The 71,097-nt window shown below is 46.7% G+C and overlaps 4 protein-coding genes and 1 long non-coding RNA gene across 6 annotated transcripts; 1 reads left to right on the plus strand and 4 right to left on the minus strand.

Moving 5' to 3' along the window:
* Window positions 1-20,790: 20,790 nt before the first annotated feature.
* On the minus strand, window positions 20,791-24,319 carry LOC125523571 (uncharacterized). Its single transcript, XM_087535314.1, has 3 exons — window positions 23,998-24,319; window positions 22,737-22,805; window positions 20,791-21,102 (listed from the first exon to the last, which is right to left on the minus strand). The coding sequence occupies exons 1-3, from the start codon at window positions 24,230-24,232 to the stop codon at window positions 21,014-21,016; spliced, it is 393 nt and encodes a 130-aa protein (XP_087391440.1). The 5' UTR covers window positions 24,233-24,319; the 3' UTR covers window positions 20,791-21,013.
* Window positions 24,320-27,955: 3,636 nt separating this feature from the next.
* On the minus strand, window positions 27,956-31,398 carry LOC147961185 (uncharacterized). The gene is made up of 3 exons (XR_015612133.1): window positions 31,097-31,398; window positions 29,871-29,939; window positions 27,956-28,243 (listed from the first exon to the last, which is right to left on the minus strand). It is a non-coding gene; the product is annotated as an uncharacterized LOC147961185 (long non-coding RNA).
* A 2,784-nt stretch (window positions 31,399-34,182) lies between these two features.
* LOC125520071 (disease resistance protein RGA4-like) lies at window positions 34,183-38,412 on the plus strand. Of its 2 annotated transcripts, XM_048684868.2 has the most exons (3): window positions 34,184-35,172; window positions 35,772-37,898; window positions 37,991-38,412. In XM_048684868.2, the coding sequence occupies exons 1-3, from the start codon at window positions 34,397-34,399 to the stop codon at window positions 37,998-38,000; spliced, it is 2,913 nt and encodes a 970-aa protein (XP_048540825.2). In that variant the 5' UTR covers window positions 34,184-34,396; the 3' UTR covers window positions 38,001-38,412. The 2 variants fall into 2 exon arrangements, with proteins under 2 accessions (XP_048540826.2, XP_048540825.2); XM_048684869.2 differs by lacking the exon at window positions 37,991-38,412 and having other exon boundaries at window positions 34,183-35,172; window positions 35,772-37,902.
* Window positions 38,413-39,400: 988 nt separating this feature from the next.
* Window positions 39,401-43,926, minus strand: LOC125524171 (NAC domain-containing protein 21/22). The gene is made up of 3 exons (XM_048689244.2): window positions 43,414-43,926; window positions 41,477-41,748; window positions 39,401-40,370 (listed from the first exon to the last, which is right to left on the minus strand). The coding sequence occupies exons 1-3, from the start codon at window positions 43,616-43,618 to the stop codon at window positions 39,921-39,923; spliced, it is 927 nt and encodes a 308-aa protein (XP_048545201.1). The 5' UTR covers window positions 43,619-43,926; the 3' UTR covers window positions 39,401-39,920.
* Window positions 43,927-61,851: 17,925 nt separating this feature from the next.
* On the minus strand, window positions 61,852-64,481 carry LOC125522170 (putative polyamine transporter At3g13620). Its single transcript, XM_048687248.2, has 2 exons — window positions 63,229-64,481; window positions 61,852-62,674 (listed from the first exon to the last, which is right to left on the minus strand). Exons 1-2 carry the CDS (start codon window positions 64,088-64,090, stop codon window positions 62,091-62,093), a joined length of 1,446 nt encoding a protein of 481 aa, XP_048543205.2. The 5' UTR covers window positions 64,091-64,481; the 3' UTR covers window positions 61,852-62,090.
* Between the last annotated feature and the right edge of the window lie 6,616 nt (window positions 64,482-71,097).

Raw genomic sequence — 71,097 nt, forward strand, 5'->3', positions numbered from 1 at the left:
TGGCGGGCAAGATGGCCAATGTCCTATGGCTCGAGGGCTCCTTCGTGGAGACCCTGAAGGGGTGGCAATCGTGGTGGTTTTACATCACCGAGCCGCGCGATCCAAAATGGATCGCAGCCCCCGAGTTCTGATCCGGACCCCCCATGCGGCTTATGTCCTGGAAAGAGACGGGCCTGTCGTGGGGCGATGAAAAAGAGGTGACCCGATTGCAAACATGCATCCAGTCCCTGGTGAGCAAGCCGATCAAGCTTGTCAATGTAGTCCAGGTTATGCTCGTCCGCCGGATCCTCCCGTGTCAACAACGGGGCTTTAACCTGTGGGAGTTCAACCCGGCGCAGCACCAAACCCTTAACCGGCTCTTCGACATGACGTATGAAGACGTCTGGAAGGTGCTAGCCAAAGGCGCCGAGGCTCCCACATCCACTTCCGAGGACCGCGGATACAGCTCGCAGCGTCACGCTAGCGAGGTAAGCTATTTTCACCTTTTACAGGATGTTAAGTTTTTTCATAGTTTGACTCTATGCGGGATCTAAACTCCCTTACCTTTGACAGGCTTGGCGGGCGAAGTCCGGATCGATTAACTGTCTGGCTTCCTTGCCCAAAGACCCAGCCCCTGCTCTCCTAGTGAAGCTGCTGGTTCCGGCGCCTTATGTGGTGCCGGAGAAGAAGGCCAAGAAGAAGAAGGCCACGGGGACTCGAAAGAGTGCCCGTAATGTGGTGGTGTCGGACTCGTCATCTGACGAGTCCAAGATGCCCTCCTCCCGTGAAAACGAGGAGGAGGAAGAAGAAAACTCCCCCCCCCCCAGCGGAGGGAGGAGAGAAGAGGAAGGCCGCCCCAACAGGGGAGGCTGGGGGTCTAGGAAAAGGAAGACCCCTCCGCCGGACTACACCCCCAACGCCGAAGAGGGCAAAGAGGAGTGGCCAAACAGGGCCAAGCGTCCGGCGAAACCGTAAGTTCGGATATCAGAATAACTCATGATGCTCCTTTGTTGCACAACTTTCCCTAATGTCGAACATAATTATGCAGCCCGCCCCGAGCCGAACTCAACGAGTCGTCGAGCGGCTCCCTGGATTCATCGGACGTGAACTCAGTTCCGCCCGCAGTCTCCCCCCGCACTGCGGACGATGCCGAAGTGGCGTCGTGACAAGCTCCGGGGCAGGAGGAGGTGGTCCCGGAGGAGCCGCAAGGCAACCTCCCGAACTCCAGGAGTGAAGGGGATAAGGCCCCCCAGGGCTCCAAGTCCGGCTTTGTGCCGGACACCGCGCCGGAATCTTCTATAGTTCCGGACCGCGGTAGGCGAACTCCTTCCAAGAGGAGCAAGCCTTCTGAGCCGGCGGCCTCCGTCCAACGGGAGGTGCCGGACAATCTGCTGGAGGTGCTTGACGGCGTCTCCATCGACGAGGGGCACCGTACTATTATGAGTACGGTGATCCAGAAGGTTGGCGGACTGACTGAAGCTTGCGCTAGCCTTCTAACAGGCTTCAAGGTAAGTAAAAATATGTAAAAATATTACCGCATAGACAGTAGCCCCTGATGCTCTGTTTGGCGTTCGGAAAGAAAAGCCGAATAGAGGATCTATTAAATTTCGTAGGAGTCTAACAATAAAGAGTCAATATGCGTGTGCAGGCTTCGCTGCTATCCACTGCCGCACTGACTGTGGAGGTGGGTGTCCTGAAACAGGACCTCAAGCGGACCGAGCAAGAGCTCGGCCTTGCCAAGCGGCAGCTCGAGGAAAAAGAAGGTAGGAAATACCTTACAGAAAAAGTGCCTATAGAGAGGCGTGATTGCAAAAAATAACAGGATTGCACTGCTTATTATAGGGGCCACGACTGAGGTGGCGACCCTCAAGCAGGCGCTGTCCGAGGCCGAAAAGAAAACGGCCGCGGAGCGCACTGAGCGAGAGAAACTTGGGGCTCAGGTCGGCGAGGTGCAGTAAGAGCTTCAGGCTCTCATGAAAAAACATGAGAGTTTGGAGCTTGAGTCAAAGACCCAAGCGTCCGAGCTCGCGGCGGCCCTTGAGACTGCCAAGTCTGCCAAGGCCGAAGCCCAAAAGGCCCTCCAAGAGTTGGAGGAGATGAAGAAGATAGCAGCGGGTAAGGCATTCTTTATGCAAAGCAGAAATATAAAAGTAAACTACTTGTTACTTACCCGAATCTGGAGTTCTCCAGGGGCATTCGCAGATCTTCCCCGCAGCGTATCTGACGCCGCCGCATTCTACCGAGCTGAAGAGGGCAGCTCGACGGAGAAAGTGTTCTGGTCTCAGTATGCTGAGGCCGGACACCCTATGCCCTTGAGTGACCAGCTGAAACAGCTGGTCGAGCTCCACAAGGCGGCCGAACAGGCCATGAAGGGCTTCATAGTTCGGCTGTGGCCCGGAGAGGCCCTGCCTGGGAGCTACTTCGGGCTGGTGCGGCGGCTGGTGGAGGCCTGTCCAAGGCTCGAGGTCATCAAGCGCTCCGTCTGCATCGAAGGTGCCCGTCAGGCCCTTGCCCGTGCAAAGGTGCACTGGGGTAAGCTGGACGGTGAGAAGCTTGTGAAGGACGGGCCGCCGCCGGGGAAGGAGCATCGCAAGTCCGAGAACTATTACAAGGATGTTCTTGCGGGTGCCCGCCTTGTGGTGGATGAATGTACCAAGGATGTAATTTTTGAATAAACTCGCTCGTTTTTATCCTGTGCGCTGAAAACTTGTTCATAGGCACTTAAGCAATGCTTGTTGAATTTAAAATATTATTTTCTGTGCGGCCGTTTATCAAAAAATTGAGAGATGGCCAGTCGTCGGCTTCTGCCCCCATGCCACTAGTGCTGGGGTGTTTGGGATAAACCTGAGCGCTCTTTTCCCATAGTTGGGTCCTTTGAGGGAGGCACTCAGCACAACGAACTAGGCAATCAGACTATAATGCTTGAACACTCTCACTTAGCCATAGAACTTTATAATTTTAAATTTCGACAAAGCCCCTAGTTCGGAAGACCGAGTTCGGGGCGCTATCCACGCCTTGGCCGGACAAATCCGGCTCCTCGCTCGAAGCGGCATAAGTCTTTAGGGACTCGAAAAACCTCTCGAACAGCGACCGGTCTCTCGCCTCATCATGACAGTCAGTTTTAGCTTTCTCCACTGAGGTGCTTAACCCAGCTCAACCGGGGCACAATCGCAGTGGTTCTCCTAGTGCTACCTTAGCCGATATAGCGGAACGTAAGGCACCAAAACATAGGAGCCGGGCAAACCCAACTATTGACCCAAATCATGATTCGGAGCCGATGCATATAGTGCTATAAGTTCGGGGTGCCGCACTTGTGAAAGTGTACGGACTTCTCACACCATATTAAAGGGTACTGAAGCCCCTGGCGTACTTGTCGTACCACAATGTACGGGTGCAACATGTCATTAATGAACATATATAAAAGAGAGTAATGCAGAAAATAGACAAAAAGCTATGCATTGTTTATAGAGAGGCTATTTATCAAAGCCGAACGATACAAGTAGTGCGATAAGCAAAAAGATATTGGACTATTCAGTATGTCCTAACCAGGGGCAGGCTGCGGAATTGTATTTAAAACAGGTATACCGCTCGTAACAGAGACCACCTGGGAGTTCCATAATGCGGCATGGTTTGTCTGCCTCCCTGAATCTTGCATCATTTGTGCGGCAATCAAATTGCCGAATAGGTCGTCCGAAGTATGGAGTCCTGAAAGTAAGAAAAAATTAAAAAAAAAAGAATCCGGCAGCCCCTAGTATGTTTTAAGCCGTATTTTGGGCGTGCCGTTATTGTGCCTCTTCCCCTGTGCCCATGGTATTTCAAGGGCGTAGTTATGTACGCGAGGTACTGGTTTCGCTATGTCGCAAAAGCTGGGGTTGGGGCCGCATTGCTACGCTTGCTCAGAGTGTGCCAGGCGGTGATAGCCACTACGAAACGGGACTATATCGAAGATTAACTCTTCGCTTCGGAAATTGTCCGGGGATCCAAAGACCACGTCAAGTGTTACTGAGCCTGTACAGTTGGCTTCTACACCTGGTATAACGCCTTTAAAGGTCGTTCTTGTGGGCTTAATCCTTGAGGGATCTATGCCCATTTTCCGCACTGTATCCTGATAAAGCAGGTTCAGGCTACTGCCGCCGTCCATGAGGACTCTTGTGAGATGAAATCCGTCGATGATTGGGTTGAGAACCAATGCGGCGAAGCCGCCATAACGGATGCTAGTGGGATGGTCCCTTCGATCAAAAGTGATCGGGCAGGAGGACCATGGGCTGAACTTTGGGGCGACTGGCTCCATCGCGTATACGTCCCGTAGCGCACGCTACCGCTCCCGCTTGGGAATGTGGGTTGCGTATATCATCTTCACCGTCCGCACTTGTGGGGGAAAGCCCTTCTGTGCTTTGTTGTTCGGTGGCTTGGGCTCCTCGTCGTCGCTGTGCAGCCCCTTGTCTCTGTTTTCGGCCCTTAACTTGCCTGCCTGCTTGAACACCCAACAATCCCTGTTAGTGTGATTGGCTGGCCTTTCGGGGGTGCCATGTATCTGGCACAAGCGATCGAGTATTCGGTCCAAACTGGACGGGCCCTAAGTATTCTTTTTGAATGGCTTTTTCCGCTGACCGGATTTACAGCCTTTGAATCTGGCATTGACTGTCGTGTCTTCATTGCTGTCGCTGTTAACGCGGCGTTTTTTCTTATTCTGACGTGTCCTGCCACTTTTGTCCTTGGTATCCGAATTACCAGGGTTCTTTCATAAGTTGTTACTGCGAGCTAGCCAGCTGTCTTCTCCTGTGCAAAAGCGGGTCATGAGTGTCGTGAGGGCTGCCATGGATTTCGGCTTTTCCTGTCCCAGGTGCCGGGCAAGCCACTCGTCGCGGATGTTATGTTTGAAGGCTGCTAGGGCCTCTGCGTCCGAACAGTCGACTATCTGGTTTTTCTTTGTTAGGAACTGTGTCCAGAATTGTCTGGCCGATTCCTCTGGCTGCTGAATTATGTGGCTTAAGTCGTCGGCATCAGGCGGTCGCACATAAGTGCCCTGGAAGTTGTCGAGGAATGCGGCTTCCAGGTCCTCCCAAGAACCGATTGAGTCTGCTGGCAAGCTGTTAAGCCAATGCCGGGCCGGTCCTTTAAGTTTGAGCGGGAGGTATTTGATGGCGTGTAGATCATCGCCGCGTGCCATGTGGATGTGAAGGAGATAATCCTCGATCCATACCGCCGGATCTGTTGTGCGATCGTATGATTCGATGTTTACGGGTTTGAAACCCTCTGGGATTTTATGATCCATTACTTCATTCATGAAGCATAGTGGGTGTGCAGCGCCTCTGTACAGGGCTATATCACGACGCAGCTCGGAAGAGCTATGTCTGTTGTGTTCGGCCCAGCCGGATTTGTTGTATCCGGCGTGAAGATCATTGTCACATGCCGTAGGGCGCCTGCGCGATCCGTAGATCGCTCTTGTTTGTCTTGTCTTATCCTCCAGTATGTCTCGCAGGTCGGGCGCATTTTCCCGTGCCTTAGTTGAGCGGCGTCAGGGCATGGCTTGGGTGGAGGGCCGAGAGGCCTCTCTGTCGCGGCCGCGAGGTGGCCGGTCTGCCATGTCATGCGCTGGTGATGTAGGTGCTTCCTCCTCTGATCGGGGTAGCGGCCTGCGCTTCGGGTAACTCTTGGAGGGGCGTTCGAGCTCATACTCTTCGGCCGCAAGGACTTCAGTCCATCTGTCAGCTAGCAAATCTTGGGAAGCTCTAAGCTATTGCTTCTTTTTCTTGAGGCTGCTTGCCGTGGCTAAAAGCCTGCGTTTAAAATGCTCTTGTTCGGCGGGGTCTGATGGTATGACGAATTCGTCGTCATCGAGGCTTGCCTCGTCTTCGGAGGGAGGCGTATAGTTATCATCCTCGACCTCTCGGTCTGCCGCTCTCTCCTGAGGGCTGGCTTCTCCATCTTCCTGTGCCGAATCTTGCTGAGGTGGGTGTTCTTCGGCGCTATCCGGGGTAGTATTATCTCCCGTGCCAGAATCACCGTTTTTGCTTTGGCGGGATTTAGAGCGACGCCGCTGACGACGGCGCTTTGGCTGTTTCTTGGGGGCGTCATCCCCCACTATTCCATCGCCATCTCCATCTTTTGGAGTATCCACCATATATATGTCATATGACGAGGTGGCCTTCCAGCGCCCTACAGGTGCTGGTTCCTGTTCGTTTCCTACATCGTCGTCCATGCCGTCGATGTCTTCGGAACTGAAGTCAAGCATGTCGGTTAGATCGTCGACAGTGGCTACAAAGTGGGTGGTGGGTGGGCTTTGAATTTCCTCATCGTCCGTATCCCACCCTCGCTGACCGTAGTCTGGCCAGGGCTCTCCTGATAAAGAGAGAGACTTAAGAGAATTCAGGATGTCGCCAAAAGGCGAATGCTAAAAGATGTCCACAGCGGTGAACTCCATTATCGGCGCCCAATCGGATTCGATCGGCAGGGGCGCGGGGGGCTCGGAGTTCGGAGAGGAATCCGGCTCCTCGGAGTCACGGGCCATGCGGAGTGCGCGGCTGGAGTTCGGCTCGATCGCCTCTGAGATCGCAGCCCCTGAGGCAGCGTCCAACTGCCGATCCTCGATCGGTGCAGTAGGCTCCGAATCAATGGTCGAAACCGATGTGTGTGCGGCCTCCAAGGCACTGTTCGGCGGCAGAGCTATATCATGCCCATCGAGACAGTGCGGCGCGCTTGGCTGTGGCTCGAATCCGTCAAAGATCAAGTCCCCGTGGATGTCGGCCGTGTAGTTTAGGCTTCCAAACCTGACCTGATGGCCAGGGGCGTAGCTTTCGATCTGCTCAAGGTGGCCGAGCGAATTGGCCCGCAGAGTGAAGCCACCGAAGACGAAGATCTGTCCGGGGAGAAAAGTCTCACCCTGGACCGTATCGTTGTTGATGATCAAAGGAGCCATCGGGCCTAAAGGCGACGACACAGAGGAACTCTCAATGAAAGCACCAATGTCGGTGTCAAAACCGGCGGATCTCGGGTAGGGGGTCCCGAACTGTGTGTCAAGGCCGGATGGTAACAGGAGACAAGGGACACGATGTTTTTTACTCAGGTTCGGGCCCTCTCGATGGAGGTAATACCCTACTCCTGCTGGATGAATATTGATGATATGGGTAGTACAAGAGTAGATCTACCACGAGATCAAGGAGGCCAAACCCTAGAAGCTAGCCTATGGTATGATTGTTGTGTATGGAGTTGATTGCCTACGGACTACAACCCTCCGGTTTATATAGACACCGGATAGGGTTAGGGTTACATAAAGTCAGTTACAATGGTAGGAGATCTTGAATATCCGCATCGCCAAGCTTGCCTTCCACGCCAAGGAAAGTCCCATCCGGACACGGGACGAAGTCTTCAATCTTGTATCTTCATAGTCCAGGAGTCCAGCTGAAGGTATAGTCCGGCTACCCGAACACCCCCTCATCCAGGACTCCCTCAGTAGGCCAATAAAAACCAGATTGCAGTACCTTATGTGCAGTTCTATCTCCAGCATGGTGTCCTCCATAAGCTTCGGAGTGACACTTGCGTAGGATCTGTTCCTGTTCATGCTCAGGTACACAACGTCTAATAACACCATCTACTCCTTCTTTATAAAGATGTGGGACATCCCAAAAGTAATGCCTCAAATCATAAAAGAACTTTTTCTTTTACTGGTATGTGAAAGTAGGTGGTATAAGCTTAGCAACAATGTAATTAGCATAATCAGCATACCATGGAGTAGTATGAGAAGTATTTATGACATTTAATTGCTCACCAGAAAAGCTATCATCAATAGGTAGTGGGTCATCAAGCACATTTTCTAACCAAGACAAGTTGTCTGCAACGGGGTTCTCAGCTCCTTTTCTATCAACAATATGTAAATCAAATTCTTGTAGCAAGAGCACCCATCTAATAAGTCTAGGTTTAGCATCTTTCTTCTCCATAAGATATTTAATAGCAGCATGATCAGTATGAATACTTACTTTAGAATCAACAATATAAGGTCTAAACTTATCATAGGCAAATACAACTGCTAAGAATTCTTTTTCAGTAGTAGCATAATTTCTTTGAGCATTGTCTAGAGTTTTACTAGCATATTGAATAACATTCAGTTTCTTATCAACTCTTTGTCCTAGAACAACACCTACAGCATAATCACTAGCATCACACATAATTTCAAAGGGTAAATTCCAATCAGGTGGATGAACAATAGGTGCAGAGATCAATGCTTTCTTAAGTATTTCAAATGCTTCTACACAATCATCATTAAAGACAAATGGTATATCTTTTTGTAATAAATTATTCAGAGGCCGAGAGATTTTTGAGAAGTCCTTAATGAACCTCCTATAAAAACCGGCATGACCAAGGAAACTTCTTATACCTTTGATGTCCTTGGGGCATGTCATATTTTCAATAGCATCAACCTTGGCTTTATCAACTTCAATACCTCTTTCAGAAACTTTATGCCCCAAGACAATACCTTCATTAACCATAAAGTGGCACTTTTCCCAATTCAAGACAAGATTAGTTTCTTCACATATCTGCAAAACTCGATCAAGGTTGCTCAAGCAATCATCAAAATAAGATCCATAGACGGAAAAGTCGTCCATGAAAACCTCACAAATCTTTTCAATAAAGTCAGAGAATATAGCCATCATGCATCTTTGAAAGGTAGCAGGTGCATTACATAAACCAAAAGGCATACGTCTATAAGCAAAAGTACCAAAAGGGCATGTAAAAGTAGTCTTTGATTGATCTTTGGCTGACACAGGTATTTGAGAGAAACTAGAATAACCATCTAGAAAGCAAAAATGTGTATGTTTGGATAATCTTTCTAGCATTTGATCGATAAAAGGTAAGGGCTAATGATCTTTTTAGTAGCCTTATTTAATTTGCGGAAACCAATTACCATCCTATAACCGGTGATAATTCTTTGAGGAATCAATTCATCTTTATCATTAGGAACAAAAGTAATACCTCCCTTCTTAGGTACACAATGGACAGGACTTACCCACTTACTATCAGCAACGGGATAAATTATACCTGCCTCAAGGAGCTTTAGTATCTCCTTTCTTACCACTTCTTTCATTTTAGGATTCAGACGGTGTTGATGATCACGAACTGGTTTAGCATCTTCTTCCAAATTAATTTTATGTTGCCATAGAGTGGGACTAATGCCCTTAAGATCATCAAGAGTATACCCAATAGCAGCGCGGTGCTTCTTCAGAATTTTTAATAATCTCTCTTCTTCATGTTCTGAAAGGTTAGCACTAATAATAACAGGGTATATCTTTTTCTCATCAAGATAAGCATATTTAAGAGTATCAGGTAACGGTTTAAGCTCAAACATGGGATCACCCTTGGGTGGAGGAGGATCACCTAGGATTTCAACAGGTAAATTGTTTTTCAGAATAGGTTCCTGTTCAAAGAATACTTCATCTAATTCCCTTCTTTCATTCATAAACATATCATTTTCATGGTCTAGCAAATATTGTTCTAAAGGATCACTAGGAGGTACGGCAATAGAAGCAAGACCAATAATTTCATCCTTACTAGGTAATTCTTCTTCACAGTGTTGTCTACTAAATTTAGAAAAATTAAATTCATGAGTCATATCATCTAAACCGACCGTAACAACATCCCTTTTGCAATCTATGGTAGCATTAACAGTATTTAAGAAGAGTCTACCGAATATAATGGTACAAAAACTATCTTGTGGGGAACCAAGAACAAGAAAATCAGCAGGATATTTAGTTTTTCCACACAAGACTTCAACATCTCTAACAATTCCCATTAGTGTAATAGTATCTCTATTGGCAAGTTTAATTGTGACATCAATTTCTTCTAACTCAATAGGTGCAATGTCAGGCATAATTTCTTTGTATAAGTCATTAGGTATTGCACTAGCACTAGAACCCATATCACATAAGCCATGATAGCAATGATCTCCTATTTTAACAGAAATAACAAGCATGCCTACCACAGGTCTAGGTTTATCTGTATCACGGGGTTTAGCAATTCTACCAGTTTCATTACAGAAATAAATAACATGCCCATCTATATTATCAGACAAGAGATCTTTAACAATAGCAATATTGGGTTCAACTTTAACTTGCTCAGGAGGTGTATATGTTTTAATATTGCTTTTACAAACCACAGTTGAAGCTTTAGCATGATCCTTTATCCTAACAGGGAAAGGCGATTTCTCAACATAAGAAGTAGGAACAATAGGATCATTATAAGTAATAGTCTTTTCTTCAACTTTAATAGGTGCAGCTACTTTTACTTCTATGGGAGGATGATATTTAAACTAGTTCTCCTTGGGGAGATCAACATAAGATTCACAGAAAGAAGCTACTACCTCCGAGTCAAGTCCATATTTAGTGCTAAATTTACGAAAAATATCGGTATCCATAAAAGATTTAACACAATCAAAACTAGGTGTCATACCTGACTCCTTACCATTGTCGAGGTCCCAATCTTCATAGTTGCGTTTAATTCTTTCCAATAAATCCCATTTGAATTCAATAGTCTTCATCATTAAAGAGCCAGCACAAGAAGTATCAAGCATGGTGCGATTGTTATCAGAAAGCCGAGCATAAAAATTTTGAATAATCATTTCTCTTGAGAGCTCATGATTGGGGCATGAATATAACATTGATTTAAGCCTCCCCCAAGCTTGAGCGATGCTTTCTCCTTCACGAGGCCAAAAATTATATATATAATTGCGATCACGATGAACAAGATGCATAGGATAAAACTTTTGATGAAATTCCAATTTCAATCGTTTGTAATTCCGAGACCCCATATCATCACATAGCCTATACCATGTTGATGCATCTCCCCTCAAAGATAAAGGGAAGACCTTCTTCTTAACAACATCTCCGGGTACACCTGCAAGCTTAAATAATCCACAAACTTCATCCACATATATCAGATGCTCATTAGGATGTTTTGTTCCATCTCCTAAAAAAGGATTAGCTAGCAGTTTTTCTACCATACCCAAAGGAATTTTAAAGCAAGCATTTTCATTTTCAGTAGGTTGAGGAGCAACTCTTTGCTCTACTGGTCGGGGTGAAGATACCCCGAACAAGCCCCTCAGAGGATAACTTTCCATAGTAACAAGTGACAGTAAATTTCAGCACACTATATAAATTTTTCCTTACCAAATTCCACCTACCAAAGGTGCTTCACTCCCCGGCAACGGCGCCAGAAAAGAGTCTTGATGACCCACAAGTATAGGGGATCTATCGTAGTCCTTTCGATAAGTAAGAGTGTCGAACCCAACGAGGAGCAGAAGGAAATGATAACCGGTTTCCAGCAAGGTATTCTCTGTAAGTACTGAAATAAGTGGTAACAAATAGTTTTGTGATAGGATAATTTGTAACGAGCAACAAGTAACAAAAGTAAATAAAGTGCAGCAAGGTGGCCCAATCCTTTTGTAGCAAAGGACAAGCTTGGACAAACTCTAATATGATGTAAAGCGCTCCCGAGGACACATGGGAATATCGTCAAGCTAGTTTTCATCACGCTCATATGATTCGCGTTCGGTACTTTGATAATTTGGTATGTGGGTGGACCGGTGCTTGGGTGCTGCCCTTACTTGGACAAGCATCCCACTTATGATTAACCTCTATTGCAAGCATCCGCAAATACAACAAAAGTATTAAGGTAAACCTAACCATAGCATGAAATATATGGATCCAATTCAGCCCCTTACGAAGCAACGCATAAACTAGGGTTTAAGCTTCTGTCACTCTAGCAACCCATCATCTACTTATTACTTCCCAATGCCTTCCTCTAGGCCCAAATAATGGTGAAGTGTCATGTAGTCGACGTTCACATAACACCACTAGAGGAGAGACAACATACATCTCATCAAAATATCAAACGAATACCAAATTCACATGACTACTAATAGAAAGACTTCTCCATGTCCTCAGGAACAAAAGTAACTACTCACAAAGCATAAACATGTTCATAATCAGAGGGGTATTAATGTGCATATACGATCTGAACATATGATCTTCCACCAATTAAACCAACTAGCATCAACTACAAGGAGTAATTAACACTACTAGCAACCTACTAGCACCAATCCCGGACTTGGAGACAAGAATTGGATACAAGAGATGAACTAGGGTTTTGAGATGAGATGGTGCTGATGAAGATGTTGATGGAGATTGCCCTCTCCCGATGAGAGGAGCGTTGGTGATGACGATGGCGATGATTTCCCTCTCCGGGAGGGAAGTTTCCCCGGCAGAACAGCCCCGCCAGAACCCTAGATTGGCTCCGCCAAGGTTCCGCCTTGTGGCGACGGAGTTTCGTCCTAGAAGATGGCTTATGATTTTTCCCATCGCAAGAGTCCATATAGCAGAAGATGGTCACCGGAGGGCCACCAGGGGGCCCACGAGGTAGGGGGCGCGCCCCCACCCTCGTGGGCAGGGTGTGGCCCCCCTGGTGAAGTTCTTGCGCTCAATGTTTTTTATATATTTGGAAAACATCATCCGTGAAGTTTCGGGACTTTTGGAGCTGTGCAGAATAGGTCTCTAATATTTGCTCCTTTTCCAGTTAGAATCCCAGCTGCCGGCATTCTCCCTCTTTATGTAAACCTTGTAAAATAAGAGAGAATAGGCATAAGTATTGTGACATAATGTGTAATAACAGCCCATAATGCAATAAATATTGATATAAAAGCATGATGCAAAATGGACGTATCAAAGACCATGATGAAAATATTGAGTGGCTCTCATATGCATTATTGTTGATCTAACAAAGAGCCCATATTACCTTGTCTTCTCCCTTGTATTGAATGCTTGCAGATTCCAGCTTAGTCCAATGCATGTGCACTATTATTATTATTCACACCGTTCAGTTGTGCAAGTGAAAGGCAATAATGACGATATATGATGAACTGATTGAGATGAGAGAAGCTGGTATGAACTCGACCTATCTTGTTTTTGTAAATATGATTAGTTCACCGTTCCTGATTCAGCTTATTATGAATGAAACATGTTTGCAATGACAATTAGAGATATAGTTGCTCATGCCATGCTTAATTTGCTAGGAGTTTATAATGGTTTACCTTGCATGCCAACATGCTATTAAAATGGTTGTGATGTGGTATGATAGGGTGGTATCCTCCTTTGAACGATTCGAGTGGCTTGACTTGGCACATGTTCACGCATGTAGTTGAAAAAAAATCAACATAGCCTCCACAATATTTATGTTCATGGTGAATTATATCCTACTCATGCTTGCACTCAGTGTTGATTAATTTTAATGCATGTTCATGACTGTTGTAGCTCTCTAGTTGGTCGCTTCCCAGTCTCTTTCTAGCCTTCACTTGTACTAAGCAGGAATATTGCTTGTGCATCCACTTCCATAAACCCCAAAAGTTATTCCATATGAGTCCACCATACCTTCCTATATGCGGTATCTACCTGCCGTTCCAAGTAAATTTGTATGTGCCAAACTCTAAACCTTCAAATGAAATTCTGCTTTGTATGCTCGAATAGCTCATGTATCAACTAGGGTTGTCTATATATTCCATGCTAGGTGGGTTATTCTCATGAGGAGTGGACTCCGCTCCTCATTCACGAGAAAATGTCTGGTAACCGGGATGCCCAGTCCCATGCTTAAATTAAAATAATTGCAAACAAAACTCCCCCAGGATTGTTGTTAGTTGGAGGCACCCGTTGTTTCGGACAAGCCATGGATTGATGTTTGTTGGTGGTGGGGGAGTATAAACTTTACCATTCTATTTGGGAACCACCTATAATGTGTGTAACATGGAAGATATCGAGATCTCTTGGCTGTTATGTTGACAATGAAAGTATACTACTCAAAATATGATTTATCTCTTTTTCAAAAATCGAGCTCTGGCACCTCTACAAATCCCTGCTTCCCTTTGCGAAGGGCCTATCTATTTACTTTATTGTTGAGTCATCACCCTCTTATTAAAAATCACCAGTTGGAGAGCACCGCTGTCATGTGCATGCATTACTATTAGTTTATGTTGAGTATAACTGTGACTGGATCTCTTTTACCATGAATTACAATGTTTAGTCAGTCCTTGAGCGTCAGAGGTGCTCTGCATTTATGTTTTGCGGTCTCAGAAAGGGCTAGTGAGATACCATCTTGTTATATCATATTATGATTGTTTTGAGGAAGTTTTGTCATCCGAGATTTACTATTATTGCTCGCTAGTTGATTATGCCATTGATATGAGTAAACATGAGACCTAAGTGTTATTGTGAATATGGTTAGTTCATAATATTTGCTGAAAACTTGAATGTTGGCTTTACATATTTACAACAACAAGATCAAATAGAGTTTGTAAAAGTTTTTCTTTATCTCTTTCAGTTTGTCAACTGAATTGCTTGAGGACAGGCAAAGGTTTAAGCTTTGGGGAGTTGATACGTCTCCATCGTATCTAATTTTCCAAACACTTTTGGCCTTGTTTTGGACTCTAACTTGCATGATTTGAATGGAACTAACCCAGACTGACGCTATATTTAGCAGAATTGCCATGGTGTTATTTTTGTGCAGAAATAGAAGTTCTCGGAATGACCTGAAACTTCACGGAGAATATTTTTGGAATTTATAAAAAAACTGGTGAAAGAATCAACACCAGGGGGGCCACACCCTGTCCACGAGGGTGGGGGTGTGCCCCCTGTCTCGTGGGCCCCCTGAGGCTCCACCGACCTCAACTCCAACTCTATATATTCACGTTCGAGGAGAAAAAAATCTGAGAGAACGATTCATCGCATTTTACGATACGGAGCCGCCGCCAAGCCCTAATCTCTCTCGGGAGGGCTGATCTAGAGTCCGTTCGGGGCTCCGGAGAGGGGAATTCGTCGCCATCGTCATCATCAACCTTCCTCCATCACCAATTTCATGATGCTCACCGCAGTGTGTGAGTAATTCCATCATAGGCTTGCTGGACGGTCATGGGTTGGAAGAGATTTATCATGTAATCGAGTTAGTTTTGTTAGGGTTTGATCCCTAGTATCCATTATGTTCTGAGATTGATGTTGCTATGACTTTGCTATGCCTAATGCTTGTCACTAGGGCCCGAGTGCCATGATTTCAGATCTGAACCTATTATGTTTCCATGAATATATGTGAGTTCTTGATCCTATTTTGCAAGTCAATAGTCACCTACTATGTGTTATGATCCGGTAACCCCGAAGTGACAATAATCGGGACCACTCCCAGTGATGACTATAGTTTGAGGAGTTCATGTATTAACTAAGTGTTAATGCTTTGGTCCGGTACTCTATTAAAAGGAGGCCTTAATATCCCTTAGTTTCCAATAGGACCCTGCTGCCATGGGAGGGCAGGACAAAATATGTCATGCAAGTTCTTGTCCATAAGCACGTATGACCATATTCGGAATACATGCCTACATTACATTGATGAACTGGAGCTAGTTCTGTGTCACCCTATGTTATAACTGTTGCATGAGGGATCACATCCGACATAATTATCCATCACTGATGCATTGCCTACGAGCTTTTCACATATTGCTCTTTGCTTAGTTACTTTTCCGTTGCCACTGTTACAATCACTACAAAACCAATACTGTTACTTTTGCCACCGTTACCATTACTTCCATATTACTTTGCTACTAAATACTTTGCTACAGATATTAAGTCTTTCAGGTGCGGTTGAATTGACAAATCAACTGATAATACTTGAGAATGTTCTTTGGCTCCCCTTGTGTCGAATCAATAAATTTGGGTTGAATACTCGACCCTCGAAAACTATTGCGATCCCCTATACTTGTGGGTTATAAATGAGCAAGTAACGATAGTAGTAACAAAAGTGCAGTAAGGTAGTGCAATCCTTTTGAGGCAAATGACAGGCCAAAATGGTCTCTTATGATAAGCAAAGCATTCTTGAGGGTACACGGGAATTTCATCTAGTCACTTTCATCATGTTGGTTTAATTCGTGTTCGCTACTTTGATAATTTGATATGTGGGTGGACCGGTGCTTAGGAGATGTTCTTACTTGAACAAGCCTCCTACTTATGATTAACCCTCCCGCAAGCATCCGCAACTATGAGAAAAGTATTAAGAATAAATTCTAACCATAGCATTAAACTTTTGGATCCAATCGGTCCCTTACGGAATAGCGCATAAACTCGGGTTTAAGCTTCTGTCACTCTTGCAACCCATCATCTAATTGCTACTCCACAATGCATTCCCTTAGGCCCAAATATGATGAAGTTTCATGTAGTTGACGTTCACATGACACCACTAAGGGAATCACAACATACATACTATCAAAATATCGAACACATATCAAATTCACATGATTACTTGCAACATGATTTATCCCATGACCTCAAGAACAAAGGTAACTACTCACAAATAATAGTCATGTTCAAGATCAGAGGGGTATTAAATAGCATATTGAATCTGAACATATAATCTTCCACCAAATAAACCATATAGTAATTAACTACAAGATGTAATCAAAAGTACTAGTCACCCACAAGTACCAATCTATAGTTCCGGTAAAAAGATTGAACACAAGAGATGAACTAGGGTTTTGAGAGGAGATGGTGTTGTTGAAGATGTTGATGGAGATTTCCCTCCCCAAGATGGGAGAGTTGTTGGTGATGATTGATATGTCTCCAATGTATCTATAATTTTTGATTGCTCCATGCTATATTATCTACTGTTTTGGACTATATTGGGCTTTATTTTCCACTTTTATATTATTTTTGGGACTAACCTATTAACCGGAGGCCCAGCCCAGAATTGCTGTTTTTTGCCTATTTCAGTGTTTCGGATAAACAGAATATCAAATGGAGTCCAAACGGAATAAAATCTTCGGAAACGTGATTTTCTCGCCGAACGTGATCCAGGAGACTTGGACCCTACTGCAAGGGATCAAAGAGGTGGTCACGAGGGTGGGGGGCTCCCCGCTAGGGCGGGCCCCCCTGCCTCATGGGCCCCTCGGTGCTCCACCGACGTACTCCTTCCTCCTATATATACACACGTACCCCCAAACGATCAGAACAGGAGCCAAACCCCTAATTCCACCGCCGCAACTTTCTGTATCCACGAGATCCCATCTTGGGGCATGTTCCGGAGCTCCGTCGGAAGAGGGTCGTCATCACGGAGGGCTTCTATATCATCCTAGCCCCTCCGATGAAGTGTGAGTAGTTTACCTCAGACCTTCGGGTCCATAGTTAGTAGCTAGATGGCTTCTTCTCTCTCTTTGAATCTCAATACAAAGTTCTCCCCCTATCTCGTGGAGATCTATTCGATGTAATCTTCTTTTTGCGGTGTGTTTGTTGAGACCGATGAATTGTGGGTTTATGATCAAGTCTATCTATGAATAATATTTGAATCTTCTCTGAATTCTTTTATGCATGATTGGTTATCTATGCAAGTCTCTTCGAATTATCCGTTTGGTTTGGCCAACTAGATTGGTAGTTCTTGCCATGGGAGAAGTGCTTAGCTTTGGGTTCGATCTTGCGGTGTCCTTACCCAGTGACAGAAGGGGCAGCAAGACACGTATTATATCGTTGCCATCGAGGATAACAAGATGGGGTTTATTTCATATTGCATGAATTTATCTCTCTACATCATGTCATCTTGCTTAAGGCGTTACTATGTTTTTAACTTAATACTCTAGATGCATGTTGGATAGCAGTCGATGAGTGGAGTAATAGTAGTAGATGCAGAATAGTTTCGATCTACTTGTCACGGACGTGATGCCTATATACATGATCATGCCTAGATATTCTCATAATTATGCACAATTCTATCAATTGCTCAACAGTAATTTGTTCACCCACCATAGAATACTTATGCTCTTGAGATAAGCCACTAGTGAAACCTATGGCCCCCGGGTCTATTCTCATCATATCAATCTCCATCACTTTTATATTGCTCTGCTATTTACTTTGCTTTTACTTTTTACTTTGCATCTTTATATCAAAAATACCAAAAATATTCTATCTATCAGATCTCACTCTCGTAAGTGACCGTGAAGGGCTTGACAACCCCATAATCGCGTTGGTTGCGAGTAGCTATCGCTTTGTGCAGGTACGAGGGACTTGAGTGTGGGCTCCTACTGGATTGATACCTTGGTTCTCAAAAACTGAGGAAAATACTTACGCTGCTCTGCTGCATCATCCCTTCCTCTTCAGGGAAAACCAACGCGAGCTCAAGACGTGCGGAAAGGGGGGCCGTGCCCCCCACCCCTTGTCCAATTTAGATTGGGCTTGGGGGCGCCACCTTCTGTGGCATCCTCCCTCTCTCCACTATGACCCAATAGGCCCATTATCTTTCCCAGGGGGTTCTGGTAGCCTCCCGGTACTCCAAAAAATCCCCAAACCTTATCGGAACCATTCCGGTGTTCGTATATAACCTTCCAATATATCAATCTTTACCTCTCGACCATTTCGAGACTCCTCGTCATGTCTGTAATCTCATTCGGGACTCCGAACAAACTTCGGTCACCAAAACACATAACTCATAATACAAATCGTCATCGAACGTTAAGCGTGCGGACCCTACGGGTTCAAGAACTATGTAGACATGACTGAGACACATCTCTGGTCAATAACCAATAGTAGAACCTGGATGCTCATATTGGCTCCTACATATTCTACAAAGATCTTTATCGGTCAAACCGTAATGACAACATACGTTATTCCCTTTTTCATCGGTATGTTACTTGCCTGAGATTTGATCATCGGTATCATCATACCTAGTTCAATCTCATTACTGGCAAGTCTCTTTACTCGTTCCGTAATGCATCATCCTGCAACTAAATCATTAGTCACATTGCTTGCAAGGCTTATAGTGGTGTGCATTACCGAGAGGGCCCAAAGATACCTCTCTGATACTCGAAGTGACAAATCCTAATCTCGATCTATGCCAACTCAACAAACACCATCGGAGACACCTGTAGAGCATCTTTATAATCACCCAGTTATGTTGTGACGTTTGATAGCACACAAAGTGTTCCTCCGGTATTCGAGAGTTGCATAATCTCATAGTCAGAGGAATATGTATAAGTCATGAAGAAAGTAATAGCAATAAAACTAAACGATCATAATGATAAGCTAACGGATGGGTCTTGTACATCACATCATTCTCTAATGATGTGATCCCGTTGATCAAATGACAACACATGTCTATGGTCAGGAAACTTAACCATCTTTGATTAACGAGCTAGTCAAGTAGAGCCATACTAGGGACATTCTGTTTGTCTATGTATTCACACATGTACTAAGTTTCCGGTTAATACAATTCTAGCATGAATAAAAAACATTTATCATGATATAAGGAAATATAAATAACAAATTTATTATTGCCTCTAGGGCATATTTCCTTCAGGGGTCGGGCTCGTCGATAGACACATTACAATCCATTGGTATTCACTTGTACTTTGTACACACCCCAATCACAATATACACAAGCTGGAGCAGGGTATTATCTCCACTGTGAGAGCCAAACCTGGGTAAAACCTTGCTTTCTGTTACCATCCAACCCAATCACCTGGGCGAGATACCCCAGCGAGGGATCTGTCGGATCTAGCTATGATAGTGGTGGCCTATGTAAGTCCTGCTAGGTGAACACACATGCTCGATCGGAGTTTAGATCGATGCTCAAATCGGGTCTGACGCGACCTATATGCTGGGCCAAGTGTTTGTCTTTGGCACCGCCACCTTCGTCGCCGACTAGACTGGCCACCTTGGACAGATCAAGAATTTTGCTCCAGGATGAATTATCAGATTTGGCAACCTGGAGTACTCTGAGGATACCCACAGAGAGTTGATCCTCCAAGGTTTGGTGTCACTCTAGATCAAGGAGAAACTGGAGCAAGTTCTCCCAGACTCGATGTTAGATCAGATCCATGAGCAACCAGAAGAAGTAAAATATTTCAACCCACCCACCACCCATCTGAGCGCCAATGTCGAGGATCTCACTCATATCCTCAAAGGTACCACCAAGGAAGAGGGGACATGGAGGAGGAGACCGGCGAGTCTGCGAACAGATGGCCGCCAGTGGCGATGCCGTTATGCTCGTGGTAGGTGATTTCGGTCCAGGAGTGATACATGGTGGACTCCAACCGTGAAAGCACAAGCACCAAGGATGATCCCGAAAGAGTGATCGGATATCCCCCAAGTGTAAGGGTGTTATAACCAAACAATAAGTATTTCCCTTGATTAGAGAACCAAGGTTTATCAAAACAAAAGGAGTCTCCTAGCAAACAAAGTCACTGGTACCTGCACATACAAAACAAAATAAACTTGCCCCAACTCGTCAAGAAGGTTATCAAGCTTCTTGTCTTACTAGTTACAAGATTAAATTGCAAGTGATAATGATAGTTGGTAAATAGATAAGATGGTGCATCAAATAATAGTAATTTTAACAAGGATTTCAATAAAGGAGAATAGATCCATGGGGCATAGGTTCTTTAGTTTCATCTCTCTCGAGCATACAAGTGTGGTATGGTAAAAAAAATTACAGTTGGGCATCAACTAAATTACAATATTTATATTTATAACTATGATGATTCGTGGTATAATCTCATATAGGCATTATGTCCATGGTAAGTAGACTATTATCCCACTGCATTTTCTAGTAATGCTCCACTCAAAGACCGCTATCCAGCATGCAGCCTGAAGTATTAAGTTTTCAAGAAATAGAGCATTCCAATAAATATCATGACATAATGTAGACAGTAAAACATCAATCAATATGACTGTGACGCCCTCGATTCAATCGTACACTAATCATACACGCAAATGTGTACGATCAAGATCAAGGACTCACGAGAAGATATCACAACACAACTCTAGACACAAATTAAAATAATACAAGCTTTATATTACAAGCCAGGGGCCTCGAGGGCTCGAATACATAAGCTTGAAAACACAAGAGTCAGTGGAAGCAACAATATCTGAGTACAGACATGAGTTAAACAAGATTGCCTTAAGAAGGCTAGCACAAAAGCAACAATGATCGAAAAGGAAAGGCCTCCTGCCTAGGAGCCTCCTAACTACTCCTAGTCGTCGGCGGTCTTCACGTAGTAGTAGGCATCCTCCGGGTAGTAGTAGTCATCAGTGGCGGCGTCTGGCTCCTGGGATCCGTCATCCGTCATCTGGTCACAACAATCGGGTATGGGGGAAAAAGAAGTAGCAAAGCAACCGTGAGTACTCATCCAAAGTACTCGCAAGACTTACTTTAGATCTAAACTAAGTATGCATCTGTATCAAAAGAATAGGTTGTATCTGTGGACTAAACTGCAGAATGCCAGAATAGAGAGAAGGCCTAGTCCTATCGAAGACTAGCATCTTCTGGAAACCACCATCTTGCAGCAACAGGAGGGAGTAGAGTAGCATAAAGTAAAGTAGAAGTGTTATCAACCTCGGCCAGAGATCCTTTCTCGACTCCCTGCGAGAAAGCAATCCCAGAGCCATACTATCCAGTTATCATCACAATCCAATTCTCATCACTATCCAGTTCTCATCACAAGTATTCAGTTCTAGTTGTATCGATCGGGATACAACTCCAAGTGTCCGTTACCGTAGGACAGGCTATCGATAAACGTTTTCTTCCCTGCATGGGTGCACCAACTTACCCACCACGCTCGATTAACTCCGGCCGGACACACTTTCCTGGGTCATGTCCGGCCTCGGCCAAACAATACGCCACAACCCGACCTAGGCTTAATAGAGAGGCCAGCACGCCAGTCTAAACCTATGCCCCCAGGGGTCATGGGCCATCTCCCCGAGAACTCCTGCACGTTGCGTGGGCGGCCAGTGAGCAGACCTAGCTACCTCCTTCAACAAGGTAGGTGCTTACCAGTCCAACCCGGCGCGCGCCGCTCAGTCGCTGACGTCTATTAAGCTTCAGCTGATGTATACGACGCAGAACGCCCATACTATGCCCACGTGATGGTTAGTGCTATCAGGCCAGAGGCCCCTCGGATCAAATATCCAAATCATAGTGGATTAGGAACACGCGGTAACGAGCAGAGACTCATGATCGATGTGACCCCTTCGCCCCGTCTCGAGTACTTGCGGCAAGGGCTAAGAATGCCCGGCCACGCCTTGTAAGTATCTCACGGGCACCTTCCAGGTCAACCCGACTCCACATCACTCGCAATTAAGCTCGCGCGGGTACCCCTCAGGGCTGACCCGGCTTTAGTAACATGGCTCAGTGCAAAGTCATAGTAACCATAGCAACTGTGTGTCTAACACCAAGGAGAAAACCCGAGGAATCACCCCCGGTGAATTCCACTCGATGTTGTCATCAAGGTGAACGTAAGAGGATCCACCCTCGAGGTTCACACTTGAGGGGTTGCACGACAGAGCCGTAACGGAAGTGGTTAAGGAGGAAATCACCCTCGATGATCACGACCGAATAGCTACACTACAGAGATCTCATCAGGAGTGATGTATGAGGTTCACCCTCGGCACTCGATAGTAACTCTGTAGTGTCGTACAACTAGGGGGGTTGATGTGCGGTGTCGGGGCCTAGACGTCGATCATGTTGATCGAGTCAATGAACATAAAGCGAGGCAAGTGGGACAAGGTGGGGGTCACTGATGGATCTCTAACCAACCTATACTAAGCAGTTTAGGATAAGCAGGTAAGGTAACAATAAGCAGGTTACAAAAGCAGGCTATGCATCAGAATAGGAGCAAACAATAACAGTAGCAAAATCTAATGCAAGCATGAGAGAATGGAATGGGCGATATCGGAATGATCAAAGGGAGGGCTTGCCTGGTGGCTCTGGCAAGGAGGGGTCGTCGTCGACGTGGTCGATCACAGGGGCAGCATCGGTCTCGGGGTCTAACAAAGAGAAGAGGGGGAAGAAACAGTAAATATAAAGCAAACATAGCATCACAAAGCATAACATGGCAATATGCTGCGCCGGGTGTGACCTAACGTATGGCTAAACGATAAAGGTGAAGGGGGAATTCAATCGAGAATGTATTCCCGGTTCCGGACCTGTGTCAAACAGATGACCGGAGGGGGAAAGTTCCATGTTCAGATAGTTAGAGGCATCTGACAGGTAAACGTATCACGTATTTGGATTCGTCTCGTCGTTCTGAACAACTTTCATGTAGAAAACATTTTCATCCGAGGTACGAATATTTTTCTATGATTTTTCAAAGATTTAAACAATTTCTGGGATTTTCTTTAACTCAAAAATGGACTTATTGCGCCAACATGATGTCATGCTGAGGTCAGCAGAGTCAACAGTCAACTCTGACTAGGTTGACTGGTCAATGGGGTAGTGGGGCCCTTCTGCCATTGACTGGGCTTAACTAATTAACAGCTTAATTAGTTAAAAAGTTAATTAGGTTAATTAACAAGATTAATTGAGTTAATTGTTTTTAACTAATTAATTAATTATTATTTTTAAAAAAAATATTTTTTAAAAAATTGTTTTTTATTATTAAAGGGCGTTGGGCCAACAAGTCATTGGCCCAGCGGGCTACCGGGTGGTGGATGCAGGCGCCTGGGCGTGGGCATCCGCCCGAACACGCACATGCGTGATGGATGGCGCTGGTGGAGGCCATGGCCTCGACGAGGAGCTGGCGAGGGCGGTCCCCGGCGGGGGCTCTGGCGGTGGCGGGGCCAGCAGGGGCACGGCCGTCGGAGGCGGTGGAGGTAGGCGCCCGCAGTGGAGCGAGGCAGGGCGGCAGCGTGAGGTAGGACAGGGGCGCCCGGCGGGAAGCAGCACAGGTGGAGCAGCAGAGGAGGCTACAGCGACGCGAGCCACGGCAGGTGCGAGCGCTTCGGTGAGGAGGTCGCGGTTCCGAGGCAGCAGCGGGTCGCGGCGAGCTACAGGGGGAACGGCGCCGCGGGGCTGTGGCAGGGCACGACGACGGCGGTAGGGAACAGCGGCAGGGGAAGGCCACGGCGGAGCGAGCTCCGGGCGTGGGTCGAGGCGGAGGTGAGGCGCGTGTCCGCCGCGGCGAGCGCACGCAGGCGTGTGGTGACTGGGAAGGACGGGGATAGAGGGGCGCGTGCTCACGGTGGCCGTAGGGGAAAGGCAGCGGGCTCGACGGAGGCCTTCGGGGAGGAGACGAGGAGGCGAACGCCGTCGACAGGCAGGGTTGGTGAGGGGGAGGTCCGGCGTCGGCGTAGGGCATCGGGGGCGTCGATTGCCCCCGATCGGATCCTTGCAGGAGGGGGGTTGAGGAGGCGGGCAACGGCGGGGCAGCGCCGGGCGGCGTCAGCGAGGTGGCGGCGGGGGCATGCCGGGGCATCGGGCGACCAAGGCGTCGGGTGGCCCGATCCCGATCCAGAATGAGGAGTGGGAGAGGTCGTGGGGGGGAATCGTGGGGAAAGTTGGGAGGGACCGCTAGGGTTAGGTCGGGAGGAGCCGGGCCATATAGGCCAGGGAGGGGTGTGGGGAGTGGGACGGCTTGACTGGGGGCCAGGTTGGCCGTGGCCCATTACGGGGGGTTCTTTTCTTTTTTTTGGTTTCTTTTCTTTCAAAAAAAAACTTTTCTGTTTTATTTATTTTTAGAGCATTTAGCCATTTTGTAAAAAGATGATTTATCCACTAATATTACCAAATGATTATTTACAACAACTTGAACATTTCTAGTTGCATGTTTGACAAGTTTGAAATTGGGCTTAAATTTGAATTTGAATTTGACTTATGCCTCGGATCATATGAGGATTAGTAACAGTCAGAGTGATGACCTGGCATCATTAGCATGAGATTACTGTAGCTTAATTATCCGGGCGTCACAATTCTCCTCCACTACAACAAATCTCGTCCCGAGATTTAAGGGGTGTAGTAGGGGGAAAGTCTCAGAAAGGACGGGGCTCAACACAAGATAGGTACCTAGGGGCTATCTCGCGACATGGCATAGAGGCATCTCTTGAGTTCAAATTCAAGAAAGTCATCGAGAGCAAGGTAAGGAGGTGCAATAAGAAGCTTCACCCAGGTAGACAACCGTTCGATGTCTGAAACAAAGTGCGAAAGGGCTCAGAGCATCGTGAATAGATCATCTCTCGGAAGGTGGCTCGTGACATTATATGAAGCCAAGTGTAAATAATATTTTGGCATCACGGTTGTACAGGAGAGTCAGGTTTCGATCCTGTGGAACTGTGGGTTATGGGCCCACCATGTGGGTTAAAAGAAGGAAAGGCGCTATTCATTTTGAACGGTCATGATAGCAAGGCATGTCAGAGGGTAGCCTGCCAGTTATGTCGGCAACAATCGTCGATACCAAGGGCGAGGGACGAAGAGAACCATTCTCATGCTTGTTGAACGAGGCGGGCCAATAGGAAAAGTTCTCGTCCATTGGTGGCTACCGGAAAGTCGTCCACAATAGTAACATGGTCTTACTGACAGTTTGTATACCGAGGTGTTTACATAAGCAGGGAAATATTTCTGCTTATATCATATAGATCACCATAAAGGTCAAACAAACCAATGGAAAGGAAAATGTGATCATCAGGTTAAGCAGAACAATGGAAAGGAAAAATGTATTTAAACACATATTTCAGGGGTATATCCTTCCCAACGACAAGTAGAGCATGATATCCATGACAGGATAGAAGTATAGAACCATTTAGGTAAGGGGGGAGAAAATTCCTGACATTACCCATACAACGGTGTTTGGATAATTGAAAAATAAAATTTAGTATCGTGCTTCAAATGTTCTCATTGGAGATCGGATCACCACAGACATGCTTCGAGATAGCATTGACAAGGTTTCAAGCAAAGGCCAGACTTTGGATACACCAATGACCCATCAGAAACAACTTAGAAAATAAGTCATACCATTTTAGCAGGGAAAAGATGAGGGTGTGGCCGTCGGGCTCAGTAGCAATCCATCGACATGTCAAAAAGGATGTATTCCCAAAATCAATATGATCAAGTTTGTGTTGGGGAGAAGACAAAAATGTTGTTGATGCCGACACAAATCATCGAGAGGCAAGGATGGTATTTCTAGCCATGAATTCAATTGACATCTCTGAAGAAGCCAAAGTGTGACGGTGATCAAGACAAAGTTTGTCGAGAGACTCTACGAAGATGCCCTCGAGCAGAAAAGGGAGGATGAAGTGAAAGGCTATGAGAACCACGGATTCGACACAAGCTCAAAGTCAAACTTGTTGTTCGAGGTGAAAAGATAAGATGAGGAAGATCGACGTAAGCTTAGCTCATCGTTAGAAGTTGCTCCGGGCATAAGGACCAGGTAGCACAGTTAAAAAGTTGCCATGATAAAATATAGCCGTTCAGGCTAGGAATGATGTGATGGGGTATAAAGCTTCCCAGTATCAATTACTAGGTGTAATGCCAGAAGGTAAATCGGAGTAGAGGTTGGACGGGGGAAATGAGTTGTAGAGGATAAGTAATTTAACTTAACCAGTACATGGGATCAGGGAGGAAATATGGTCGGGACCATAAACGCAAGGGATCCAATTTATAATACCGGAAGAATATTCAAATGATTAAATATCCTTGCAAGAAGCTTTCACGATAAGTCCCACATCGTGTCTGTGGGCATGAACACAAGGTTCAGGGTCGACTCCCACTTCTTCAATGCATAACCTTTCATTTTACTTCTCGCTCTTGATGACGCTGTTGTATTGAATTTTATCTGACGAAGAGCCAGTAGAGTATAATCCGCATAACTTTCGAGTTCACACAGATTAGGGAAGGCATAGGTTCAACCCATTGGGGCATCTTAGGAACATATATCATAAATTTTAAGAATAAATAACACAAGCTCGGCAGTAGAGCATGCTTGAGAAAGCGAAGGATACAATTTACCAAAAGCATTATGTATCCGAGGAAAGTCTCACAAGCTTATTGAATATGAAGGACGTTGTCGGATAAAATCTGAAAAAGGGGTCTGGTGGTCCACAAGGGATCTGATGTGAGCATCAATATTCCACCAGAGGAAGAAAGAATGCAAGGCGATCAGATTATAGAAACAACTGACTAACTCAAAGCTCAATTGCAAAGGAATTATGAATTCCAAGACAAGGGATCAGAAGCAATGCTCTGATAAGGGATGGATAGGTAGAATAGCCTTAGGGGTACAATCAATGGCGATTTGATTGATCGAGAATCAGCACATGTTAGAATGACGTCTGAGCCGGAAGGATGAATTCTAGGATTTGATTGAGGATTGCGAGCATTCGCAACATATTGTATCAACAGACTCAAAATGATAATGACAAAGGCTGACAATAAGATTACTAGACTTATGGTATTAACCATAATGCAAGCAAGCAAGAAATCCAAGAACAATAGGTTGTTGAGGAATTTCACAAGAACGAATGGTATTACGAAGACTTTTGTGAAGTACAAGAATCAACTGAGGATGAGCTGATACTCGATAGGTGCACAAAGTTATCCGTAGGGGTATTCAGACGACAAGGAACTGCAAGGCAGTAAGCTCAAAGGATTCTCGGAAAAAGGAGAGCAGTTCAAGGCATCTTGTAATAACAAGATCAATGGGATAGAATGTAGGATTGGCGAGTGTGTGTAGTTATCCATAAGGATATTTCGCTGGTAGGGAATTGCAAAGGCAACAGGTACAAAGTCTCGAGAGAATATCGTATAGTATCTTCGGAATCTTCTGATGCAACAGGCGATCATCTAAAATAAGGGGTCTCTCCGGGCGGATGCGATCACGAGATCCTAATGTTCGAGTTAGTAAAACCATTTAACCCGAATAGAAGAGAGATCAGAGCCCCAGAGTATAGATGAGGAATAAAAGATCCTAATACCACCCAATGGCGACGTGTTCCCGTAAGCCACACAGCCAAGTTAGAAAAAGTTTTTGTAGTGATTAGACTCAACTTCGGCCAAGGAGTTGGAAAGGGGGCTACCTACAGGCAGTCAGCTCTGATACCAACTTGTGACGCCCTCGATTCAATCGTACACTAATCATACACGCAAATGTGTACGATCAAGATCAAGGACTCACGAGAAGATATCACAACACAACTCTAGACACAAATTAAAATAATACAAGCTTTATATTACAAGCCAGGGGCCTCGAGGGCTCGAATACATAAGCTTGAAAACACAAGAGTCAGCGGAAGCAACAATATCTGAGTACAGACATGAGTTAAACAAGATTGCCTTAAGAAGGCTAGCACAAAAGCAACAATGATCGAAAAGGAAAGGCCTCCTGCCTAGGAGCCTCCTAACTACTCCTAGTCGTCGGCGGTCTTCACGTAGTAGTATGCATCCTCCGGGTAGTAGTAGTCATCAGTGGCGGCGTCTGGCTCCTGGGATCCGTCATCTGGTCACAACAATCGGGTATGGGGGAAAAAGAAGTAGCAAAGCAACCGTGAGTACTCATCCAAAGTACTCGCAAGACTTACTTTAGATCTAAACTAAGTATGCATCTGTATCAAAAGAATAGGTTGTATCTGTGGACTAAACTGCAGAATGCCAGAATAGAGAGAAGGCCTAGTCCTATCGAAGACTAGCATCTTCTGGAAACCACCATCTTGCAGCAACAGGAGGGAGTAGAGTAGCATAAAGTAAAGTAGAAGTGTTATCAACCTCGGCCAGAGATCCTTTCTCGACTCCCTGCGAGAAAGCAATCCCAGAGCCATACTATCCAGTTATCATCACAATCCAATTCTCATCACTATCCAGTTCTCATCACAAGTATTCAGTTCTAGTTGTATCGATCGGGATACAACTCCAAGTGTCCGTTACCGTAGGACAGGCTATCGATAAACGTTTTCTTCCCTGCATGGGTGCACCAACTTACCCACCACGCTCGATTAACTCCGGCCGGACACACTTTCCTGGGTCATGTCCGGCCTCGGCCAAACAATACGCCACAACCCGACCTAGGCTTAATAGAGAGGCCAGCACGCCAGTCTAAACCTATGCCCCCAGGGGTCATGGGCCATCTCCCCGAGAACTCCTGCACGTTGCGTGGGCGGCCAGTGAGCAGACCTAGCTACCTCCTTCAACAAGGTAGGTGCTTACCAGTCCAACCCGGCGCGCGCCGCTCAGTCGCTGACGTCTATTAAGCTTCAGCTGATGTATACGACGCAGAACGCCCATACTATGCCCACGTGATGGTTAGTGCTATCAGGCCAGAGGCCCCTCGGATCAAATATCCAAATCATAGTGGATTAGGAACACGCGGTAACGAGCAGAGACTCATGATCGATGTGACCCCTTCGCCCCGTCTCGAGTACTTGCGGCAAGGGCTAAGAATGCCCGGCCACGCCTTGTAAGTATCTCACGGGCACCTTCCAGGTCAACCCGACTCCACATCACTCGCAATTAAGCTCGCGCGGGTACCCCTCAGGGCTGACCCGGCTTTAGTAACATGGCTCAGTGCAAAGTCATAGTAACCATAGCAACTGTGTGTCTAACACCAAGGAGAAAACCCGAGGAATCACCCCCGGTGAATTCCACTCGATGTTGTCATCAAGGTGAACGTAAGAGGATCCACCCTCGAGGTTCACACTTGAGGGGTTGCACGACAGAGCCGTAACGGAAGTGGTTAAGGAGGAAATCACCCTCGATGATCACGACCGAATAGCTACACTACAGAGATCTCATCAGGAGTGATGTATGAGGTTCACCCTCGGCACTCGATAGTAACTCTGTAGTGTCGTACAACTAGGGGGGTTGATGTGCGGTGTCGGGGCCTAGACGTCGATCATGTTGATCGAGTCAATGAACATAAAGCGAGGCAAGTGGGACAAGGTGGGGGTCACTGATGGATCTCTAACCAACCTATACTAAGCAGTTTAGGATAAGCAGGTAAGGTAACAATAAGCAGGTTACAAAAGCAGGCTATGCATCAGAATAGGAGCAAACAATAACAGTAGCAAAATCTAATGCAAGCATGAGAGAATGGAATGGGCGATATCGGAATGATCAAAGGGAGGGCTTGCCTGGTTGCTCTGGCAAGGAGGGGTCGTCGTCGACGTGGTCGATCACAGGGGCAGCATCGGTCTCGGGGTCTACCGAAGAGAAGAGGGGGAAGAAATAGTAAATATAAAGCAAACATAGCATCACAAAGCATAACATGGCAATACGCTGCGCCGGGTGTGACCTAACGTATGGCTAAACGATAAAGGTGAAGGGGGGATTCAACCGGGAATGTATTCCCGGTTCCGGACCTGTGTCAGACAGATGACCGGAGGGGGAAAGTTCCATGTTCAGATAGTTAGAGGCATCTGACAGGTAAACGTATCACGTATTCGGATTCGTCTCGTCGTTCTCAACAACTTTCATGTAGAAAACATTTTCATCCGAGGTACGGATATTTTTCTATGATTTTTCAAAGATTTAAACAATTTCTAGGATTATCTTTAACTCAAAAATGGACTTATTGCGCCAACATGATGTCATGCTGAGGTCAGCAGAGTTAACAGTCAACTCTGACTAGGTTGACTGGTCAATGGGGTAGTGGGGCCCTTCTGCCATTGACTGGGCTTAACTAATTAACAGCTTAATTAGTTAAAAATTTAATTAGGTTAATTAAGTTAATTTTTTAACTAATTAATTAATTATTTTTTAAAAATATTTTTTATTATTAAAGGGCGTTGGGCCCACAAGTCATTGGCCCAGTGGGCTACCAGGTTGTGGATGCGGGCGCCTGGGCGTGGGCATCCGCCCGAACACGCACATGCGTGATGGATGGCGCCGGCGGAGGCCATGGCCTCGACGAGGAGCTGGCGAGGGCGGTCCCCGGTGGGGGCTCTGGCGGTGGCGGGGCTAGCAGGGGCACGACCGTCGGAGGCGGCGGAGGTAGGCGCCCGCAGTGGAGCAAGGCGGGGCGGCAGCGTGAGGTAGGACAGGGGCGCCCGGCGGGAGGCAACATGGGTGGAGCAGCAGAGGAGGCTACGACGACGCGAGCCATGACAGGTGCGAGCGCTCCGGTGAGGAGGCCGCGGTTCCGAGGCAGCAGCGGGTCGCGGCGAGCTACAGGGGGAACGGCGCCGCGGGGTGTGGCAGGGCACGGCGATGGAGGTAGGGAACAACGGCAGGGGGAGGCCACGGTGGAGCGAGCTCCGGGCGCGGGTCGAGGCGGAGGTGAGGCGCGTGTTCGCCGCGGCGAGCGCGGCGCGAGCGTGTGGTGACTGGGAAGGACGGGGATAGAGGGGCGCGTGCTCACGGTGGTCGTAGGGGAAAGGCAGCGGGCTCGACGGAGGCCTTCGGGGAGGAGACGAGGAGGCGAACGTCGTCGACAGGCGGGGTTGGTGAGGGGGAGGTCCGGCGTCGGCGTAGGGCGTCGGGGGCGTCGATTGCCCCCGATCGGATCCTTGCAGGAGGGGGGTTGAGGAGGCGGGCGACGGCGGGGCAGCGCCGGGCGGCGTCGGCGAGGTGGCGGCGGGGGCATGCCGGGGCGTCGGGCGACCAAGGCGTCGGGTGCCCCGATCCCGATCCAGAATGAGGAGTGGGAGAGGTCGTGGGGGGGGGAATCATGGGGGAAGTGGGGAGGGACCGCTAGGGTTAGGTCGGGAGGAGCCGGGCCATATAGGCCAGGGAGGGGTGTGGGGAGTGGGCCGACCTGACTGGGGGCCAGGTTGGCCGTGGCCCATTAGGGGGGGGTTCTTTTCTTTTTTTGGTTTATTTTCTTTCAAAAAAAAACTTTTCTATTTTATTTATTTTTAGAGCATTTAGCCATTTTGTAAAAAGATGATTTCTCCACTAATATTACCAAATGATTATTTACAACAACTTGAACATTTTTAGTTGCATGTTTGACAAGTTTGAAATTGGGCTTAAATTTGAATTTGAATTTAACTTATGCCTCGGATCATATGAGGATTAGTAACAGTCAGAGTGATGACCTGGCATCGTTAGCATGAGATTACTGTAGCTTAATTATCCGGGCGTCACAATGACGAGACGCCGTCGGTTTATCCTTAGTGAAAACGATGCAATACGTGTCTTGTCCCTTTCTATCACTGGGATATAGAACACCGTAAGATTAGAACCCACTACAAAGCACCACCTCCTCTAAAGAAAAACCCATCGAACTTGGCCAAAGAAGATAGATAGATTGGAGAGCATGCAAAGCTATTCAATTATACAACAAGAAAACCTCAAAATACTCAATTGAATTCAATGAACAATCTGATCATAAAGTGACAATTCATCATATCCCAACAAACACATTCACGAATTACATCAGATTGATGTGATCATGTGAGGCAGCCCCCGGGAACGTGGTATTGAAGATCCGAGAGAGAGAAAGAGAGAGAGAGAGAGAGAGAGAGAGAGAGAGAGAGAGAGAGAGACCTAGCTACTGCTATTGACCCTAAGGTCCTAAGGGAACTACTCACACATGGTCATGGAGGTAACAAGGTTGATGAAGAAGCCTCCGGCAATGGATTCCCCCTCTTAGAAAGTACCGAAACATGCCTCCAGATTGGATCTCCTTGGAAAAGAAGCTTCCGATGATAGAAAAATTCGGATAAAATGGTTCCAAGGGTTTCGGTATTTATAGGAATTATAGGCAATGGAATGGACATATGGCGGTAACTGTGGGGCCATGTGCTTTGGGCGCGCCACCATGCCACATGGAGGCCTTCTTAGCCCCCTTGCTTCCCTTCAGTGCTTTATGGAACCTTCATTGCCTAAAAAAAATTGTATTAAATCTTCAGGTTTATTTTACCTCCGTAGATATTGATTTTCTGAAAAGTCAAAACATGCAGAAAACACAACTGACACTATGCACTAACTTAATAGATTAGTACCAAAAATATTATAAAATGTTATAAAAGTATACAAAAGTGATCTTATAATAACATGAAACAATCAAAGTATAAGCATCCCCAAGCTTAGTCCCTATCCGTCCTCGAGTAGGTAGATGATAAAACAATGTAATCTTGATCAACTGATGTAATGTGTTTATGAACTCGGGATAAAAGTGATTCAAGGCAATAATCTTTAATGGATGGCAAGCAAGTAGCATCAAAATGTGTAAACAAAATTACTCTTGCTTTTCATGGTTCAATGTGTCCATGTAATACCAATACTCATATTATCATATTCATAGTTCCAATCACTCAAGGTTTTATCATATTCGAACATTTTATCATAACACAACCCAGAGCTTCAGTCAAATAATCAAACCCAGATATTAGTATGAGGAGTATGGATTGTCATGCAAAGGATGCACTAGAGATATAAGTGTATGGAAGCTCTCCATATGAACTAAGTGGGTCCGCATCCAACTTGCTTGCTCACATCCCCGAGCATTTGAGGAAGTTCATCATCGGGATATGCAAGTCATGTTCTATGATGTATAAGATCCCACTAGTATGAAAATGAAACATTTGAAAACTCCCTTTACCTTTTTTTGCCAGAGATGATAATACTGATCATGCTTTTCAATACTATTCAGTGTTACTTTATATGCCATCATAGAGATGATACAGTACCTTTATTTGCATTTGGATGTAACACTAATAGCCGAGGCTGACTTTTCAACCGCCTTCACATTCTATCTAATAAATAAAGAAAGGAAATTTTTGTTTTTTCACTCTAGTTTTTGTTATTTTTTTCTTATGTCACTCTATATTTTAACATTTCACTTTTGCCACACTTAGTTTTCGACAATTATTACACTTGCCACTCCATGGCATAATTTTCTTTTCAGAATAGCAATTGTGGTACATTGTCAAAAGCTGAGTGGCAAAAGCGAAGTAAAACTATTTTGCTTTTGCCATAGAATGACAATTATGATAATTGTAAAAGCTAAGAGGGGCAAAAGTGACAATATCTAGAGTGGCATAAGGAAAACAGTTTGTCTAATTCACATCTAGATGTTTTTTAAGGATTTCACATCTAAACTTCCACAAATATATAATGCGGCAACAAGAAACAAAAAAAAACTAGGATAAAAAAGAGACCACAAACAGAGAACTGGGGAATGGGAGTTGAGGGGTAAGGAGATTAAAAATCCATTGTTTAATTAGAGGGAATGGGAGTTTAAGTGGGAAGTGGACTGGGAGTTGAGGAAGTCAATTCCCACCGATTTCTTCTCAGGTGATACCCTGTTAATTCGTGAGCAGGGTTCTATCCCACGTCAATTCTCATCATATGCCAAACAAAGGGAATGGAAGTAAAAATCTACTTCCCATATCTAATCCCTTCATAAATATCCTTATGCAAACTCTCATTCCCTTGCCCAAGTGTTTACCAAACAGGCTAGAAAATTGGCAAAAACTAGAGTGGGGCAAAAAAAAAAATAATTTCCCTGATAACAACACGTAGGATCGGCCGGCCAGCCACGGCGAGGAAGAGGAAGAAGCAGCCACTTGCCCGCTCCTGCACTGCACAGCTCGCCGTCGTACTGCTGTGCTGTTGGTCGCGGCAGCGGAAGAGGCACATACAGGCAAGGCCCAATCCCGGCCGCTGCTTCGGTCGCCGTCGTGGGAGTGGGAGGGAGGGAGGGAGGGAGGGGATGGAGGCTGCGGTGGCGAGCGCTCTGACCAAGGAGGTGGTGCTGAAGCTCGTGGCGCTGCTGAGCGAGAAGCACAAGCTGTCGAGGGGCCTCAAGGACGACATCCGCTTCATCCGGACCGAGCTCGACATGATCTCCAGCGCCAGGGACAGCCACATGGCGGCAGGGCGGGATCCGGCGAGCAGCTCCTCGCGCATATCCATGGAGGAGATGCGTGATCTGGCGCACGACATCGAGGATTGCATAGACCGGTTCCTGCCCTGCCCCTGCGTGGCCTGCCAGGGTCAGGGCGAGGCCGCGTCCGTCCTCCGCCGCGTCAAGAAGGCGGCCACCAGCGCCAGATCCCGGTTCGCGGCCGAGATCCACAAGCTCCGGAGCAGGCTCAAGGACGCCCACGACCGAAGGGTCAACTACCAAGCAGTCAACGGATCCTCCGCCGGAGCTTCTCCGGCGGCCGCGGACACGGGGGCGGAGACCGACCCCGTGGGCATCGACGAGCCAAAGCAGGAGCTTGTCGACATCTTGTTGCAGCAGACCGGGCCGGGGAAGCCCGGTGTGATATCCATAGTCGGGTTCGGCGGCTCCGGGAAGACCACGCTCGCAAGGGCAGTGTATGAGTGCCCCGGAGTCGTCCGGAGATTCCCCTGCCGCGCCTGGGCTGTGGCCTCGGAGCACAGGGATGCCGAGGGGCTCCTGACCACGATACTCCGGCAACTCCGCACCACCGATGCGCCGCTGCCCCAAATTTCCATGGATGGTTTTCTGCGGACTACAGAGTGAGGATCTCCTGCACTGAACTCCACCCTGTCTGCATTCACTATTTTCTTTTGCACACGCCGCAAATTCACCACTCTCTGTTAAAAGTTAGTACAGCTTATTAATATGAACATGGACAGTTTGTGTGGGTACCTGCCATCCTCATTTTTTATTTTTATTTTGAGTAGGACCTGCCATCCTCATTAAAAAGAAAGAGATGTATTACTGAATTGTTGTGAAAACAGAAGTAGTAACTGTACTTAGCCATCTGTTGTTTTTTGAAATGTACTTAGCTGTATTGCAAGTTTAGTTGGTCATTCAAACCGATTACCCACATCAATACATCTTAGGCATTTACTTGTTGTGCATGCTCATTTTAACTAATTGATTACTAGTACAATCCAAGAGCCGGCTATCCTAAACAAAAACAGTGTCATATCCCTCTGTTTCCAAAAGCAAAACTTAAACCCTTGCCATAGATTCGTTCCTGTTATGCACATATGAACAATCGATTCTGTGTACATTTTAGTGCTAATGTAGGTTTGGTCTGCATATAATGAACCGGTGAATTGGCAACCAATTGCTTACCAACTTATTCACTTGTCAATCTGTCTGCCAGGTGCTTAATTGTAATCGATGACATCAACAAGCAGAACTGGGATGTCATCAAATCCATCTTACCCAGGGAAGCAAAAAGCAGAATTATAGTTACCACGGCTCTCCAGTCAGTAGCTAATGCTTGCAGCTCAGGTGACGGTTATGTTTACAAGATGAGCATTCTTAACGCGGAGCACTCCAAGGTTTTGCTAATGAAGAAGGTTTTCTTCCAAGGATGTTCACCTGAACTGGAGCGGGGTTCAACAGCAATTGTGGAGAAGTGTGACGGCCTTCCACTTGCTCTTGTGTGTATGGCCAAGTTTTTGCTAGGCGAGAATGAGCTCACGGGAAGCCACTGTGCGCGAGTTTGCCACAACCTCGGGCATCATATGGAGAAGGAGGCAGACTTCACAAAACTGCAACAGGTTCTTGTAAATAACTACAGCAGCCTGTCTGGTTATCCTCTGAGGACCTCCTTGCTATACACGAGTGTGTTCCCAAATGGTCGCCCAATCAGGAGGAATACTTTAATCAGGCGATGGCTAGCTGAAGGGTATGTCCAGTGTCAATATAAACGCAGTGATCTGGAGGTAGCAGATGAAAACTTCCGGGAACTTATTGACCGGAATATCATCCGGCCGATCGATGCTAGCAACAATGCAAAAGTGAAGACGTGCAGAACTCATGGAATCATGCACGAGTTCATGCTGCACAAGTCAATGTCTGATAACTTCATCACATCTCTTCATGATCAAAACCGAAGTAATTTCCGTCACCTGTTCATCCAAAACCATGCAAGTGGCAGCACCTTGAGCTCGAACCAGCGTACAAGTCCAGCAAGCGATGATGCAGCTGGCAGTGAGAAATTCCGCGCCCGGTCTCTGACCATCTCTGGGGATGCGGGAGAAGCTGCTTCTGAGTTTTGCAGGTGCGAGCTGCTGCGAGTGTTGGATCTGGGAGAATGCAATGATTTGGAGGACAGTCATCTCAAGGACATACATAAGCTGTGGCATCTAAAATATCTGAGCCTTGGGGGCACTATCAGCAACCTTCCGAAGAAAATTGACAAGCTACACTGTTTAGAGACCCTGGATCTGAGGAAGACAAAGATAGAGGTATTGCCAGTGGAAGTCATTGGGTTGCCTCACCTAGCTTACCTGTTTGGAAAGTTTAAGTTTGGGAAAAAGGACTTGAGAAAGAGCGAAATAGCGGAGTTCTCGCAAAGAAAAAGTAAGTTGAAGTCTCTTGCAGGATTTTATGCAGATGGAAACCCTGGGTTTCTACAACTGATGGCTCATATGAAAGAACTGAAAAAGGTTAAGATATGGTGTGAATCCACTGGCGCAGACAACAAAGGCTTGCCTGACATTTCAAAGGCAGTTCAGAAGTTTGCTCAGGATGGCATGGACACAACCGGCGTTCGTTCTCTGTCACTCAATCTTGGGAATACCATGGGTGACTTCCTGGGTTCTATTCAAGAATATTGTTATCTTAGCTCGCTGAAACTGCACGGCCAGCTTAGTGTATTGCCTCAGTTTGTTACATCCTTATGTGGCCTCACAGAGTTGTGCCTTTCATCGACCAATCTGATGGGGCATGATCTATCGAACCTGCGCAAGCTGCGCTACTTGCTTTACCTCAAGCTGGTTGAGGCTGACCTTGGGAGCTTCACCATAGACAATGGGGACTTCCCAAGCCTGCGACGCCTATGCCTTGTGGTGAAAATGCCCATCCTCCCTGCAGTCAAAGAGGGAGCACTGCCGTACCTTGTCTCACTCCAGCTGCTCTGTAAAGACCTCTTTGATCTTTCAGGCATGAGGATCGAGTTCCATGATTGTCTTGAGGAAGTTGCCCTCGATTCTATGGTCAGTGCCAGAACAGCAGAAATGTGGGAAGCCGCAGCGAAGAAGCATCCAAAGAGACCAAAAGTTGTGTTTCTCAAAAGGATTGATCCGAGCGAACCCGAATCTGCTGTGAAATACGTCACGGCGGATGGGCCGACACGTGAGAAATGCATAGTCGATTCGCCTCAGTCAGGTTCTGTGAGCAAACACGGTCCGTATCTGAAGAAGACGGTTGTTTCAGAACCCCCTCGAGCTGCATCCGAGCTGTCCAGTGCTGCGAACGGTGCGATGCCTCCTTCTGCAAGGTGACGACCATTCCGTTTTTGTTTTGTCTGCAGATTGTATTGTTGTATTTGGGGACTCCATTGGTGAAATAGGTGATTTGATGATTGCGCAGCATATGTTGAAGAATGAAGACGACGCCATTGTTGCGATGCTCCCAAAGGTGCAGGAGGACCTGTTGGCGTCGTTGTGCGCTGCAGCAGGACCTGCGGGCAACAACTTGAGCATGGAGTACCATGCATGGGGATGCAGCGTTTCTTGTGTTTTCTCGGGCAGAAGTGTTGCTGGGGTTCACCATGCAATGCAGGCCGCCAGACCATGGTAGTTTCAAAAACCAGACTCGACCGGCGGTCCAACCGGAAGAATCGTGAACCGATGCCTTGGTCTTTTATAGAAACCAAAGAAATAAAATGGTGCGTAAACTTGGGATCGAACCCTTGACCTTGCATGGATTTTGTTCCCCTTGCATCTGTTATCTGGACCATGTTCTGCACGTGTATTGTTGTCCACATAATAGCAGGTTGCATTTCCGCGTTTTGGGATTTTGGTCTGGGTTGAAGCGGTTCGGTTGCCAATGCATTTCCGTATTTTGGGATTTTGGTCTGGGTTGAAGCGGTTCACGCGGTTGCGAACATTCGGTGATGTGGTATTGTGGTTACGTTGCACCCAAATGTGGTGAGCTTATTCGCTATCACCCTTATGACTGCTGCCATTTCATGTCATGTACGATCACATGTTAACACTTAACAGCAATATTGCAGTGACGACTAATTGGACGAAGATCCACCCACTTAACCCGATATAATCTCTGCTAGTGCCTACTTTACGATTGCTCTTCTCGTTGATCTTTAACATGGAGTAATCATCTTTCGTCTCCTCCTTAGTCTTAAACCTTCTACTCCCTCTGTTCCTAAATATTCGTCTTTCTAGAGATTTCAAGAAGTGACTACGTACGGAGCAAAATGAGTGAATTAACACTCTAAAATGTCTATATATATCCGTATATGGTAGTCCATTTGAAATCTCTAAAAAGACAAATATTTAGGAACGGAGGGAGTATACAGCAGCTGTTCTTGTAACCGTTCACTTGTTCATGACATGTTTGTCATGAATCACAGACTTGAGTGAAAAGCCCATCCTCTTGTATTCTTTTCTTCCTCCTATCTTATACCCCTTCGAACAGAATAATAACATGAGGCTGCGCTCATGACAGCCATGTCTATTATGAGGCTAGAGCTCGTTCTGGAGCTTGGAGGCTGGCGAGGGGTGGCCTGCTCCGCCACCGGTGACCTGGAGTGGCTGTCCCTGCTTTCCTCTATGGTAGATCCGCCACTGCTTCGGTTGCAATTGTACCATCGACTTTTGACTGTCAGTCCCATCTAGCTATTTCGCAAAATCAGTGCGCGTACACACAGCAGTACGCCCAGGAGATCGAAGACTACCAGTGGACCGCAGATCTACAGTACCATACACATGAGTGTACATGTAGCGGTATTGATGAATAAAATCATGACGACAACACAGGGAAAACAACCGGCGGATAGCCTTGTTGTGCTCTCACAAAATCAGGATTCACCAAGTTTTTACAATATGCCTGGAGGTGGTCTAGTCCAGATGCCTTTTTGATTCAATTCGATGTTCTCTTTTTTTGCCATTGATCACATCAATATACTACTGTCTTGCGATTTTACGGGCCATTGCGCCGGAGATCCTGAAACTTTGTGCATGAGCAACGTCTCCAGTTGCAGAATGGTTATCTGGTGGGTGATCTGGGACATGGTCACACCAAGGAGACACACTCCACGTCATTGCATGTGCAAGCAGCGGCAGGAGTCGCCGCCTCCTCATTTTCATGACCAGATGCCGAGATAATTGCCCTCCCAGGCGCCATCAGTTCTGAGGGATAATATTTGTTGTGTTTGGCTGAAATGCCCAGTCATGCAGGAGACAGCTTGCAAGAAAATGTAGATCTTTTTTTTTTTGCGGGTGGAGAAAATGTAGATCTTTGATTGGTAGCACTAGCAATAATACCCCTAGCTAGAAAATCAACTGAGTGAGTTCCACATCTGTGAAAAGCCACTCTCAGCTAAGTACTCGAACCCATCTTGAGCAAACACACCGCCCTGGGCAGGCGCCTCCCTCTTCACGTTGCCTTGCTCAAACCTGGTGAGCTGGCTCAGCGCGTCCTTGATCGCCTTCCCCATGTGCTGCTGCTCCTGATCGGCAGCCATGGGCGCCATCGCCATCACCGGGATGTTCATCGAGGCCGACGACGACGGGTGAGAGGAGGGGCCATTGGAGAAGCAGGGCACTTGCTCATAACCCTCTAGGTTTTGCACCGTCGACATTCCAGGATGGTCAAAGGCAATGTAGTTGTCAATGAGAGGAGGCAGTGAGGTTGCGGCTGCACTGTCAATGTTGTAGTTGCTCCCTGTGGATGGTTTGGCAATGGTTGTCCTGGTCTTGTAAAAAACCCTACACAAGACCCAGTCCTCCTGTTTAACAAGAAAATATTACACATGAAAATCGTTAGACTGGAAGATGAATGAGTGCATTTGGTATATATATCATATGCATGCATCTGAAGTGATCATGAGATCAAGATTTTGGCAGCAGAATATTTTTGCAAAGGTTGAGTATGAGTTAAAACGATTTATAATTTGTTTTGTAGGAAAATACTGAAATTACTTAGCCATTTTTATCTTGTTCTGGCGAAAACTGTATGTTAGTGACATGGATGCGTTGACAGAAATGATTAAAAATTGGTGTGAGTCGATAATTTGCACATACATCTATATAGTATATATATATATTGGGGTGTACATCTAAAAGAGACCAGATCATCCTCATATCTATGTAAGTAGCTGGCATGAGAGTGACCCACATATGAAGAAAGGATCAAGTACAGAACATCAACAGGCAGAACCCGGCCCAACTAATTAGCAACAATCATTAACACAATGAACATATGTTCTGGCTGCCACACGAATTTTCTAAGCAAATTCAGCTAACTATCTGTTCTGGTGTCTTAACACAAACCACACCAGCTTTTAGACATCTTGCAGTATTATTTTCATGACACTTAATTATCGCAAATTAAGGGAGTTGATTAAAAAATATGTCAACTTGGTGACCTACCTGTATTTTTGGCGCTTCAATTCTACTCTCTAGCTAGCTAGCTAGCTAGATCTTGAATTGAGAGGCCATATGCATGTATAGTGAGCTGGCTGGTCGTACTACATTATCCATTGCACATGTATTATAGGATGAGTTGGCATTCTGGCCAGTTGCCTCCACATGCGAATGTCACGTGAACCAAAGGTTTTTGTTTCTTTAGTCCATACTTCTCATAAAATATACCAATGTGAAATCAAATCTGTCAAGTTTCATTCTCAATGCCTTCCTTTAAAAAAAGTGCCACGAACACATAGTTTTCTTGCTTGTGTGTACATAATTTTCTGGTGGAATTCCTTGCACTACTCTCTATCCATATGATGCATTATACTATAAGCATCAAATAAGGAACAGATGGGGAAAAGAGTGGAGTATCAAAGTAGTAAGATTAAATTTGCTCGAGATGTATAATTATAATGATGCTTACCTTGAGTGGCAACTTCATCAGATCGCCTTGCCCTTCCTTGCGGAATTCGTGCATGACCCATTCAGTCTTCTTCCCTTTAGGGGCTCTACCTTCATAAAACACCAGGGTTTTTCTCATGCCAACTAGCAACCCTTTCCGGCTTATCGCACGGTCTTTCCCTGTGGCCTTCCAGTAGCCTGATTCAGTTGCTCTATTTGTTCGCTGGCCTGTAGCGTACTTCCTGTCCCTTAAGCTGTAGAAGTACCACTCCTTGCCGCCAATGCATGCGATTTCTGAATACAATCAGGGAGCAAATTAACAAACAATTTTGTAGAAATTAGATGAACTATGAACGAAGTAATAATCTTTTTGGAACCTGCTCAAGATGTGCATCCACTAATCTAATGATGTCTGACTACACTTTTCCATTTTTAAGAGAAAGTCCTACTAACGTTAGAGCCACATTTAAGTAAGGCAGAGAAAAATAACCATTAATAGGTAATTGCATAACAGGGAGAATAATAGATATTTTTAGAACCAGAAGAAAGGAGATCTATTGATTGCGGGAGGCATCTTTCCTATTCTTGTGAGATATATCAATTATACATATCCTATCCTTGCTATATATATGTTCTTTCCATATGGCTTTGTGCATGGTGTGTTTTCTACTAGTAGGCAAAGTGGAAGGCCTCCTTTTTGTGTTAAGTTTGTCCCTATCCGTGGGCTGTGAATTCCCTTTTAGGATCAGGCAAATTGGGGGAATATTAGATGGCATGGGATGAACAGGGACAGATGCGGAGAAGGCCAGCAAGGGGCCAAACAAACTCATGGCTGTGAGAATATCCTTCTGTTATGGGGACGGGAAGGCGACAAAAGATGGAGGTAGACAAGGTGTGTGAATTTTGTTCTCATTGTAGAATAATTCCCAGAAACTATATGTATTCATCCCTTGATCAAGTCTCGCATGTATGGAATAAGAGGAAAAAATTACTGTGCAAGAATTTGATCTCTCTTCCTCTCTCTACAGTCTACAGTAGTAGTAGTTACTTTGGAGGTCATCTCACTCTGAATATTATCTTGCCTTTGGATCAAGTTTTTTCGAATGGTAATTACACAAACGGTAATTAGGACCATATAAAGAGGGAGAAAAGCATGGGCACATCAAAAGGATAGGCCAAAAAAGTGAGTAAAGAAAAGAAGAGGAAAGGTGGAAAGGTGGTTTCTAGCGGTATGGGAAGCATGCATGCATAGTTGCAAGTTGCAACTTGATGAGATCGAGATTGTCGTGGTCACTTCAGTTATACAACTCCAGCCACTAGCAGCATGCACACAGCCACCTTAGTTTTGGATGCAACTGAAGGAAACTACACATGCATGAGCGGAAGGGAACAAAGAGAATTGTTCATGGAATTAATGAAGATAGCTAATTGAGCTGCACATAAATACATAGTTGGTCCCAAGATCTTAATTCAAGTTGAAACCAACAGAGCAATACATTTTGATGCATGATTGAGAACCTTGGGACAATCATGCATGCTTACACACACGGACAAATAATTTATTTCTGGGATTTCTTTATTAAAAATGAACAAGGAATTTAATTAGTACAGTGGAGGAAAGAAGACTTGTCTGTTTAGAAACGACCAAATCGTTGTTAGTTCCGTCAAAAGATATACACCGCAGAGATATCATACATGGGATGCGATATATTTTTAAGGGGATTTGGGACGTCATCGATTTCAAATTGAAAGGATAATTACGAATCAGCAGCAGCCAAACGGGAGAAGAAATTAAATCAACAGATAAATCATCCCCGGGACCGAAGTACTCATGCATATGTATGTATGATCCGGAAGACGACGAAGCTAGAACTGATCACACAAGCATATAGACACGCACGCATGCTGGTGTAATTAAGCTACTTGGATATGTATAGGAGTATCTGGATTAGGTCTTACCGGGGAGGTCCCAGGGCTCGATCTTGTTGAGGTCGACGTCGACCATGGCGGGGCAGCCGTAGATGCTCGCCACCGCGGCCGCCGCCCCTCCGGCGCCACCGCCGCCGAGCTTCCTGGACAGGTAGTCGAGCACGAGCTCGTCGTCCCGCGGGTGGAACCTGAACCCCGGCGGCAGCCTCGCCTCCACCATGCTCAGCGAACTCATCGCCGCCACCACGCACGCAGCTCGCCTTGGATCCCCTCGGATCCCCTCGGATCAAGCGATCAACGAGAGGTACAGAGGACCGACGGCTGCTTCTGCTGCCGATCTCGGCAGTGGGACCAACACAACACAAGAAGCAGCAGCTGGCTCCTGATCGGTATGATTGTACCGTCTACCGAGAGGGATATCGAGGAGGGGCGCGAGGAAGACGAGGGGTATTAATAGGCGCCCGCGCACGGCATGGTCAGGTCAACTGGTTTTTGCGCCGATGCTTTCACAGAGATGGAGAGGGGAGGAGGGGCCGGGAAGGCTACGGCTCTACTACTAGTAGCTGAACTGGTACTACGTATAGCTAGGCAGATGGGATGGGAGTACGTACTCGCCCAGCTGGAGAGACTTTTCTTTTCCTCTCGGTTAGCGTGCCGGGCGCCAGGTGGCGAGGTCCGATTCGCTGGGCCGGTCCCGGCCGGTGGGCGCGCGGGCAGGACGGCTGCGGCCGGGCTGGTGGCGGTGTCACGCTCGCCGGACGTCGCCGGCGGTGACGTGGGCGGGCAGATGCAGTCATGCAGACGAGATGAGGGATGCGGGGCATTTAATTCGAAGCGCGGGCTGGCCTAATCATCATCTAGCGGGCACATATCTTCCGGCTTTGCGGCGTCGCCTAATTCCGGTTTGCGGCTCGGGTGATCGGGAGATAGATCTCCGGGCATGGCGAGTTGGTATGCTGGTATGGGCTGTCGTGCACCCATGGATGGAACTGGAAGGGTGCGTATGTGCGTGCGTGCGTGTTCACATGTGCACACAGAAAGACAGACAGAGAGGGATGTAGGGGTTTGGTTTATGGCATCTCTGATGGTCTGTGTAGTTCGTACAGAATTATTCTTGTCAAGAACTAACAACCTATCGAAATGGATATTCAATTCAGTGCCCAAGCTCATTTGCATTCAGTAAACAGTAAAAAAAAGCATAGTAGACAAATTTTTAAAAAAGACTGAATTTGCTTTTATGCAAGATGTTTCGGTGCGCCAGGTGTGTACAAATTTTTGTGCCTAAATGACATTCAAGGAGCTCGTGAAAAAGAAGACAAAATGAGCTACGAACGGTGTTGTTTTCAAAAAGTTTTTCATAGGCCCTGAATTTGTCTTTTTTGTTGAGAGCTACTGAAATGTTCAAACTCCACGAAATTTGGTACAGACTTCACGCACATGAGCATCTTGTATCACAAAAAAGATCAGAAGTTTTGATTTTTTTTGTTCACTATTTTTAATGATTCTACTATTCACATGCGGGTGCGAATGCACTCGAGAGCCAAATATCGAGATGGTTAGTTTCCTTGTGGATGAACCAACCCATCAGGTTTCAAGTACTACTATGCGATCATCTGCATTTGTATTGTGTTGAAAAAACTACAACTTATCATGCAAATACTTCAGTAGAGTGTGATTAAATTGTTCAATAAAATTGAGAGAACATCTTTTTAAAAGAAAAAAGGATGATAACATTACTCAACCTCTAATGCACACTGACATATATTATTTATTACTAATAATAATGCCTAGCATCGGAGCCGAACACTAGAGTTAGAGAAAATCTATGGATATCCACTTCGGACCTGGCCACACTGAATCACCTTCAAAAGTTCTATAAACCCTATTATTCTGGATCATATTCCACTGTTGAGCGACATGTGAAGTGACAAGGGGTGCAAGCTCTAAGACTTAGAGGGGATCGTCGCTCCAATTCAAGTAAAATTTGGAGCTATAATCCCTAGAGCTGAACTTTGAAACAACACCATCAACTAAGAAATATCGTGTGGACGTCGACACTATCTGATCTAGCCAGATTAGACATCATGGGTTTTCACATAGAGAGAGTGCAAACCTGATGTCAACCGCCAATGTCGCATCTACCTTCATATTGCTCCGCTCATGCGGAAGTAACCAAAGGAGAATTCGTGAAGAGAAGACGACATCGCATCGTTTACGGTTCACTGCCATATTGATAGTTGCCACGCGTGACACAACAACGTCTAGCATCTCCCACCACCCGGACTCCACATGCCTCTTATTGGTCCTAGACCAAGCCCTAGAGCGATCCACTAAGACGTTGCTCCCCGGCCTACAGAACCGCACTCCACATACCGGCATTGTGCCGCATCCCTAGCATTGCTACATCACTGGTCTAGGCAAGCGCATGCTAAATCCCACCAAGTCCCTGCGTACATCAGCCAAAGCCGGCTTATTGTAGTCGAATATAACCATGGCCACCGCCCCTCAAAAAAAACACTCGGGTACCTCGACCGACCGGAAAACCCCGCCGTCTTCTTCAACGCCAGCGCTTTAGAGGTAGGAGAGGGGCGGAGGCGATCTAGCCCCCCTGAGTTGGTAGACTTCCACCTTATATCATCATTCTAAAAAGATATACACTTGCTCTGATTTTGCATATTAAAGTTTTTGTGTCCAACTCACCTAAAAAAAAGTTCTTGTGCAAGGAGTACGTGTTGGTTTATGTGCAAAGGCGCAATTTCGATTCCCTCGTTCTGCTGTGCGCCACCCAAACCTACGTACGTACGTGCCCACAGCCATTTTCGCTACATAAAGCTATACTTGGAATATAGCAATATCTTTTGTCCGGATGAAGCTGGAAGGGAACGTGAGCTGGAGATATAAAGCATGCATGCAAACAAAGTGGAGTGGCGATTACCGAACTGGTAAAGCGGTCAGATACTTCTGCCTAAACAGTTCAGTTTCCAAGCTAGATAGCTCGATCAAGCCGTTGCATTGCACACCGTGTGCACGCGTTTTTTTAGTTTCAGTTCGACGAAAAGCAACTTTACAAAAAAGATTCCGCGTTCCACAGCAATCCATCTCGGTCCCGTCTCGCATCTAGTCTCTTCACGAATCATAAAGCAGATGGTCTATGATTGCTTGGCCAAAGAACAAATTAGCTGATGATGCTTACTTGGCCTGACAACAATATATAGTAGTAGTACTAAACTCTGGTGGCGGGTCAAATTAGAGCATCTACAGCCGGACCTTTTAAACCCGTCTCATACGTTCGGGCGGGTCACCCAGTCACTGCCCGGTCACGATTTTTTGACCTAGACGGGTCCCTCAAATGGCCCGCAAATGTCTGAGCTGACTGGCACCCCCATATCCAGCCCAAATATGGGACGCCCGGGCACGTCCGCCACGTCAAACCCGGCCCACGTTGGCCCGCCTGACCCTACATAAAATCTTCCTCATCCGTTCGCCGTACCAAACCCCAGCCACTTCACTCCCCTCCCCTTCACTCTCCTCCACCACCCAATATTGTCTCCGACTCCTTCCGGTCGTCTCTGGCATGGCGGGCAGCGGATCCGAGTCCTTCACCTACAGATCCATCGACCCCGAGCTCATCCCATGCGGCCTTGAGGAGGAGATGGTCGTCCGGCTTGCGCTCCGCCGAGCCCGGGAGGAGGCCCGTGGACGGTTGCGCTCTGACTCCATTCGTCGGAAATCCATTGCGTCCGCCCAAATGACGCATGGATCCGGCACTAGGCTGGCCGTAGATGCCTCGCCAAAGACCGTGGGGTCCGTCTAGCGCCCGAATGCGCTGGCGGACGTGCAACCCCTTCGGGGACGCGCCGATATTTAGGACGCATCATCGTCCCACGAGGCCATGGCACGGCCTGTAAGACACCGGGCGTGGGAGGCGACGACATCCCTCGCGGCGGTGGACGTCGGCGAGGCGGAGTCGCATTCTCTCGCGCCCTGTATGGCCCATCAGTCCGGGCGCCGCAACCGCATCGCGATGGACGTCGGCAGCTCGTCTCCGGACTGATCTGTCATCGATTTGACGTCTACCGGCACCGTTCGGGTTCCAGTCTCCGGCGAGAAAGAGTAGGGTATGGGATACGGCGGGGCCTTGAGTCCCGTGAGCCAACTCGTGTCCCATGCCCTATCCTACCTTGCCGGCGACCGGACCAACACTCTGAGGAGCGCACCCAGCCGCCGCACACGACCAGGGCAGAGCCGGGCGAGCGGGGAGCGGAACCGGCGAGCTCCGCTTAGATTAGGTTTCACGTTGCATGTAATAATATGAATGTGAAATTTTTAATTTGAGGTATCCGAACATGGAATGCGTTTTTTTAAGGGGGCAGATTTGTCAAGTCCGGGCTGTAGATACTCTTAGTTAACTCTCTTCGGTACACATTCGAAAAGAATGTCTTTAACTCTTGTTCTAGCAACCGCACGTACGCGTCGATAGAGGCCGGCCATGAGATTAAAAAGTGACAAAACAAAGGTGATTGTGATTTCAAATCAAACACGTGCTAAACCATACGAAGTGGGGCGGCACAAATGCGAGCAGATAAACCCAACGTGCGGATCAAAAGGCCTACGTCAACGTCGGGCAAATACGTATTTTCTATTCCCGGTGCACGTTCCGGGTGAAATACGTATCTTCCAAACGAAGACTGGTCGGGCGAGCTAGGCTAAGCTACCACCAGGCACGGCCAAACCTAGACAGGCTTCGAAAAGGCAAAGTCGTACGTGTAGTCCCGTCGAATCACATACGGACATACCCATCGAGCCTGACTTATCGCGCGCGCACAGTGCATGTGCGTATTTACATAGGCGTGCAGCTGTGTTTTTTTTAAACATCAATATAGACACAAGCACTTATATACACGTGCATACATTTAATTTTAGTGGGCTGAGAATACCACAGACCCTCTAACCATCCACCTACAGATTGGTTCGCGACGTGCAACTGTGTTACGAGGATAAAACCACGTGTTTTTATTAGGTGAAAACGTATTTACTATGAGTTTCGTGGACGGGTGGGGCACCTACACACTGTATGCTACTAGCATCTCTGATCAAGCTGGCGGACACGTTCGGCGGCCCCGGGTCCCGACACATGGCCTGCGCACTGCACATGCATGCTTTCTTGACCGTCCCGTCCGGCCGTCCCATCCGACTGTGATCGATCGGACGGCGTACGTGGACCCTCGCCGACGACACATGCGGCCGGCGGCGCACAGTGCGCACGTTGTACGCATCCGTCGCCGGGGCGGCCGGCCGGCCGATCACGATCGCCCCCTGTGTGGAGCTGGAGCGAGGGAGTGATGAGTGACGCGGGCCGCGGCCAAGTTGTCGGCTGGTTTCTTCCGGCGGCAGGCTCGGGACAGGGAGATCGATTATATTCCCAGGTTTTGTAACGCACTGTGCGCGCATCATCGGAGCCAGCAGCACGCACAGTACGTGGGGCGCCCCACGCATGATGCCGCATCAACCTCGTCGCTGGCGCTCCGATGGCCAGGTTTCCGGCGGGTTCTTCCGGCACGAGAGCTGTAGCCGGCCGGATCGATCGGGGAAAGAGACGCGCGTAGTCGACGCGGGCGATATGATTGATGACATGTTAGCCAGCCCGTGGCCTGTGTGGCTGGGCGGCCAGGCAGGCCGGGTTTGGCCGGGGGCGCGGCTCGCGCGTGCATGGACGCAACGGGCTACCATGCCAGAGTTTGTCAGGCGCTGAGCTCACGATCGCGTCGCGCGGGAGGCGGTTTGGATGGAGGGCATCATGGGCACGCACGCACGGGGGTTCTCGGCAGGCCGAGGACGCGCACTCACACGGCATGCATGCGGCCAAACCGACCGGCGACGTGGGCGCCGGCCCGGAACGCGCGCGCGCGGCATCATTGCCCCCCGCGCGCCGGTTCGATGCCTTCCTCTTTCGCCCCAGGGGCGGGTTATCGGGGCAGACATCTTTTGGGCGTTGGGCGCGCGCGTGGTCGTGGTCGTGCATGGGACATGGATGGTGGATGGAACGGAACACTGCTGCTAGAGAAGACGAATCTGCTAGCTCTCTCGTCAGCGGGATGATGATGGAGAAGACCGTGAAATGGAACCGCTCCGTGCCCGGGATTAAGACGCTTGTGAGTGTTTGAAACTGAAAAGTGAAAACAAACGGATAGGGGAAGAGGAAAAGTGGAAACTGGTAACGGCGAAGAACTGGCATGCAGTGCAGCCGCCGTCGCGGCGTCACTGCGACGACCAGGAATTTCAAGATGGCGGTTGTTTGTGCGTTGGGCTGAAAAGTAGTCTTGGCCTTGGGGCTCTTCTTCTTACTTGGCGCCGCCTTTGTGTTTCCTGCTAGCATCTTGCAACGGCTTTGTCACGAGTGGAGCACACAGCCGCCGTAACACCCAGTCGCGGATGCACTTTTGCGCACTTTGACCAAATCAATGCAGGCAACAAAGCTCCTCCCCGTGGAAAAATCAGTTTCTCCAGTTGCTATTCGCTCGGCCTGCTTTTCTCTCCATGTCTTTAGTTTTGCTAAGTCTAGCCCACTGAGACTTCGTATTATGTCTCGGTCGATGTTATATTTCTTTGATCTTGCATGGGGATTCATACAAAAGAATTCAATTTTTTTCTTTTTTCTTTTTATATATTTAACACTTGACTGAGACTTTTTTTTTTGACGGGAACACTTGACTGAGACTTGGTTATGTCTCAGTCGGAGATCTAGCCACACCTTTTCTTTTTCTCTCCAAAATTATTGAACTCGTTGAGCCCGGAAACTGCTAACGGAGCTTGTTTAGCCCAACATTTGAAAACTTCAAAAATCTATTTTTAGTTAAAAAAAACTGAAAACAAATACACGCATACCTGTGGATGTATACTACTACCGGTCGTTTTTGCAGTACTTGCTGCAAAGTTTCATGGCGAAATGCATTTTTTGCGAGCTACACAAAAAAATAAAAAATGATGTATTTATCGGTCCTCTTTTTTCTTCTCTGCAACTTTTTTTTGTAGTTTACCATGGGACAAATAAAAGCCTACCCTCCCTGAATCAAACTGCTCAAGAGTTTTGCTCCCATCAAACTCCAGTTTGCCGCCTCCATTATGTTAGAGGTTGCTATCTCGCTCCGATGGCTGTTAAGGATCAAGGAAGGCTGGTGCAGGTTTCTGAAAGAAAAAGGTTCAGAGAATCCAAATGATGTGAGGTTAATCCTGGGATGTGGGGACTAGCTAGCCAGGCAGAAGCATCCAATCAGTCGCCCATTAGACTCTGAGCTGGCCGTCAGGACAGGGCAGTTTTGGCAGTGGACGTATTAGAGTATGATTTTTGGCGCTGTCAGCAGTATATTTTCACACCGGAAGAACTTGCCACTTGCCAGGTAAACGTTCCCCATCCGCCAATGGCTGGCTGGTCACCTCACGGACGATGAGAAAAATCATCATCGACCTGCAGAAATATGTAAACGTTTTTGACAAACGGGGCAGCAGATCAGAGTCAATGCAGGTAGGTGCGTACGTGCGTGTGAACTTACAACTGTGCATGATAGGCGAATCAAGCAGCGTAATTGGGAAGGCTCATCCACAGATTAGCAGTCGGCACTGTGGTCTAGTTTATACTTAATCTGGGAGAATACTTTCTCCCTTTCTGACCGCAGGACGCAAATTTCCATTTGGAGCCTGGATGGATCATTACCCCGGCCGGTCAAATGATGCCAACATCACAGTCGGAATAAGATGCCCCATAATCAACAATCTCATCTGCTCTTTCTATTCCTAGCTAGCTAGTAGTAGAAGAATACAAGACGCATACACACATCTTAATTTCCCATCACCAACAGGGAACGCACGAGCAAGAATTCAGACAGATCAACAGAACGCTGCCTGACTTAATAACGGTTAAACAATGCCGCCAGAGCTCCTCGCTTGGCGGCGAAACTATTAAATCCTGAAGCTCTGCATTGCTAGAGGCCAGGGTTGATCCTTGGAGATTTTCCAAGATCGGCTGATGGACGTTGCTGGAATAGTATACTGAGATTTTTCTGAATGATTAGAGTGTAGCACCAGTAACATGACATGACAATCAGTTCCCCATCTGAAAGTCCACTGTGAGCTGAAGGGGACCCTCAAATAGTTTTTGTCATCTAAAATAACCATAGATACATCGCTCTCTTGTGTTGTGTCTAGCAGTGTGGGTTTGGCGAGCCTTGATCCAGCAATGGCGTTTTTGATACTGCTAGTCTACTCTGATTATCTGGCAGCAGTGTTACTGACAGCGACCGTTACCTACGCGGGAGACCGGCTCCACGGTGTGCGTACGTATGAGTTGTTTCACAAAGACAGAGACCCTGAATTTCTGTAGCTCCATCTCAGACTTTGCAATTGAGAGGACACGATCGATCCCGAAAGAATTCTTCAGAGGTATGTACGTAGTATATTGACCTGTGAACAGTGATCGGAGTAATATACGTATGAGGGAAAGAGGAGAGGACACACACTGCAGCAGAAACCTGAAGCTGTCCGGAAGAAGCAGGGCACTGTGTCTCTGATTGCCAGCTCTGCCTACCCTACCAGGCTACCACAGCACCGGATTTCTTCAGATCACATCATATATGTCATAGATGTGCGTGCATAGTTAATGTGGCACTCGTGCGCCGATGAAAACAAGGCATTGATTGGTGGAAAGCAGGTTGCAGGTAACCTAATCTTGTGGTGATGTGAGAGGTCATATCTCCCTCTTGTTTCTCTGAAGCAGGATTATTTTTGGCGCATGTTGAGGTCATCTCGCCTGCGAGCTGAATTCGTCAGGCAAACAGCTCAAAAATCCCACTAGTCCACCATCACCATGGCCGGATTTCTCGCGACCGGCTAGGTCCTGGTATGATTGGAAGACTTTATGCACCCGTGCAACGATATAAAAAGATATAATCAGGCAGCAGTCACAACCATTTGCAGCCCTATCACCTATGTGTGAAAACTGAAAAGTTATTGGTGCTAGGTACTTCGTTTGAACTGCTTTTGTTGGAATTGCTGACCCGATCGCTCTGAGAAAAATACACCGCCAATGGACATCACCATGATCTGAAGTGCCGAAGATTACTGTACAACTATTTGATTGAGCCCTATCACCTATAAAACTATTTGAAGTACCGAAGATTACTGTCAGTGGACATCACCATGATCTGAATAAGCTTTTGTGCAAAGAAGCCCTAGCTAGCAAATAGCAACTCGATTGAAGACAGTGCATATGATACTGTAAGTGACTAAGAGATGTGACGACTATGTTTGGCAAGTGTTAAGAAAACAGCCCCCTCTTTCCCTACCATGATTGTTGTTTCTACCTTCAATCATTGGTGGTTCATTCCTTCCTTGTGTCCGGAGAAACAAAACACAAATCATTGGTGCCTTGTGAGACGGTGACGCAGGCTCTGCTCCGGTGCTCCCTGCCGAGCTCGCATGCATCATGTCGAGCGAGGATTCAGAGATCAGAGCCTGGCGCACGCAACATGTACTCCTGTGTGAATGCTTCTGCTGAAGCCTGAAAGTCTGAAGATGGATCACGCATCAGTGGAGAGAAAACATCGCATGAATCAACGTTGGCGCGCGCGACAGCTGGCCGGCGGGAGATCGTTGCGTTGCGTCGGGCTCGCTGATGAAAGGCCCCCCTGCGATGAGCAGCCGGAGGCGTGTCCATTTTATGGCGGTAGGGTTCTACTGACTTGTAGGGGTGGGTGACCTGCGGGGAATTGACTGCCGTGGGGGTGGCAAGGTGTCGAAGCGATGTGGGGTTAGTTTTTTTTTCCGAACCATACAAGAGGACTGCATATATTATATTAAAGAGAGAGGGAGAAATACACGACCAACGTTCTTCAGAGTTACAACAAGAACAACCTAAACTACCGCAAACAAAAGGACCCAAATCCCTGACCATCAAAACTGTCTACAAAAACCGCAAACCAAAGGAAACAAATGTAATACAAAACGAACTACACTTGCTTATGCCCATTGCACCACGTCAATCTTAATTTGATTGATGATCCCTTGAAGCGGTGTGTGTGAATTTTCAAAAATACATTATTTATTTCCCTTCATATACTCCATATAATTAGTGGTACCATAATGTTCAAGGAATTCCTTCTGGGTTCATGGCAGAAGTGCAGAACTATCTGTAGTTCTTTTTTACCATGTGCATGTTTACTTTATTCTTTTTGCATTTCTCTGTCTATCGGGTGTAATTATTCGTGTTTACACCGTCATTTTTAGAAGAAGGAAAACCCTTGAGTTCATTACAAGCAATTTGTTCGGAGATGTTTCTTGTTCAGTATTTGTCTAGAAATGTTAAAAGAGAAGTGGGGAAGGATCGGTAAATTATTTAACTCAAAAAGCCGAGGAATACATATGAGCGAGCATAGGCAACGGCGGAGCTATGTGTATCTTTGAGGGGGCTATGGCCCCCAGCCTTCACGTAATCACTGAAGAAAAAAAATTAGGATCTTAAATACAAGAAAGTATAGTAATTAGCCCCCCCCCCCCCCCCTCAAAGCATTCATATTTTCTCTTTAGCCCCCCTGACTTATTCGTCTAGCTCCGCCACTGAGCATAGGGTTAGAGAGATTTGGCAAGGAAAGAATTAGTCATGTAGATCGACTTACTAAATCTCAGTCGACCTACTATGTACAGTTATTAGTGTGGTAATAATAGCAAGTTAGCAACTCTAGCGGAGAAGACAGCAGCCCCACAACTGCCTAATAACCTTCAATATTGAGGCGAAGTATTAAAAGGCCATTTATGACCTCCTAGCTGTCTCCATGGCCATGTTTTTTAATATGAGCTTCATTTATGACCTCCTAGCCTCGATATTTGAAAGAAGGGAGAGATAAATTGGATTGCGCTGCATCCATTCCCAAACGTGGCGGCTGGGACCCCTATCTGTTGTGCCCAGAGGCCCCAGACTCGAGCACCACCATCGAAATCGAGTGTTCGCCTCTGAAAAATCTTGCTGAAATCGAGTCAACGACGCCGAAATTGAGCACCCCAACATTTCCAGTGTCGGGTCGGCAAAGGATCCATGCCGAGACCAGCCCCTCCTCCTCTACTCACACGGGAGGCACTTGGACACCTCACCGAGCCCTTCCTTCACTTCTTTGGCCTATAGGTCTGCACACATCGGCGGACAGGGAGAGGCACAAGAGCCAATGACAAGCAGGCTTCACATGTAAGAAAATTTTGGAGGTTGTCTTTTTGACGGATCCGAGTTTGCGGCCCGGACTACTTCAACTTGCCGGGACCATCCCTGCGGCCGATTCACCCGTCCGTACTGGTTTACAAGGCTACGGCCTACTCTCCCGTCCGCACCGGCTTACAATGCCGCGCCCGACTTATCTGTCCGAGCCGCCTCTGATGCTGCGGTCGTCTTTGTCGCCCGTCTCTCGCGGTCTGGTCTACATCAACATACCGGGCCGCACCTGTCTGCATGAACTGTTTATTGAGTATGAGCAAGTCACAGCTTGGGTAGTCTGGTTTTCTTTCAATAAAATGGAGGCAAATTATCATATACTATCAACCGTCATCTGCATTGGGTGGTTCAATGGGCAGGCGCACAAGTCGCCGCCACTACAGTTTGGTTAACTTCAAATCGCCAGTTGGAAGGAACCATCACTACTAGAAATCCCCATATTTCCGACGGTGAAATCTGATAGCCGACGGGCCGTCGGCAATTAAAGTAATAGCCGACGGTGATGGTAATGCCCGACGATTTTTCTCAACTCACATGTATGTGTGCTAATAACCGACGGTGTACTGCATGTACCGATGGGGAAAACCCAACTCTCGAATATCCAATTTAATGCCCAACAGTTCATTGTTATATCCGACGGTTATGGCTATATCCACGGGGATTGCACGGAATACCCGACGGTAAAATTTAATAAGCGAAGGTCAAAAGAGAACTCTCGGTTAATCCGAAGGGAACGCTCAGAGCGCGACACGTGACGGGCGGCTGAGAGCGCGCCAAGTGACGCTGATCATTGTAAGGCTCCCAAAGGAGCGCTCGTTAACTACTTGCTCCCCGCTTTTCCTTTGATTAGTGATTTCATTTTTCTATTTAACGCATTCAGCGTCAAGTAGCCGATTGTTCGCACAAACCCAATCAAGCTAGCGAGCGAACTGGGACCATGGTTTTGGGTACCGCTCGGAAAATTCGGATACCGGGCGGTAACCGCGTTTCTCGCCGCCCCACGAGAATTACCAATCCCAGTCAAAAAATTCCATCTTTTTTGAATATTTTGAATTTCAATGGTCAAACATGGGTAAACAACGGTAGCATCCTTATTCTAGCAACGTTCTTGTATGTGGCGTAGTGGTATGCAAGTGTTTTGCGCCTCGAGGTACCTGGTTCGAGTCCTCTTCTCGCACCTTTTATTTTTTATGTTTAGAACACGCAAGTAGAAAAAGTCTTAAAAAAAGAAGGAGACATTCTGGAAGGTTCCCGCCCTGGTTTAATTGGTTTTGGGAACATTCTAAAAGGTTTATGAACCGGTTTCTACTTGTTTTTTGGTTTCTTATGGTTTCTTATTATTTGGTTTTATCTTTATCTTTTTTCCTTTTCTTTTTTGTTCCTTTTAATTTGTTTACCTTTTTGTTCAAATTTTTGACAACTTTTAGAAAAAAAAATGGGAATTTCAATAACTAATTCTATATAAACAACTGTGCGCAATTTTTTTAAAAAAAATCATGTTTCCAATTTTTGTTTGGAAGATTAAAAATTTGTTTGCAAATTTTTAAAAATGTCTGTGTTTTAAAATATTATTCGGAAGTTTCAATAAATGTTCTTGTTTAAGTAATTGTTGTCAATTTAAAATATGGTCATATTTTCAAATTTATTCTATAGTTTCAGAGAAAAAGAGATCATGTTTGCAAAAAGTATCCACATTCCCAATTTTTGTTATTTTCAAAAAAGTTCCATCTTGAAAAATGTTCTTCTTTTGAAATTTTGCTCCAGAGTTTCATAAAATGTCCATGTTCCATTTTTGCGGGAATTTCAAAAAATGTTCCAGGTTTATTATAAAAATTCTTGTTTTTAAAAGATCTAGAGTTTCAGAAAAACAATGTGTCGAAAATGTTTAATTTTTTAGAAAATTTGTTCATAATTTTGAAAAGTGTTTGTTTTTTGTAAAACATTTTGGGTTTTTTAAAGAAAAATGTTTTTGCGTTTGAAATTTCAAAAATATTCGGATGTCGCGAGTTTTGGTTCTTATGGATTTCGCTCAGTACTATATCCACGAACACACACTAGCACAACTGGTAATAGCACATCTTCACAGATAGGAGCTCCCGCAAGAAATAGTCGTGCCCCTATTTTTGCGCGGGGACTATTTGTCGCTTTAAGCGAGGCGAGAAGGAAACTCTCGCTAAAGGTTTCTCTCTACCTGTGTCGTATTGGGTCTGCCAGCTGGCACGCGTAGGGATTAAAAATACAAGAGAGAAAAATGGGATAACAGAAGAAAAAACAAAAAATAGGCCGCGCCCGCCCCGCGGCTAGGCCGTCCCATCTGTGGCTCCCCCGACGCGAGGGTTTGCCATCGTCTCACGTAACGTGAGGCGTAGGCGCCCCCCATTTTTGGGAGTCTCTATATGACGCATTTTGCGTCAGGCCCGAGCAAACGGGACAGCCCATTAGCACGTGCTTAGTTGTTTCGTGTTTTTTTATGCACATAATCTAGCGGTTAAGTGACAATGTAGTGAACTTGTAGCACATTGTTTTTTTTTGTAGGTGGGGGGGAGGGGAGTGATTCAAAATAGTTTCTTGAAGAACGGGAAACATTTTGAAAACTGTGAATAATGTTTTGAAACATGGACATCTCTCCTATCTAAATCTAAGCTAATCTAAATCCAAATCCAAATCTAAATTTGATCTAATCTAAATCTTAATCAAAATATCTATATCTATTATATAGACTGCTCCTACTTAAAATAATGTAAGGTTCCATAATTCACTTTGTTTGCATCCAAAGTCTCACTCACCATCTTTTTTTCTCTGTTTTTTCATGCCTTCTAGATTTCAGCAAACCAATCGTTGGTAACCCATTAAGCCAGATCTTGTCTACAATATACAGAAATAAATTTATGATTCATAAATAAATTGTTTCTTATGATAAAACCTGATATATGTCAGACATTTTTGGTAACTCAATAAATGGCAATAAATTGTTTTTCCGTAGACAAATAAATATCAATCGAACGGGGTTATAAAGCAAAAACAATTAGGGGCACATACCTATTTTTCCGGTTTAATAAATGACCAAAATATAACCAAATCATCATTTTATTTTGTCTATTTGCTTTGCATCAAGATTTATCCCGTATGATCTTCTCATTGTGCTAAAAAATATTTGGTTCCCGTGACAACGCAGGGGCGCATATGTAGTACTCCCTCCATTTACTTATACAAGACCACTATAGAATATACGTTTTGCATCAATACAATCCACCAACACTAATCGACGAAAGAATTAATGACATTTCATCATACTAGTAACCTGCTTAATACTTGCATGCATGTAGTCATATAACACTAGCTACTTCCACCACTCAGTTTCCTTACATATTTGTTGCGTATTAATGATCTCAGTAAACAAAAATAAAAACTGGCTTATAAAGTGTACATTAAATTTTACGTTAGTATCTGTAATTTAAGTTTGTGGCTTTCTATATAAAAATGAAGAAAGTATTATCACATAGGAAAACCCTTCGCTCCTCAGTGAAGAGGATCTCACGGAACATTCGTAGTTCTCTTCGGAAGCTTAGTAGAGGGGCTTGACAATTTCATGCCACTATTTGGAAAAGGTTTCTTTGTAGCTCTTAGGGCATCTTCAACAGCGACCCGCAAATTTCCCCCGCATCTGTCCGCGGACAGAATGGAGCAGTCCGCGGACACAAATGCGGGAGACCGTCATCCAACGCTGCTCGCATACATTCGGTCAACAATTCAAACTAACTAGACGAAATTTGTTCAAATACGGCCGAGTTTCGTATAAACATGACAGATTTCATACAAGCCAGGTGCAAACATTTATATTTTGGACATATTTTAACTAAAAAGGTAAAATTATGTGCACGTACAGTCACACGGAGCTCCACTCCCACGATACGGATATACTACACCAGTCTTCGACCGGTCGCGGCAGATCCCTTTGTCTTTCTCATGTCCGGTAGCCAGCTCATCGGACTGCCGGGAACCCTGGAGGTATATGTTTCAGCGCAAAGGGTCGCACACTTCCCCACCGCTCATCGAAGTGGAACCGCCGGTTGATGCTTCGCCGGAGGGGAAGGGGGCGCCTTCGCTTTCGTGGAGCCCAAGCGGGGGTCGAGGATGGTCTGCGCTGAAGAATCGGGTAAGTCACCGGCTGTGCTAGCCGGTGACGTGGCGGCGGTGGCCTTCTTGGGACCCATGCGGTGCGGACTCCCATGTTCTACTTTCCCTCGATGTTGGCGGCGGACGCGGACGCGCTGGCCACTAACTCATCGATCTCCGTACAGTCGGCTTCTTTCTTTGCCGGCAGGGCACGGTTACATGCGCGTTGACAACGAATGATGCGATTGCAGGCACGGGGAGGCATGGTATGACGCGGCGTCATCCACGACAGTGACGATGCTCGTGCCGCTGTGCTTCCCTTTGTACCGGCTTGGAGCAACTCGTCACTCCTCCGCGAGCTGGCTTGGAGCGGTGACTTGCTGAACCACACGCCGGCTTCGGGTGGCAACTTGCTCTATTGGGCTAGGCAAGGGAGGTGGAGCAGCGAGCTTCCTCGCTCGTATCCAGCCGGCTCGATTGGCCACCCATCCAGTTTTTATGACGGAGAACTGCTCTTCCTGCTCGTCGGATGCTATCAAAAGGGTGGAGAAAATGATGAAAGAGGAGATGGGGAGCAGCGGAGTGGTGCGTTTCTTGCCAGGCGCCTGGCCTCATTTAAAAAGACGGTGGTGAAGGAAATATGCCCTAGAGGCAATAATAAAGTTATTATTTATTTCCTTATTTCATGATGAATGTTTATTATTCATGCTAGAATTGTATTAACCGAAAACATAATATATGTATGAATACATAGACAACCAGAGTGTCACTAGTATGCCTCTACTTGACTAGCTCGTTAATCAAAGATGGTTATGTTTCCTAACCATGAACAAAGTGTTGTTATTTGATTAACGAGGTCACATCATTAGTTGAATGATCTGATTGACATGACCCATTCCATTAGCTTAACACCCGATCGTTTAGTATGTTGCTATTGCTTTCTTCATGACTTATACATGTTCCTATGACTATGAGATTATGCAACTCCCGTTTGCCGGAGGAACACTTTAGGTGCTACCAAACGTCACAACGTAACTGGGTGATTATAAAGGAGCATTACAGGTGTCTCCAAAGGTAGATGTTGGGTTGGCGTATTTCGAGATTAGGATTTGTCACTCCGATTGTCGGAGAGGTATCTCTGGGCCCTCTCGGTAATGCACATCACTTAAAGCCTTGCAAGCATTGCAACTAAATGAGTTAGTTGCAGGATGATGTATTACAGAACGAGTAAAGAGACTTGCCGGCAACGAGATTGAACTAGGTATGGGATACCGACGATCGAATCTTGGGCAAGTAACATACCGATGACAAAGGGAACAACGTATGTTGTTATGCGGTCTGACCGATAAAGATCTTCGTAGAATATGTAGGAGCCAATATGGGCATCCAGGTCCCGCTATTGGTTATTGACCGGAGACATGTCTCGGTCATGTCTACATTGTTCTCGAACCCGTAGGGTCCGCACGCTTAAGGTTACGATGACAGTTATATTATGAGTTTATGCATTTTGATGTACCGAATGTTGTTCGGAGTCCGAGATGAGATCACGGACATGACGAGGAACTCCGGAATGGTCCGGAGATAAAGTTTGACATATATGATAATAGTGTTTGGTCACCGGAAGGGTTCCGGAAATCACCGGAAGGGGTTCCGGATGTTTCCCGAAATGTTTGGGTAGGAGAACACTTTATTTGGGCCAAAGGGGAAAGCCCACAAGGTTTTTGGAAAGCGCAAAAGGAAGTTTTGCGGAGTCCAGGGGCCAGACGCCAGGGTCCCTGGCGTCTGGGTCCAGACGCCGGGATCCCTGGCGTCTGGCCCTGGTGTCCGAGAAGCACTCTTGCCTATCGGGTGAAACCGACTTTGTGGAGACTTTTACTCCAAGTTTCGACCCCAGGGCTCAAGATATAAATAGAGGGGCAGGGCTAGCACCAAAGACAGATCAAGAAACATAAGTTGATCCACGTGATCTATTCCTTAGCCGTGTGCGGTGCCCCCTGCCATCATAGTCCTCGATAATACTGTAGCGGAGTTTAGGCGAAGCCCTGTTGCTGTAGTGCATCAAGATCGTCACCACGCCGTCGTGCTGACGGAACTCTTCCCCGACACTTTGCTGGATCGGAGTCCGGGGATCGTCATCGAGCTGAATGTGTGCTCGAACTTGGAGGTGCCGTAGTTTCAGTGCTTGATCGGTTGGATCGCGAAGACGTACGACTACTTCCTCTACGTTGTGTCAACGCTTCCGCAGTCGGTCTACGTGGGTACGTAGACAACACTCTCCCCTCTCGTTGCTAAGCATCACATGATCTTGCGTGTGCGTAGGAATTTTTTTGAAATTACTACGAAACCCAACAGGTGGATGGGAGGAGCTTGCCCGACATTGCATTTAATGTCGGCTGCTCCTTAACGGGCATCTGGCCGGAGTAGATTTCTCAGCTTTCACGCGGGTTTAATGGAGGCGTTTGAATGCGGCGAGGAGTCATGTTCAGTTGAGCGTGCAGCAGACAGTGCCCTCGGCCGGCGCGCCGCTTCAATGGTAGAGGCAGTGAAAGGCCGCGTCCACCCTGAGCCGTCTTCAATGTGGAGCGACGCACTCTACATTGGCATGAATGCGGGCAGCTGACGCTCGGCGGGAAGCGCGCGCGGGAGTGAGGAGGGAGGTTTGGGTGGGCCATGGCGGTCAGAAGCGAGCGTGAGAGCGGTCCGGACTCCCGCAAAGCCTCCTCCTGTTTGTCTCCGGTTTGCGGAAGAAAGCGTGTCTGGATCGCACCGCAGACCGATACAGGATCGCGTTGGCTGGCTTTCGTGATCCGGACGAATGCAGATGGTTTAAGGATCGGCGTTGAAGATGCCTTTACATCGTAGAATCATGTTTGTATATGTTTCACCAAGTCATGATCTAACTGGGTGTCATAGAAGATTTATGAATTGTAAAGTTCTTTTTATGGTTTCATAAAGTATGGAGCATGTGTATAAGGAAGCTACCATCGACCGTCATTCAGTCTAAAATATACAGTCCAAACAAAGCATAACCAAGCAATGCTTCTCTCCTACCACACAAAACCTCTTAGAAAAACATAACCAGCAAAAGGATAGCGCTCGACTCAACAACCCAGCAGCCCAAGAACTGAATAACCCATCAGATATTAGCCAGCAGACAGAGATCCACCAAGAGAAGAGAAAAGCAATGATATGTACTCATATGCTTCTAGTAAGCTATGAAAAATGCTATTTCGCTACGCTGCTGATGAAAGGAAAGGAGAGAAATGGTCGGCTTGCAATATGTCATGATTGCACCCACCAAATCAGTGTTGTTTTTGTGATACCAAGAGAATCACAACCCTCAAACACTGACATTTTCTCTCCCCTGATGACACTCATACATCAAACCCTCACCGTCGACGGTGCCAAACTTGAGGAACCCTCTCACCTTACAAAACTTCATGAGGTAATACACCCCGAGGCCTGCTGCAGTGAACATAGCGCTGATGGCATACACCTTCCAACCAGCGATGGCCATGACGAAGACAAGGAACCCCGAGGGGACGAGGCAGAGGACAACGATGCCTGGGAGTCGCAGCGGTACGCGGTAGGGGCGCGACATCTCGGGCCGCTTGATCCGAAGCCAGACAAACGTGGCAAACTCGAGGAGCATGCCGAGGCTGTAGAGGAAGTTGGCAGCGGCCACGATGTTGTTGAAGCTGAAGAAGGACATGCCGAGGGTGATGAGGCTGGTGACCACGATGCTGACCCAGGGAGTGTTGAAGATCGGGGCACGTAGCGCGAACACACGGGGGAGGAGGCCTAGGTCCGCCATTCCAAGAAGCTGGAATGCCGCGCTGCTTAGCGTCGCCGAGTAGAGGCCGATGGAGGAGAGCACCGCGCCCACCTCGATCCAGTACTTGAGCCAGTCGCCGGCGATCGTGCCTGCGTTGCAGTCACATTAGTCATGTCACAGATGGTTTGTGGCCAAGTGGCACTCTTGCCTTTTGCGAAGAAAACCCTTTTTATAGACAAAAAAAGTTAACTTTGTCTTGCATATCTTCGGTACTGTCACACTTCATACATGCCATAGGCCGAATGGTACTGAACATGCTACCAGAACACTTGCAATGTCTACAATTTCAGTTTAAGAACATAAAAATAATTTGGATGAACATATCTGTTACATGAACTTGCAGTTGCAGAGTATGTGTGCACAACATGCAACAATATCCTACGATTCTTTATGCCAAAAGGGAACGAATCATTTGCAATCCCAACAACACTAAAGAACTGTTACCAAATCCATCCATATGGTGTAGTACTACTAATGATCATGGAAATACGCATTAATACGGAGAGAACAATGATCAATAGCTGTAGTGGATCGACAGAAATGTAACCGCTGGCAACGTGATGTTGCAACTTGCAAGCAACAAGGTTGTAAAGCAATGCGTTTGCGTCGATTTAATAATCAAAGTAATGAGTGAAATAATTACCTGCGGCGTCGGCGAAGAAGCCGTTCCCCCACTGCTCCGGCGGCGCGTCGACGGCGCCGGTGGCCGCCATGAGCGGCAGCAGGTAGCCGAGGGACGTCATGGCCACGGACGACATGAGCGCCGTCGGGAACGTCCTGCCGGGGTTCTCCACCTCGCCGGCCATCGTGCTGACGCTGTCCCAGTAGTTGAGGTTCCAGAAGAGCGTGTTGAAGAAGAGCTTCCAGTCCTTGTCCCCGGCGGTGGCCGCCCACCTGTGCGGCCGGATCTTGGGCAGCGCGATGCCGGACATGAGCACGAACGGCGACAGCGAGGCGACCCCCAGCGCCACGGCGGACCACCCCACGACGCTGAGGCCGGTGTAGTTGAGCACGGAGAGCGCGACGTTGAAGGTGACGATGGTGGCCACCCGCGCGCCGCCGTCGGCCACGGCGGGCACGACGCGGGCGAGGTAGTCGGCGCAGAGCGCCGGGAAGGCGGCGCCGTTGATGGCCCCCGACACGTACTTCCAGGTGCCCATGAGGGAGCCCGAGACGGGGCCGAAGGCGCGGTCGGCCCAGACCACGAAGCCGCCGTTCCCGGGCATCGCGGTGGAGAGCTCGGCCGTGACGAGCGACTCCGGGATGGCCCAGATGAAGGGGAAGATGAGGAAGCCGAGCAGCGCGAAGAGGGGCCCCGCCGACTGCACCGCCGGCTCGGCGCCGTAGGGCCCGCCGGCGACCTCGAAGAAGATGAGGAAGATGAGCGGGACCAGCGACAGCTTGTTCTTGCCGCCCTTCCTGCCATGGCCGGCCGCTCCGCCGCCGTCATCGGCCGGCGCCGCCAGCGCCTTGTCGCCGTCGAGGTTCTTGATTTCCCCGGTCATCCCCGGAGCGGGAGCGGGAGGCGGGATAGGAATGGGAATCTGTAACCGACCCTGGATTCGTGCTCCGCGGAGTCTGGGGAGGGGGTTGGTCTGGGCCTCGCGCAGCCATTGGGGACCGAGTTTATATGACAGCGATCCTCTCCGGGCATAACTGCTTTAGCAGGGCCGCGCGGTTGGTGCAGCGACAAGGCGCTCAGGACTGATCACACACGCGCACGCACGGCCGACGAACACCGGAACGAGATCCACGGATTCCATGACGAGAATTCGATATGCGATTTGGAGACGGGGCAGCACAACGAATTCTATGCGTGATGTGATGTGATCCGATACTCTGCTCTGCCCTTGCCCAGTTGGCTCCGAATGAGTCCAAGTTGCGGAACTGATTCGGGCGGGCGGGGATTGGGCCCGCTCTCTACTCCCCTGCCGACCGCGCATCTTGGAGCATGTGGAAATTTCAGTTCCGAATCCCGGTGACCACACGCTTTGGCTAGCTTCAAAGAGGCTCATGACATCTCCGTGTGGCAGAAAGAAACGTTCTCAATTAGAGTGCGATTTTGTAGCGTGTCACTCGTGAAGCATGGTAAGAGTCTGATCACCGATGCCTTGGCACAAACAAACAAATTATTGTTGGAATTTTCATTACAGTGGGATTTTTTCAGGCTCGAGAATTCCTCTTTGCTGACTTTGACTGAAGAGTGGGATCGAGCCCCTAAAACGAGATTATGTTAAAAGATACTGAGCTCCTTCGAAATGGAGCTCTATTATTGATCGAGGCTGGAGGGGCGTGTGGGACCTGTTGACGCTTAAAGAGTGGCTTGATGAAGTCAAATTTATGATTGGATGTGGCCCTCTCCAAAACAATCAAAATAAATATGAATATGGTCCAAATGGAGCCCAGATGCGAATGTTACGACAATTTCAGAGATGCACATGTTGCCACTAGATTATGGCATCACAGAAAACGCAATTAAGATGGCTTTAAATGAAGAAGTGTTCAGTATGAAAATTCTTCGTCTTGTCGAGACGAATGATTTTTGTTTTTGAATCATCTTGATCCAAGGTCGTTTGCAAATTTTACAACCAAAATAGCGAGGCCTTATCAGGACCAAAAGTGATGCCCCGGCCCAGAGACGTATTGAATGTGTGAGGTGAGGCGTGAGTGATTAGGACCTCAAAATGACCTGAGATGAAAAGGTGATCAACATGGAAGTTTTCGGCATCGTCGAAACGGACAACTTTGGTTTTTGGGTCATCTCCATCCGACTTCATACGCAACCTCCAAAGTGATGAAAACATTCGCCTGGTCCTAGACTTTGTTTGATATACGTGTCCGATGCATGGTGACAATGTATAAATCCGTCAGTACCCTCGGTAGAGTGGCGAACATGATCGAAAGGACCAGATCGAAGACCACACGAGGAAGTTACCCAGGTTCAGGCCTCCAGGAAGGAGTAACACCCTACATCCTGCTTTTGGTTTGTATTCATGGAGTACCTCATGCGAAGGTTACAATGGCAATGAAGTATGAGACTACCGAGCATATGGTTCTACGTATGTATATCATGAATGGCTACCCCTACCCCTCACCTTGTATAGATCACGGGGCCTATGGTTTTACACGAGATCGATCTGATCTAACCCGCAGCCACCCTGGCTTCCTTGGTCGCTTATCCAGGCTCCGAGGATCCCACTTGTGGATAGGTCGAGCTACGTCTTTTGAAGCTTCCCTGCCCTGGCCAGCTTGGGTAGGTCACCGTGAAGGAAATATGCCCTAGAGGCAATAATAAAGTTGTTATTTATATTTCCTTATATCATGATAAATGTTTGTTATTCATGCTAGAATTGTATTAACCGGAAACTTAGTACATGTGTGAATACGTAGACAAACAAAGTGTCCCTAGTATGCCTCTACTTGACTAGCTCGTTAATCAAAGATGGTTAAGTATCCTAGCCATAGACATGTGTTGTCATTTGATGAATGGGATCACATCATTAGATAATGATGTGGTGGACTAGACCCATTCGTTAGCTTAGCACTATGATCGTTTAGTTTATTGCTACTGCTTTCTTCATGACTTATACATGTTTCTATGACTATGAGATTATGCAACTCCCGAGTACCGGAGGAACACTTAGTGTGCTATCAAACGTCACAACGTAACTGGGTGATTATAAAGATGCTCTACAGGTGTCTCCGATGGTGTTTGTTGAGTTAACATAGATTGAGATTAGGATTTATCACTCCAATTGTCGGAGAGGTATCTCTGGGCCCTCTCGGTAATGCACATCACTATAAGCCTTGCAAGCAATGTGACTAATGAGTTAGTTACGGGATGATGCATTATAGAACGAGTAAAGAGACTTGCCAGTAACGAGATTGAACTAGGTATGATGATACCGACGATCGAATCTCAGGCAAGTAACATACCGATGACAAAGGGAACAACGTATGTTGTTGTGCGGTTTGACCGATAAAGATCTTCGTAGAATATGTAGGAGCCAATATGAGCATCTAGGTTCCGCTAGTGGTTATTTACCGGAGATATGTCTCGGTCATGTCTACATAGTTCTCGAATCCGTAGGGTCTGCATGCTTAACGTTCGATGACGATTTGTATTATGAGTTATGTGATTTAATGACCAAAGTTTGTTCGGAGTCCGGGATGAGATCACTAACACAACGAGGAGTCTCGAAATGGTCGAGACGTAAAGATCGATATATTGGAAGGCTATATTCGGACATCGGAAAGGTTCTAAGTGGTTCGGGTATTTTTCGGAGTACCGGAGAGTTACAGGCATTCGCCGGGGGAAGTATTGGGCCTTCATGGGCCTTAGTGGAAAGGAGAGAAGGGCCAAAAGGGGAGGCCGCGCGCCCCCCCATGGGCTGGTCCAAATTGAACTAGAGGGGGCGGCGCCCCCCTCTTTCCTTCTCCCTCTCCTCTCCTCTCCTTCCTTCTTCTCCTACATGGACTAGGAAAGGGGGGAAACCTACTCCTACTAGGAGTAGGAATCCCCCCTTGGGTGCGCCCCTTGTGGCCGGCCCTCCTCCTCCTCCCCTCCTTTATATACGAGGGAGGGGGGCACCCCATAGACACACAAGTTGACAGTTGTCTTAGCCGTGTGCGGTGCCCCCCTCCACAGATTTCCACATCGGTCATATCGTTGTAGTGCTTAGGCGAAGCCCTGTGTCGGTAACTTCATCATCACCGTCACCACGCCGTTGTGCTAACGGAACTCTCCCTCGGCCTCAACTGGATCAAGAGTACAAGGGATGTCACCGAGCTGAACGTGTGCAGATCACGGAGGTGCCGTGCGTTCGGTACTTGATCGATTGGATCGCGAGGACGTTCGACTACATCAACCGCGTTACTTAACGATTCCGCTTTCGGTCTATGAGGGTATGTGAACACACTGTCCCATCTCGTTGCTATGCATCTCCTAGATAGATCTTGTGTGATCATAGGAAAATTTTGAAATACTGCATTCCCCAATAGTGGCATCCGAGCCAGGTCTATGCGTAGATGTTATATGCATGAGTAAAACACAAAGGAGTTGTGGGCGTGGGTATATACATATTGCTTTCCATCACTAGTTGTTTCTTGATTCGGCGGTACTGTTGGATGAAGTGGCCCGGACCGACATTACATGACCATGTTCATGAGACTGGTTCTACCGACGTGCTTTGCACACAGGTGGCTGGTGGGTGTCTGTTTCTCCAACTTTAGTTGAATCGGATTCAATGAACAGGGTTCTTTCTGAAGATCAAAAAACAATCACTATACCACGTTGTGGTTTTTATGCCGTAGGTAAGAACGGTTCTTGCTAAGCCCGTAGCAGCCACGTAAAACTTGCAACAACAAAGTAGAGGACGTCTAACTTGTTTTTGCAGGGCATGTTGTGATGTGATATGGTCAAGACGTGATGAGATATAAATTGTTTTATGAGATGATCATGTTTTGTTAAAGTTATCGGCAACTGGCAGGAGCCTTATGGTTGCCTCTTAATTGCATAAGATGCAAGCGCCATATAATTGCTTTACTTTATCGCTATGCGATAGCAATAGTTGCAAAAGCAATAATTGGCGAGACGACGATGTGATGACACGTTGATAGAGATCAAGATGATGGAGATCATGGTGTCATGCCGGTGACAATGGAGATCATGACGGTACTTTGGAGATGGATATCAAAGGCACAAGATGATGATGGCCATATCATGTCACATATTTTGATTGCATGTGATGTTTATCTTTTATGCATCTTATTTTGCTTAGTATGATGGTAGCATTATGAGATGATCCCTTACTAAAATTTCAAGGTGTAAGTGTTCTCCCTGAGTATGCACCGTTGCGACAGTTCTTCGTGCCGAGACACCACGTGATGATCGGGTGTGATAAGCTCTACGTTCACATGCAATGGGTGCAAGCCAGTTTTGCACATGCAGAATACTCAGGTTAAACTTGAGAAGCCTAGCATATGCAGATATGGCCTCGGAACACTGAGACCGAAAGGTTGAACGTGAATCATATAGTAGATATGATCAACATAGTGATGTTCACCATTGAAAGCTACTCCATCTCATGTGATGATCAGACATGGTTTAGTTGATATGGATCACGTGATCATTTAGATGACTAGAGGGATGTCTATCTAAGTGGGAGTTCTTAAGTAATATGATTAGTTGAACTTAAATTTACCATGAACTTAGTCCTGATAGTATTTGCATATCTATGTTGTAGATCAATTGCTCACGTATAGCTTCCTCGTTTTATTTATGATATGTTCCTAGAGAAAACTATGTTGAAAGATGTTAGTAGCAATGATGCGGACTACCTCCGTGATCTGAGGATTATCCTCATTGCTGCACAGAAGAATTATGTCCTTGATGCACCGCTAGGTGATGCACCTATTGTAGGAGCAGATACAGACGTTATGAACGTTTGGCAAGCTCGATATGATGACTACTTGATAGTTTAGTGCGCCATGCTTTAGGGCTTAGAACCAGGACTTCACAAATGCTTTGAACGCCACAGAGCATATAAGATGTTCCAAGAGCTGAAATTGGTATTTCAGACTCATGCCCGAGTCGAGAGGTGTGAGACCTCTGACAAGTACTTTGCCTACAAGATGGAGGAGAATAGCTCAACCAGTGAGCATGTGCTCAGAATGTCCAAGTACTACAACCGCTTGAATCAAGTCAGAGTTAATCTTCTAGATAAGATAGTGATTGACAGAGTTCTTTGATACGTCTCCAACGTATCTATAATTTTTGATTATTCCATGCTATTATATTATCCATCTAGGATGTTTTATATGCATTTATATGCTATTTTATATGAATTTTGGGACTAACCTATTAACCTAGAGCCCAGTGCCAGTTTCTGTTTTTCCTTGTTTTTGAGTATCGTAGAAAAGGAAAACCAAACGGAGTCCAATTGACCTGAAATTTCACGGAGATCATTTTTGGACCAGAAGAAGCCCATGGAGTATCGGAGGTGGGCCAGAAGAGTCCCGAGGCCACCACAAGGGTGGGGGCGCGCCCTACCCCCCTAGGCGCGCCCCTACCTCGTGGCTGCCTCCGGGACCCCCTGACTTGTCCCCGACTCCAACACCTCTTATATAACCCCAAACATCCAGAAAGAAACCTAGATCGGGAGTTCCGCCGCCAGAAGCCTCCGTAGCCACTGAAAACCAATCTAGACCCGTTCCGGCACCCTGCCGGAAGGGGGAATCCCTCTCCGGTGGCCATCTTCATCATCCCGGCGCTCTCCATGATGAGGAGGGAGTAGTTCTCCCTCGGAGCTGAGGGTATGTACCAGTAGCTATGTGTTTGATCTCTCTCTCTCTCTCTCTCGTGTTCTTGATTCGGCACGATCTTGATGTATCGCGAGCTTTGCTATTATAGTTGGATCTTATGATGTTTCTCCCCCTCTACTCTCTTGTAATGGATTGAGTTTTCCCTTTGAAGTTATCTTATCAGATTTAGTTATAAGGATTTGAGAACACTTGATGTATGTCTTGCATGTGCTTATCTGTGGTGACAATGGGATATCACATGATCCACTTGATGTAGGTTTTGGTGATCAACTTGCGAGTTCTGTGACCTCGTGAACTTATGCATAGGGGTTGGCACACATTTTCGTCTTGACTCTCTGGTAGAAACTTTGGTGCACTCTTTGAAGTTCTTTGTGTTGGTTGAATAGATGAATCTGAGATTGTGTGATGCATATCGTATAATCATACCCACGGATACTTGAGGTGACATTGGAGTATCTAGGTGACATTAGGGTTTTGGTTGATTTGTGTCTTAAGGTGTTATTCTAGTACGAACTCTAGGATAGGTTGAACGGAAAGAATAGATTTGTGTTATTTTGCTACGAACTCTTGAATAGATCGATCAGAAAGGATAACTTTGAGGTGGTTTCGTACCCTACAATAATCTCTTCGTTTGTTCTCCGCTATTAGTTACTTTGGAGTGACTCTTTGTTGCATGTTGAGGGATAGTTATATGATCTAGTTATGTTACTATTGTTGAGAGAACTTGCACTAGTGAAAGTATGAACCCTAGGCCTTGTTTCCTAGCATTGCAATACCATTTACGCTCACTTTTATCATTAGTTACCTTGCTGTTTTTATATTTTCAGATTACAAAAACCTATATCTACCATCCATATTGCACTTGTATCACCATCTCTTTGCCAAACTAGTGCACCTATACAATTTACCATTGTATTGGGTGTGTTGGGGACACAAGAGACTCTTTGTTATTTGGTTGCAGGGTTGTTTGAGAGAGATGATCTTCATCCTATGCCTCCCACGGATTGATAAACCTTAGGTCATCCACTTGAGGGAAATTTGCTACTGTCCTACAAACCTCTGCACTTGGAGGCCCAACAACATCTACAAGAAGGTTGTGTAGTAGACATCAAGCTCTTTTCTGGCGCTGTTGCTGGGGAGGTTAGCACTTGAAAGTATATCTTTAGATCTTGCAATCGAATCTTTTAGT

The sequence above is a fragment of the Triticum urartu genome, chromosome 7A (genome assembly GCF_056163025.1).
Source record: "Triticum urartu cultivar PI428250 chromosome 7A, HENAU_Tu73, whole genome shotgun sequence".
Taxonomy (NCBI): domain Eukaryota; kingdom Viridiplantae; phylum Streptophyta; class Magnoliopsida; order Poales; family Poaceae; genus Triticum; species Triticum urartu.

What these genes read in the sequence shown, in the direction of transcription:
- LOC125523571 (XM_087535314.1), bottom strand. Translation starts at nt 24,232, where the DNA reads ATGCCCCGGCATGCCCCCGCCGCCACCTCGCTGACGCCGCCCGGCGCT. An exon ending in GCCTTTCCCCTACGGCCACC is followed by an intron (nt 22,806 to 23,997) that starts GTGAGCACGCGC and finishes TCTCTTTGTTAG; the next exon opens with ACCCCGAGACCGATGCTGCC. An exon ending in CTCCTTGCCAGAGCCACCAG is followed by an intron (nt 21,103 to 22,736) that starts GCAAGCCCTCCC and finishes ACCAGATGACGG; the next exon opens with ATGACGGATCCCAGGAGCCA.
- LOC125520071 (XM_048684868.2), top strand. Translation starts at nt 34,397, where the DNA reads ATGGAGGCTGCGGTGGCGAGCGCTCTGACCAAGGAGGTGGTGCTGAAG. An exon ending in GGTTTTCTGCGGACTACAGA is followed by an intron (nt 35,173 to 35,771) that starts GTGAGGATCTCC and finishes TCTGTCTGCCAG; the next exon opens with GTGCTTAATTGTAATCGATG.
- LOC125524171 (XM_048689244.2), bottom strand. Translation starts at nt 43,618, where the DNA reads ATGAGTTCGCTGAGCATGGTGGAGGCGAGGCTGCCGCCGGGGTTCAGG. An exon ending in CGAGCCCTGGGACCTCCCCG is followed by an intron (nt 41,749 to 43,413) that starts GTAAGACCTAAT and finishes GATTGTATTCAG; the next exon opens with AAATCGCATGCATTGGCGGC. An exon ending in TGATGAAGTTGCCACTCAAG is followed by an intron (nt 40,371 to 41,476) that starts GTAAGCATCATT and finishes CTTGTTAAACAG; the next exon opens with GAGGACTGGGTCTTGTGTAG.
- LOC125522170 (XM_048687248.2), bottom strand. Translation starts at nt 64,090, where the DNA reads ATGACCGGGGAAATCAAGAACCTCGACGGCGACAAGGCGCTGGCGGCG. An exon ending in CTTCTTCGCCGACGCCGCAG is followed by an intron (nt 62,675 to 63,228) that starts GTAATTATTTCA and finishes ACTGCAACGCAG; the next exon opens with GCACGATCGCCGGCGACTGG.